Source organism: Phalangium opilio, unplaced genomic scaffold, assembly GCF_054372755.1.
Source record: "Phalangium opilio isolate 3A_F unplaced genomic scaffold, DU_Popi_V2 ptg000055l_1, whole genome shotgun sequence".
In the NCBI taxonomy this organism is placed as follows: domain Eukaryota; kingdom Metazoa; phylum Arthropoda; class Arachnida; order Opiliones; family Phalangiidae; genus Phalangium; species Phalangium opilio.
Genome location: NW_028324174.1, coordinates 3,245,297 through 3,317,385, shown reverse-complemented (window position 1 = coordinate 3,317,385; position 72,089 = coordinate 3,245,297). Strand labels below are relative to the sequence as shown.

The following is a 72,089-nucleotide window of genomic DNA, read 5'->3' as shown; positions in this document are numbered from 1 at the left end:
GTAACGCGATTACTGCTCTGCGCAATATTGGCACGCAAGCAGAGAGAGGGATACACTGTTTAGATCCGCTCTCTACCGCCTCTGCTACTGCGCGCCTGCGCGGAAGCTTTCAACGTTGGTGATAAACTCGGGAAGGAGGGAATGAAAAGGGGGAAGTTACGATTTTTCAACGCGCTCTCTTTAACACTATAGGACCCTTCCATACCCTTCTTCTTCCATGGTTTAGTGAAGTTTAACATTTTTGCCAGTCATTATTTTACCCAAAACTTTTGAATTTCGAGCCAATTAATGTACTTTAAAGATAGTTTAAATTAACTTAAGTGTGAAATAGAAAACATTGGGATTTATACCAATGGCTTGGGTAGTTTTAAATAAGATTAAAAGTTATTTGAGTTTTTATCCAAAAAATGAATATATTTGGTTTAATTTCACGTTAATTATATTTAATTGAGTGACAATTAACGTAGGATTGTGTTTCAGCAGTGTACATTTAGGTTATAAAAGGACTTTCAATATATACTTCACGTTAATTGCAATATTTAGTGGAGCTTTTGAATCTTATTTTACCCTACACTTTCGAATTTCGCGCCTATTAATGTATTTTTAAGATAATTTAAATTAACTTAAGTGTGAAATTGAAAACATGGGGCTATACTAACAGCTTGTGCAGTTTTAATCTTAATTAAGTATTTTATTTCAAAGTTACTCAAGTTCTCATCCAAATATGTATATTTCATGTTAAAATTCACGTTAATTATACTTAATTAAGTTGAAATTAATGAAGGATTGAGGTTTGGCAGTGTTGATTTAGCTTTTAAATGAGTTTCAAATCACCTTAATTGTAAAGTTTAGAAGAGTTTTTCATTCTTGCCAACACAATGTGTTAAATTTTTATCATACCACGTGCTAAATTTGCGGTAACATAAAGATCATCTATAACATTTGTTAATGAATGATGTGATTCTATAGTTTAGCAACTTTGGCTTCAATAACAGTAATTAAATTAAATACCTAAACAATTCATAGCAATTTAGACAAATAAACAAACGGCAATGTGAACTGTGGAGATAGCAAACAACGTAACCCTCCGTTGCTGACGTGGTTACGTTGGAAAAATCTGCGCTGATGTAAACATGGAAATTATTTGACTAATTAAATTACATAACGACACTGTCCTCCTGGATTAATCAGCACCACTGTTACTTATATTTATGAATTAACAAAATCCACTGTTGGTAACAAATAGTTAAGCTGCGCTAACGTAAACATCACGACTCTGCCGTAGGGAAAACATATTAAACTTTTTGTCATCTTACCAGTAGTATTTCGAAGTTTTCGATCTTTCACAGGGTGAAAAGCACTATCTTTATTTAAACACGTTAACAATTTGAATAGGTATGCCATTTTTACATCAAATTGGAAGCGAACACGGAAAATACAGCATAAAAAAACCTAGGGTTAACCCGGTTAGGCTATGTTTCTAACATAAAATTGAGCAGACTATATAAAGGATTCCAAAACAAATGAGAGCTGGAAATCAGCCTTTTTAATAATCTTTAAAGAGGAAAGACACTATATGAGACTAAAATTACATAGAGTACCTAAAATAGGGGAATGGCAGCCCTCTGCCTTCGACTGTATTAAGCTCTATGGGGAAATAAGATGGAGTGCCAGTAGTCTATACAACTTAAGCCTTGGCCGTAAAGGACGTCGAAAAACTTACTTCAAAAGATATAAAAACCTCTATTAACTGTAATTATTTACCTGAATTAATTTTTTAGATGAAAATTCGACCTGATAACGACGTATTTCTTATTAAGGGTGCTACAGTTAATTAGAAAATACATATAAAGGTGCTCAAGCTCGGATGAAATACCTAAGTAATTTGTTAGCGTCTACTGCTAAGAAATTAAGACAATCAGCAAGAAAGCATTATCCAACATTCGCAGCAAGAAAGCCAACATTCGCAATTAGTCAACGTAACTTGTTAGCACTCACAAACTTAGGCCCTTCTAGTTGTCAACGAGAACGAAATGAAGAAATAGGTTTAAGCGCGCTATAAGGTTAGGCTGACTTCTGACCCAAAAGTAATTTTTGGATGTACTTTGTTAATTAGTTTAAGTACAATACTTAGACTACATTAATTAAAAATCGAAACAGGTAAGTTTCCAATTTCATAAATGCTTGTTAATTTAGAAGTATTCCGAAAACTAACTTCGCTGTAGTTTTTCCGTATGGCCGGCTTCAATTGCCTTAAAAAACCAAAATTTTTTAATGCTTTTTCTATGGGACGCTAACCCTAAAAACTGTGAATTTTCCTTTAACATTACGGAAGGGTGTCATGTCATATCTACAAGGGCCTACCGGCCCTGTAGAGTATGTTGTTTTTTATGTTACCTTGTTTTAGGCAATCACTTACACAAAGAGATTCCACGGGTTTGCTCTTACATTGAGCCTCTTCATGAACAATGGAAACAATTTCACTACCACCACTATGTTCCTTTTCAGTAACTTCTGATAACATTTCAATTTTAGTAAAATAATTTGTTATTAGAGGTGTAATTTTTCTAATTGCCTTTTTTCCTTCTTTTTCTGTGTTTCACAGGGTCCAATTTCTAGGGCTGGAGTGGTATCTTTTTGTAAACGGCACATTGTGTTGTTGGACGACCCATTTTCATAGGGTTCAATATCATCGGCTTGAATGGTTAGGTTTTCTAGACCATCCTCTAAAGCTTTCTTCCCATTAGAGATACCCTTTTTTTCAAAGGGTCGTTGAGCTTTTGAGACTGAGGGCTCAACGTTTTGTGTAGTGGTTAGCATTGCTAGACCATCCTTAGTGTTCTTGGTACCCAGCTTGTCACTGGGTCCAATTTTTTGTACTGGAGTGGTTAGCATTGCTAGACCATCCTTGGTGTTATTGGTACCCAGCTTGTCACTGGGTCCAATTTTTTGTACTGTAGCTGTTAGCATTGCTAGACCATCTTTGGTGTTCTTGGTACCCAGCTTGTCACTGGGTCCAATTTTTTGTACTGGAGTGGTTAGCATTGCTAAACCATCTTTGGTGTTCTTGGTACCCAGCTTGTCACTGGGTCCAAGTTTTGGCATTGGAGTGGTTACCTTTGGTAGACCATCCATAGAGCCACTGAAACCTGAATTGTCAAGAAATTCAGGTATTTTTGTTTGTTTAGTAACAAACCCTAAAAATAAAAAACAATTCAATTAGAATATTTATAAGAGCAACCACTGTAATAAAAGGGTAAAAAGGCAAAATTTAAGAATAGCCCCTGCTCTTCCAAACTTAATAAATCATATACCAAATGAAAGCTCACGCCTTCCTCTATTCATAGAGTAATATCGGTTACGGGGAGGGTGACATTAAACTCCGCCCATTCGCCCTTTTGGAGGCAGAATTTAACATGAGCTCTATAGCCACCAGAAGGTGACTCCATCTGTTGGCTTGTTAATTTCATTGGCTGAAAAACCAATGACGTCTCACCCCCCTCAGCAAATATAACTCTATTGCACACCATTATAGTGAGCGCAAACAATAATTAACATTAAACAAGTTGGGAAAGCCAAAATATTACCTCTCCGAGTGGAGATGACTTTCACTACCCCTTAAACAACCTTAATATATGCATCTATCGCTTTTTTTAATTCTTTGCAAGTGCAGGAATTCAATTTTAAAATAGTCAATTGTTCAAGCCTTTTCAATATCTCTCTATTGCTGTGGAAACTATACTCTCTCGCTATACCTCAACCGAATTCTTAGTCTACCAGTATGATTTGTAACATTTGTCCATATCAAAGCTGAATCATACCTCGCCACACAAAAAGCAAATGTCCCCAAAACATGGAAGCCACAACCCAATCACACATAAGCTAGGCTCGTACTTGTTCATCGCTTTCGATGATTTCACTAATATTAGCATTATCATTTTGTACATTATTGGGTTCCTCATTAATAGATATGCCTACGCTTACAGTACTTTCAATAGAACTTTTATTTAATGCATCATCTTTCGCAAAATCATGGCCAACTGGCCTCGCGGTAGGACCAACATTGGGTGTGCTAGAACCTGTTCCCGAAACAGCCTTTTTTTCAGCTGCTAACTCTCTTCTCCTTTCATTTTCTCGTTTCCTAAATTCAGGATCTGACCTTTTTGCCCTCATTCTTTCCCTTGCTTTACGTTTCCTGATTTCCTCTTTACTTAAATTATTATCTTCCTCCATTTACTTATTAATCAGTTAAATACTCACAAAGGTTGGCAAAATCAATCTCCTTAAATAGTCACACAGGTTGGCAAAATCAATCTCCTTCAGTAATACGTAAGGCTTAATTATATTATTTGCCGAACAAAATTAATCGAGCAAATTTAACACTTAACTTCTTCCTTCGAAATTCTATCAAAGAATGAATCAACTGTTTAAAAAAGGTTTTTTTTCGCGAATAGGGCGCTATCATACCAACAGCAATTCCGTCATATTTAAAAAATATACTTTGCCAACACTTTTTTCAAATAAAGAATGATAAAAGTGCGTAAAAAAAGGTCTTTCACAAATAGGCCTAGGGGGCGTATAAACTAAACAGCAACAACGCTCTACAGCTACACTAATCTTACACAAACAAGGAGTACTATAAACCCACTACTGGAAGCGGTATTTTTATTCAAACGTAAAACAATTTCGCTTAAGCTTAACATCTCTAGACATCGGTAAAAATGTCTCTATCACTCCTAGGTAACTGTACGCACAGGATTTTACGACATTATAACTCAAATTCATCTGATTATGTTTTAACAAGGTTAAATCTAACTGGGAGTAAGATGAAAGGAGTAGAAGCTTATCTGTCTTAGGAAATATGAAATTTTATCTTAACAGTTCGTTAAATCATAAGTTTATAACGAAAAAACGCGGCAGGGGAAAACGAGCAGACAACAGCGATTTTTGGGGGTAGAAGGTCAAGAGCGCCATCTGTCGTCCGTGCCAAAGTTGAACTTCCACTCGAAACGCAATGAGAAAGTGGATAAAATAATGCCATCAGCTATTTAACTGCGTCGATATATTTAACGACTTGACCCATGACATGCCCATAACACTGGCTTCTATGAATCCTATTTATTCTTGGATGCTAGGAAACTTGGTAGACGTAACAGTCTGTACCAAGTACCCAAGCATCCTTCAATAAACGCCTGACAACATTGTGGTACGCATGGTACAACTAAAAAATAGGATGTGTATCTATCTTTCCAGTCACTCCAAGTCGTTAAGCCCTCATTACAGAGGATTTGAAACACTATCGTAATTCCAAGTGTCTCGAATCTCTACGTTCCTGTCCATTATGAACAGTGCTGAGAGAATGATACATCAGAAAGAGCCATTCAAATCGAATTGCCGAAAATATTATCCATATTTTCATTTCATATAACAGAGAAAACAAATTATTATGGTTCTGAGAGGAGCTTCCCATTTTGGTTGTTGTTCTCAAAAATATATCGCAATGCACGGGCCTAGATAGATATAAGAGACAATGTACGAAATATAACGCAATGCACGGGCCTTGATAGATATAGGAGGCAATGATTTAACGACTTCGGTACTTGGGTTTATCTTTAATATTTAAATGAATATAATTATTTTTAATTATTTTAATCGCCAGTAAATAACTTTAAAAATAGTTAAATCGTTTAAAATAAAGTTGTTCATAATATCTTTCGAAATTTTGCTAATATTGACGTTTAAAGTGAAGGGTACCCTTCTTGCCCGCTTTCTTCAAATTTTGGGGTATATATACGATCCGTTTCCATTATAATAATAGATAAAAACGCATTCGCGTGAACCTTTGGTGGAAGCCCTGCCATTGGGAGGCTAGACGTTTCTCGTAACCCTAGCCGCTCGCCGCGTATATCTTGAAACCAAACGATGACGGTGGAAAAGAAGCCAGAACGTACTGACCGGCGTCCATGTGGAATGGACAAAAGACCTGAAGATGGTGATGCATAGAAGCTGGTGTCAATGTGGAATTGACGAAGAACAGAAGATGGTGGTGCATAGAAGCTGGAGTCAAGGTGAAATTGACGAAGAACAGAAGATGCTGGTGCTTAGAAGCTGGTGTCAAGGTGGAATTGACGAAGAACAGAAGTTGGTGGTGCTTGGAAGCAAGCAAGTACAGACTAGTGTCCATGTGGGACGGACAAAGACTAGCATATTGTGGTCCTTAGAAGCCAGTTAGTAAAGACTGCTGTTGGTAGATGAATGGCCAAATTTCCGTGAACCGCGAACGCGTTCCGGAAATCGGGTATTTGTTTGCTCCGATTTGTAAACTGCGAACGCGGTCACGTGGGGTCTGACAGACAGACACACACACACACACACAGACAGACACGGCCGGTGTAATACCTCTCACGTGACATACGTCACTCGGAGAGGTAAAAACTGATTATATATATAGCAGTGCCAAAGGCTTTGCCAGGACTCGCTGTGATGATACACGCGCGTCCGTTACAAAAAAATGCATATAAATATAGCTTCAAACATTTGAAGTTTAAGTGATCAAAGAATCGCATTTTTAAAAATACAAAACGCACCTAACCAAACCAAACCTAACGTAACCAAACCTAACGTAACCAAACCAAACCAAACCAAACCTAACCAAACCAAACCAAACCAAACCAAACCAAAACAAACAAAACCAAACCAAACCAAAACAAACAAAACCAAACCTAACCTAAACTTTATGATTGAAGGTAATTTTTTACTCATTTTAACAAAATTCATTCCGCGTAAATTATCTTATTTTCACATAATTTACAGGTTATTTTAGGTTAGGTTTGGTTTGGTTAAGTGCGGCGCCGCTGCGTGTATCATCACAGCGAGTCCCTGCAAAGCCTTTGCCACTGCTATATATATAATTAGTTTTTTAATGTTAATTATTGTTTGCGCTCAAAAATAGCCGGTAACAATTCAAAGAGTAAAGCAATTTACCTTTCTCCATCCTTAAAGATATATGCCTAAATTTTTAAAACTTAATTTAAAACTTTAAAAGTACGAGAACAAAGCAGCGCGAAATAAACGCCAAGAGTCCAAGAAGCCCAAGACAAAATGGCGATTTTTTTTTGGATTTTTTGTTGAGTTTGCATGGCGAATTGGGCTCTTACGTCCGCGGCAAGGATGCGATTATTCAGGGTTCAGTATGTGTGTAAGCAGGGGAAGGAAATGAGGTTTACTTGGGAGGTGACGGACGGGGTGTGGGGGTCATGTCACCTCCGGCGGACACGGGGCAGTCGGCACCTATAGGGTAGGATCGCCGACATGTGTCTTATTCCCTCAAACTTTGCCGCCCAGACGCTTGGCTTACAGGAGTAAATGGCGAATTTCACACACCAGTAAGTAACACGGCGGGTACCAGCGTGGGAAATAAGCCGGTGGCACAGGGCAAATGACCAGTTTAGAAATTTCGTGGACCAGTTTAAAAATTAAATCGGCGGAGCGTCAGTGGTCCACGGGACTACTAGGGACCAGACATTATCTCAACTATTTAAATTACCAACTTCTTTAGTTTAGCAGACGACGCGCACTGGTCAATGGTCATGGACCAGTTTATTTATTACATGCCAGGAGGTTTGCTGGCCCAGTGTCCAGTTTTAAAAATATCCATATTTCCCACCCTGGCGGGTACACCACCTTCCTTGCAGCCGTAAGCAGGGTGGGAAATACGGATTTTTGTAAAGTGGACATTGGGCCAGTGTTATGTCTACTAAATCGCCTATAAAAAACATATTTTCCATGATGTATTAAAAAACGACTTTAATCTTTAAACGATAAGATAACAAATTGTTTATGTATAAATACGAAGAGTTTTAACCGGATCGTCTCATACGTCGACCGCCATGTAACTTTTGCAACCAATGTAAATAAACACTGTTAAGTTTTTATTCCCGACCACATTCAATACGGAAGATCAAGCATACACAACAATGGCGACGGAGGCATTTTACACTTTACGTTAAAGAGCAGTGCAACCAGACAACAACAAGACATTTCTACCGAACACCGCTACGACACCTCTACCTCGCAACATCCAGACATGGCAGTCGTCTACGGCAGGTTAGAGATCTTTGACAGCAGAGTCGAATCATGGACCCAGTATGCTGAGCGCCTCGATGCATATTTCAAAGTTAACTCCATTACCGACAACGATAAACAGCGAGCGATACTACAAACGATATTGGATCCCAATACGTATGCTCTACTACGGAATCTACTCCGACCACTCACGATCCCAGACAAGACCTATGCTGACTTGGTGACAGTGCTGAAACAACATTTCGATCCGAAACCTTCAAAAATAGTGGAGCGATTCCATTTCAACAACCGGAACCGAAAACAAGGGGAGTCCGTGGCAATCTACGTTTCCGAGCTCAGAAAACTGTCTGAACATTGCAGTTTCGGTACAAACCTCAACGAAATAATCCGAGACAGGCTCGTATGTGGAATCAATGACGAAACCATGCAAAGAAGATTACTTACCGAGGATGACACTCTCACTCTGGAAGCCGCTACCCGCATTGTTCATACAATGGAAACCGCCACGCATAACACTCAACGTATTCAGAATGGAGAGAATCAGTCTGACACGTCCGCGAACCACGTCTCAAATCGCGACTCGGAATACGAAGTTGCCACACGACGAAAGCCTTTGAGAAGAGCAGATCGATCACAGTCTATGCCCAAGTTTGTTCCTAGTGCCAGACAATGCAATAGATGCACGTCTAAAAATCACAAAAGTCACGAATGCCCGTTCCTTGAAGAAGCATGTTACAAGTGTGAGAAAATTGGTCACATTGCCAAGGCCTGCCAATCAACAGCTGCCGAGAAACCGAATAAAGCGTACGGTGTAAACTTTAGACTTCAATCCCGAACACACCATATCGATCAAGACCAGCCAGTAGCACGACAATATGATTTCCCGGTCAACAATATCACAACTGAGAGCACAGACCCAGACACAAGCACACCACCGCCCGATGTAATTACCTGTCAGATTAATGGAATTAACATGAACTTCGAGGTTGACACAGGTTCCGGTCATACGATGATCAGAGAAGACGAATTTTGCCGAATTCCCAACACTGGAAAACTCGAGCAATTTAAGAAAAGTATACGTTCATACACTGGCGAGGCAGTAGACGTCCTTGGAACAACGACTGTATTGGCTACGTTTAAGTCAAAGGAAGCCGAATTACCAGTCCTTGTCGTCAGGAGTCAAGGTCCCAATCTGTGTGGCAGAAAATGGCTACATTCTACGTTGAAGATATTGCCGTCTCTCAACGACTTCGGAGTCAATCATATGAGTCCGACCAACATGCGACTAGACACCATTCTGAAGAAACATGATCATGTGTTCACGCCAGGACTGGGAAGACTGAAAAATGTACAAGCTCATCTTCATATCTGGCCTGATGCAATTCCAAAATACTGCAAAGCTCGAACAGTACCATATTCCATGACCGAAAAAGTGGAAGCTGAGCTGCAAAGAATGGAGAAAGAGGACATCATCGAAAGCATTCCGTTTTCTAAATACGCATCTCCAATTGTTCCAGTTGTGAAGCCAAATGGGAGCATTCGAATTTGTGGAGATTTCAGTTCAACGTCTAATCCAGCTATCAATACCGAAGTCTATCCGCTGCCAAGAGCCCAAGATATATTCTCCAGACTGGCAGGATGCAAATATTTCACGAAGATCGACTTAAAAGAAGCTTATAATCAGATTGAATTGGACAAGGAATCAAGAGAAATCACAGTGATAAATACATCGAAAGGGCTATACCAGTACAAGAGGTTACCATTTGGTCTGTCATCGTCCTCCGCCATATTTCAGCGCCTTATGGAGATGGTTGTACAAGACATGGACAAAGTAATGCCGTTCCAAGATGACATCTTACTTGGCGCGAAAACGGAAAACGATCACTTACAACAAATAGACAAATTCCTCACCATCATAGGGACTAACGGATTAAAAGTACGACGAGAGAAATGCCACTTCTTTGTGTCTGAAGTAGAGTTCCTCGGTTATCGCCTGGACGCAGAAGGACTTCATCCATTGAACAGTAAAATGGAAGAGATTATGCAAGCCCCAGAACCGGAAAACGTCGAGACCTTACGCTCTTTCCTGGGAATGATTAATTATTATGGTCGTTTTCTACCGAACCACGCATCAAATCTGGCGCCACTGCATAAACTCTTACGGAAAGACACCAAATGGACCTGGGAGAAGGAACAGAAAGATGCATTCCATCAAGCGAAGCTGGCCATGAAAACGTCCAAGATGCTGGTACATTATGATATGAACAAAGAAGTCTATCTATCATGCGACGCATCGCCCTACGGCCTTGGAGGGGTCATATCACACATGATAGAAGATTCAAGCGGCAAGCTGGAAGAACGGCCGATTTCTTTCGCTTCGAGGAGTTTAACTGCAGCGGAAAGAAACTATTCACAACTAGAACGAGAAGCCCTGGCCATTATTTTTTCCGTTACGAAGTTCAGGGATTACCTTTACGGGAAGAAATTCACATTGACCACGGACCATCAGCCACTAATATCGCTATTTTCACCAGAGAAACCAATACCACCGATGGCCGCAGCTCGTATACAGCGTTGGGCACTCTTACTATCAGCCTTTCAATACGAGATCAAGTTCCGAAAGGGATCAGCGAACCAAAATGCTGACGCTTTGAGCAGACTACCTTTACCGATCACAACCACCAAGACCCCAGTACCAGCGGAATACGTATTACTTATGCAAGAAGTTGACCGGAGTCCTATTACCAGCATTAAATTGGAGGAACTAACAACCCAGGATCCGATCTTAAGCAAGGTTTTGCGATATATGCGCCAAGGATTTCCTACTACTAAGCTGGACACAGATTTGGAAGTATATAAACGAAGACAAATGGAGCTCTCGAACTTCGACAACCTTCTCTTCATGGGAAACAGGCTCATCATACCAAAATCATGCCAGGGAGATTTCTTGCGAGAAATGCACAACACTCACCAAGGGATAGTTCAAATGAAATCGTTGGCTCGCTCAAGGTTATGGTGGCCTAAAATCGATCAAGATATAGAGACAACAGTCAAACAATGCAACATATGCCAAGAAAATGCATCAATGCCTGCAGCGAAGTTCCAACCTTGGCCGGAAGTCCACCAACCCTGGGAAAGAGTTCACGCGGACTTTGCCGGACCAATTGAAGGCAGATATCTTCTCATCATAGTCGATGCCTACACTAAATGGATGGAGGTCAATATCACTCGATCAACTTCAACAGAAGCCGTCACTACTTGTTTAAGAGACCATATTGCTCGCTTTGGAATCATGCGAACGCTAGTGACCGACAATGGGTCCTGTTTTACTAGTAATGAATTCCACAATTTTGTCACATCGAATGGAATTACTCATCTAACCTCTGCTCCATACCATCCTCAATCTAATGGACAAGCTGAAAGGAGTGTTCGAATTATCAAGACTGGACTGAAGAAACTCGATGGAGAGATCACGGACGAAATTAAAATCATGAATGCCGGCCTGAATCAATTTCACTCTGGGAGTTTGGAGACACGCCTTGCACGTATCCTATTAAATTACCGAAGGACCCCACTCATTTCTGGTAAATCGCCTGCCGAGTTAATGCTGGGAAGAAATATCATAACACGGTTAGATCTATGTCATCCGAACTTCAAATCTACTTCGAACATAGCCGACGAAATCAACAAGAACACAGCATCACGGACTAATAATCCAACAACCTTAAAGTTTACTATTAATGATCCAGTCTATCTCAGGAATTTCGGGAGAGGAACGAAATGGAAATCTGGTGTTATTAAGAGACATATCGGAAAAATGATGTATGAAGTAGCAGCAGAAAACGGAAATGTACGGAGACACCAAAATCAATTGCGCCCACAACTGAAGTCATCATCCGGAGACAATAACATAGCAGAGATCAGACCGACCACAGATCCCTTCAATTGGATGTTAAAAGCCAATGAGACCCCAGATCTAGTTGCGTCTCCAGCAATTCATCCAGCGTCTGTCATTCCTCGGACGACTAGACAATCAATGCAACCATCAGCCGTCAATGCAGACAATCTGAAGCCCAACCATCATTCCAATCGAACATAAGATCCTGAACCAATAGATCAACAAGAAGAGGCAATGTCAGCTATGTCCAAACAGCATCCAGGAAGATGTGAAGTACCAACACCCACAATCTTGCAAGAGGTCAATCCTATGTCGAGAGAACGACCTAGAAGAACTTGTCGACCACCGGAAAGATACACTGAAATGCCTAATGCCCTATATAAGTCATAACGCCATAAAACATTAAGGGGAGAGTAATTGTTATGTCTACTAAATCGCCTATAAAAAACATATTTTCCATGATGTATTAAAAAACGACTTTAATCTTTAAACGATAAGATAACAAATTGTTTATGTATAAATACGAAGAGTTTTAACCGGATCGTCTCATACGTCGACCGCCATGTAACTTTTGCAACCAATGTAAATAAACACTGTTAAGTTTTTATTCCCGACCACATTCAATACGGAAGATCAAGCATACACAACAGCCAGCGACCCCCCTGGCCTGGAATAAATAAACTGGTCAAGGACCACTAGCCAGAGCACGTCGTCTGCTAAACTTAAGAAGCGGGTAATGAGAATATTTGTTTTGAAACCCTTGCCTCGCCCTCGACCAAGCCACAGAGCCAAAAGTAATAATTAAAAAAATAAAACAGATGGTGAACTCCACAGCAGTCTGGGAAATAAGGATATTTTTTAAACTAGTCTTTGGGCCAGTGACCTCCCTATTCCCCGAAATAATTAACTGGTCCCCGGACTGGTCCTAGCCTTTGTTCTCCTATAGATTTGCAATTAAGAAACTGGTCCTGAGGACCAGTAACCCCCACTTCTTGAATTAAAAAACTAGTCCAATCAATTAATAAACTAGTTTTGGACCAGTGAAGTGTGCTATTTCCCAGACTGCTCCACAGAACACTCTTTGTCGTCTAAACTTGACCATAGCCAACCATCTCTATCAGCGTGGGAAATAAGGCGGTGGCACAGGGCAAATGACCAGTTTAAAATTTGCCTGGACCAGTTTAAAAATTAAATCTGAGGGGGGTCAGTGGTCCACGGGACCTCTAAGGAAATTCAAGGCTCACAAGAGTCCAGACATTAATTCAATTACTTTAATTATCCACTTGTTTAGTTTAGCAGACGACGTGCCCTGGTCACTGGTCATAGACCAGTTTATTTACTCCAGGCCAGGGGGGTTGCTGGCCAAATGTCCTGTTTAATAAAAATCCTTATTTCCCACCCTGATCTCTATGTAGCCAACTCGATTTTGGGATTACGGCTGCAAGCAAGGTGTTGTCACTGGTGTGTGGAATTCACCATTTGGTCTTGGGCTTCTTGGACTCTTGGTTTATTTCGCGCTACTTTGTTCTCTTACTTTTAAAGCTTTAAATTAAGTTTTAAAAAGTTAGGCATATATCTTTTAGGATGAAGAAAGGTAAATTGCTTTAATCTTTGAATTGTTACCCTTTTATTACAGTGTTTGCTATTATAAATAATCAAATTGAATTTTTTTTATTCTTAGGGTTTGTTACTAAACAAACAAAAATACCTGAATTTCTTGACAATTCTGGTTTCAGTGGCTCTATGGATGGTCTACCAAAGGTAACCACTCCAATGCCAAAACTTGGACCCAGTGACAAGCTGGGTACCAAGAACACCAAGGATGGTTTAGCAATGCTGACCACTCCAGTAAAAAAAAATTGGACCCAGTGACAAGCTGGGTACCAATAACACCAAGGATGGTCTAGCAATGCTAGCCACTCCAGTACAAAAAATTGGACCCAGTGACAAGCTGGGTACCAAGAATACCAAAGATGGTCTAGCAATGCTAACCACTACAGTACAAAAAATTGGACCCAGTGACAAGCTGGGTACCAATAACACCAAGGATGGTCTAGCAATGCTAACCACTCCAGTACAAAAAAATGGACCCAGTGACAAGCTGGGTACCAAGAACACCAAGGATGGTCTTGCAATGCTAACCACTACACAAAACGTTGAGCCCTCAGTCTCAAAAGCTCAACGACCCTTTGAAAAAAGGGGTATCTCTAATGGTAGCAAAACTCTGGACATGGACGAAAGCTTGAGTGAATCAAGTGATTCCGGATCTTCATCAGATGAACAAATATCAAACTCTCACTGTACCTCTAAGAGTTCTCTTGAGAACGGTCCTTTTCGCTGCAATACTACGAAGCGTTTACTTAATAAGGAAGCACAGATTTTACTAAAATCTACTTTAAGAGGTAAATTAGATGGACCAGTTTACACTACTCCCTTTCCAAAAAGCATTGAACCTAAAAGTGGGGATGTATTTGCGTTTCGTGTGCCGATAGAACAATTAACAGATGCAATAAATTCAGACCGAATATTTTGGAGAAATGGAGGACAAAATAAAACAAATCAGGCAGTTATAAAGAAGTATTTCTATCTTGGAACAGGAAAGCGTCACGAAAAGGACTCAAATTTCTCAAAAACGGTTTTTATACTAAAAAATAATAAAGACAGAAACGTAATGTCTATTTTTGTTCAATATTTGGGCAATGAGAATCTCGTGGAACGCCGTTGCCATGGGAATTCTCATAAATACGAACGAATGTATGCCCCAACCATGCCTTCAGTGAGGAAAAATATTAAAGGCAAAGTGGAACTTGGAACAGACCCTAGGAAAACCTATGATGAAGTTTTAGATGAAACTGAAAAAAATTTCAAAGCCAAAACATTTTCCAATCAAGAAGTTCAGGTTTCTCACCAAGATGTTGAAGACATTAAAGCTAGAAATTTAAAGCAGGCACAAAATTTCAAGTACAACGTCGAAAGAGAGAGAAAAATATCGGATAATCCGTATTACAATTTAATTGAACTAGCAAATGGACCATTTCATGGAACGATATTGAACAGTAATTTTCACGTCATTTTGACCATTCCAGAAATGTTAGAGCTCTCGAAACGCTTGTTAAGAGCATCAGCTGATGATCCAAAATTGGAACCGGTGATGTCTTATGACACAACTTTTGAAGTGGGAAATTTTTATGTTTCCTTTTTAGCCATGAAAAACACAGAAATTGTTGGAAACCGTTTAATTCCTGTCTTTGCTATATGTAACCATCTTAATCCGAAAATCAAATTAAATTTTTGATTTATCTTTAAATTAATAACGAAATACCTTAAATTAACACTATAAAGATAATATTAGCCCTTTAAACTTAAACCTATCCCTTTAAAAAACTGAAAAGAAATTCTTTCGTACAAAAGAAAAGGAACTAGCCCCTCAATGTTGACACAGTACTTTCTAGAACGATCCTATACCCCTATATCCATAGTGCAAAATGAAATACCTAGCAACGAAAACTCTTTCCAAGAACCCAGAGAAATGTCACGCTGATTTAGACCCCAAGCAACAAGACCTTGAGTCACTATCCTGGTACCTGGCCCTTGAAACTTCTAGACCATTTTTTTTAACCCTTAAACTGACCAATCCGTATTGGTCCCAGATTTATAAGTTTTGCCTATTCGTTGATAACACGAATCCGCCCGGCTACGTAATAAATATGGTCCACTATTCGCCAAACCGAAGTCAATCAACAAAAGTCATTGTCCCAGAAATCCTTGCGAGAAACTAGAAGTTATATATACGAAGTCCCTCCTGTCCCACCCTCAGTCGATATCTGAACCCCTTAACGAAACCCTGTCGGCTCACCCTTAAAAAACCCTTAGAAATCTGGAGTATTATTTTATATCGGAGATATTTTTTATTCATTTTGATACCTTTATTTTTCATCAATTTCAATCCCCAAGTTTTCGGAAGAGAATCGGAGAGATTTTTTATTCAATTTGATACCTTTATTTTTCGTCAATTTGAATCCTTGATTTTGCATTTTTTTTAAACCCCTAAGTTGAAGAAGAGAAGGAGCGCGAGTGCGCGAGATATTAAAAGAAAAAAAGAAAATAATAACCCTTAAATCGCGAGAAAAGAAAAAAGATCCTGAATTAAAACCCTTAAAACGCGAGAAAAGAAAAAAGATCCTGAACCCTTGAGAAGAATATGCAAGAGGAGCAACTTGTCGTAAGAAATTAAATAAAACTTGAAACTATTTTGATAAACTGACTTGAAACTATGGTTAAAGAACTTAGATTATGGTTAACGGATTGATTCATTTTTTTTTAAATCCTAACTTTCTATTTTTGAACATTATTGTTTTAGTGCATAACTGCACGATTTTAACCCAAACACCCCTAAAATTTAAATTTGAAACTTAAAAGAGACATTCCATAGAGTATATTACTTTTGATTTTTGTTTAATTTTTTATTTTGACCCCTATAAAAGTGTGTGGAAATTTATGAAAAGGATTGAATATTATGTTGAATATTAAAATTTGGATTAGAATCTATTTTGACTCTCAATTGACACATACCATCAAACGCGGTCACTTTTGATTTAGAAATTTTATAAGCCCCTCGTTCCCGTTAAAAGGCCTTAACTCTCCACAACTGACTGCATTCTAACATCTTGTCTAGCGTTAGCGAGGTTGAATCATAAGTGAAAAGAGGTAGGTGTTTGTCTTATACTTTAACCCCTCTAATAAGAATCGAACACTCCAGCTTACCCCCATAAAATCTTAAAGAGCATATAGAAAAGGCTTATAAATTGGCGCAGTCGGAAGGATCCGATCCTTCGGAATCTTATCAATATGATGGATTTTGACATGTCTTGAAGAGAGTCAAAGTTGGTTCAATTATTATAAACCCCTATATTTTGAAAAATATTGAAAAATAATCGAGCAATCACCAGGGTCAAATTGACACCTCAGATCTCCTAATATACGTTTTGATTATCTTAGTAATAGTCTTGTCGTATGACAAATTAATTCTACCTTTGAAAATTTTTTTGTGTGACGTGGTTAGTTTAATCCATAGAAAAAATTTAGTGACCCCTAATCCTAAGGATGAAATTATATTAAAACTAGTACAACAAAATGTTGAGTTACAACAAATTTTTAAAGAAACTCTAGAGACCCTTAATAAGAATTATAGAAATTCATTAGAAACCCTTAGAAGAGTCGAAAAGACTAGAAAAGAAGAAGAGAGATTAAACCCCATATTTGCATCAACCCCTTATAATCAAAAAAGAACAATCAAGAAAGTATCCCTCCCCTCCACTATGCGCGAAGAAAAACGTTCGGAATACCCTTATGAGACGCGAATAGAAGAAACCTATACAACCCCTACCACTACGAGCGTGAATAATGAAATAAATATGCCAGAAGATATAGAAGCAGAGAAAAAACAAGAATTGCAAAACTTCTTTATCGAAGAGGAGAGAATGAATGAAAGTTCCCTGACGGAGGATGAAACAGCCGAAGACAAAGAATTGAAACATAGCACCCTTACTTTTTACCCCAATGACATGTTTTTGAATGAAAACGAGTTGATTAAGACTTCAAGTACTAAAACCCCTATGCATCGAAAAAAAAAATTAACGTGATCGTAAGATGAATATGTTAAGTTCGGGGACGAACTTTTCAGAAGAGGTGGGGATATGTAACCATCTTAATCCGAAAATCAAATTAAATTTTTGATTAATCTTTAAATTAATAACGAAATACCTTAAATTAACACTATAAAGATAATATTAGCCCTTTAAACTTAAACCTATCCCTTTAAAAAACTGAAAAGAAATTCTTTCGTACAAAAGAAAAGGAACTAGCCCCTCAATGTTGACACAGTACTTTCTAGAACGATCCTATACCCCTATATCCATAGTGCAAAATGAAATACCTAGCAACGAAAACTCTTTCCAAGAACCCAGAGAAATGTCACGCTGATTTAGACCCCAAGCAACAAGACCTTGAGTCACTATCCTGGTACCTGGCCCGAGAAACTTCTAGAACATTTTTTTTCAACCCTTAAACTGACCAATCCGTATTGGTCCCAGATTTAAAAGTTTTGCCTATTCGTTGATAACACGAATCCGCCCGGCTACGTAATAAATATGGTCCACTATTCGCCAAACCGAAGTCAATCAACAAACGTCATTGTCCCAGACATCCATGCGAGAAACTAGAAGTTATATATACGAAGTCCCTCCTGTCCCACCCTCAGTCGATATCTGAACCCCTTAACGAAACCCTGTCGGCTCACCCTTAAGAAACCCTTAGAAATCTGGAGTATTATTTTATATCGGAGATATTTTTTATTCATTTTGATACCTTTATTTTTCATCCATTTTGATACCTTTATTTTTCATCAATTTGAATCCCCAAGTTTTCGGAAGAGAATCGGAGAGATTTTTTATTCAATTTGATACCTTTATTTTTCGTCAATTTGAATCCTTGATTTTACATTTTTTTTAAACCCCTAAGTTGAAGAAGAGAAGGAACGCGAGTGCGCGAGATATTAAAAGAAAAAAGAAAATAATTAACCCTTAAATCGCGAGAAAAGAAAAAAGATCCTGAATTAAAACCCTTAAAACGCAAGAAAAGAAAAAAGATCCTGAACCCTTGAGAAGAATATGCAAGAGGAGCAACTTGTCGTAAGAAATTAAATAAAACTTGAAACTATTTTGATAAACTGACTTGAAACTATGGTTAAAGAACTTAGATTATGGTTAACGGATTGATTCATTTTTTTAAATCCTAACTTTCTATTTTTGAACATTATTGTTTTAGTGCATAACTGCACGATTTTAACCCAAACACCCCTAAAATTTAAATTTGAAACTTAAAGGAGACATTCCATAGAGTATATTACTTTTGATTTTTGTTCAATTTTTTATTTTGACCCCTATAAAAGTGTGTGGAAATTTATGAACGAGATTGAATATTATGTTGAATATTAAAATTTGGATTAGAATCTATTTTGACTCTCAATTGACACATACCATCAAACGCGGTCACTTTTGATTCAGAAATTTTATAAGCTCTCGTTCCCGTTAAAAGGCCTTAACTCTCCACAACTGACTGCATTCTAACATCTTGTCTAGCGTTAGCGAGGTTGAATCATAAGTGAAAAGAGGTAGGTGTTTGTCTTATACTTTAACCCCTCTAATAAGAATCGAACACTCCACCTTACCCCCATAAAATCTTAAAGAGCATAAAGAAAAGGCTTATATATGGTACATGATCGCAAATTCATGTCAACGCACAGTAATTTTTTTCCAAAAAATTTGTAGCTCCTTTATTGGAGCTGGATCAATATGGTCAAAATGTTCCAATTATTTGTGACAGAGAAGCTGGGTTGATACAAGCCATTTCAAGAAGTTGTGAAATTGGCCGAAAACACCTTCTCTTCTGCCATAACCATATAAAGAGAAATGTTACCGATTGGCTGTCTAAGACAAATGCCAGTGCTGAAGATAAAAAGGTGTACTCAGAGTTTCTAAATGACTTGATAAATTGTGAGACAGTCGAAGAATTCGATGAATTATATGACACATATAAAGTAACTTGGAGTAAAGAATTTGAGAATTACGCCGACAAACACATTAAAACAGCTTTGCGCAAAGGATGCATAAAAGCTGTAACAAAGAGATTTGCAGCTTTCCGAAATTGTGTTCCAACAAATAATGTCAGTGAAAGCCTCAACGCAGACTTCAAAGCATATATTGATAATAAACAATTAAGTGTAACTGAGGTTGTAGTTGCCATAGTGAACTATCAATTATCAAAATTGAAAGAAATAAACCGAGCATATTCAGGTATAGGTTCGTATTTTTTAAAAAAGAATCTAAGAAACCCAGAACTTGATGGCAACCAAAACCCGGCTTTAAAAATAACGCCGCAAAAAATCACTGGACCAACAAAGATGTGATTGATCAATTAAGATTGAGCTCTGAACATGACAATAAGAAAAGGAAATCGTCTGAAACATCCAATATTGGATATAACGCTTTAGCATCCTTGTGCATAGAAAAACAGTTAATAACGTATGAACCAAAAAACAAATGTCACAATGTTGGAAACCCTTACGACAAGGTTTTTCACGCTGTCGAATTGAAAAAAGATACTTGCACTTGTGGATCCAAGGATTGTTTCCATACATTTGCAGTAAAGCGATTCCAAGTGGTCGCAAGAAGATTATGACTATTCATTTAGTGCAGCTCCTGGAAGCTTTGAAAACAATTGATATTTCTTTAACACACGCTGAAAAGGAACAATTGCTTTACGACGAAATGGAGCTTGATAGCCATGATGAACAGCTGATTAATGATCAATTTTTGAACATTCCACACGAAAATAATATTAATCAAATAGTCACTGAAGTAGACAGATCAGTCGCCCCATTACCAAATGAAAGTTCAGACTTAACCTGAGCGAAGAGCACTATAGATTTGTGTTGCAAAGAGTCTAAAAACGAAGGAAGCGAAACAATTAATGAGAAAACGTATGAAACCTTTCCAGAAACTGACGAAAATTTTCTACCTCAATTGGAATGCCATGCAACCATAGAGACTCCAAATGAAAGTTTAATAGATATGCCTGTGTTAGAGCAACCGCCGATTTTTGGGTCTGGACATGTTTACCTTTATAACATTATAAACAAGCTTACGAAGTCTGGTGTTCAAGAAGCTGACACTCAAATCATATCAAGCAGTTCCTCAGATTTGGCAAGTTCCGGCTCTTCCTCGAAATGCGAAAAATCCCCTGACATGGAAATGATATTGAAAAACAAAAATGTTGAAACGTTAGTAAATGAAGAAGAGCCAATCATTGACCACGGGCAAGCTTTCCTTCATAACATTATTGACAAGCTTAAGCAGTCTGGTGTCCAAGAAGCTGACTCAGAAATCATATCAAGCATTTCGTCAGATTTGGCAAGTTCCGGCTCTTCGGTGAAATGCGCTAACCATGACGGTAGTGAAATACCTTTAGATTACGAAACTGCTGCCAAGTTCGTTAGATATGAAGATTTTTATGAAAATGAGCAAACAAAAACTCTGAAGCTGAACGAACCAGTTAGTGGTTTCCTAATACATAATTGTATGGCTAATTTGGTGAAAGCCCATCATGCTGAGAATAAGGTATTGGTTATTGAAAGTGGAATGTTTTTAACTTTGCACATAGCCTTACATGGCTTGGTGTCAAAAATTAGCACCAGTGAAGGTTACTATAAGTCAGCATACCAATATTTAGAGCATAATGAAGCCGCCAATAAAGATGTTCTGGCTGTTCTGTTTCCCTCAGATGTTACAAATACGTCGGGAAGGCACTGGTTTTTAGGGCTCATTATTTTAGGAGAAAAGAAAATTTGCGTCTTAGATGGCCTGCACACAGACCCAAACAAGCTTCTTAAACACATGAAAACGCTATTAACCTTTGTTATTCTCACATTACACATTGCTAAATTAAGTTTCAATCGTGATGAATGGGTTTTTGAAATTAGCGTGGATTGTCCTACTCAACAGGCGAGCACCAACGACTGTGGTGTCTTCGTTTTGTATTATTTTTTTCTTTTTTGAAAGCTCAGAAAACTGAAGTGCCGTCATCCTCTTTGATTGGCAGAAAATGGGCATTTCATGTGAACTCGTTAAAGTTTCATGAAATTAAACATAAAATGTCTAGGAATAAGGCGAAAGTGGACCTTTCAATTCCACAAACGACATCAACTCGTCTACGACTATGGAATACATTAAAATGCAATCGAGTCGAAACCGAAAATGAAGTGAGTACGTGGCTTCTAAAGTACCATAAAAAGGGCGTCATGAAATGTGATGCCGATTTTTGTCCTGGGTTTGATAAAACAAGTCATTACGTCATGTGCGTTAGTTGCAGAAGATGGTTACATGACCAATGTGAAAATTTTCCAACCTACAAAAATGAAACGTACTATCGCTGTTCCAAATGCAATCAATAGAAATATTTTTCTTTTCATCTATTCAAAGTCGACAGAGGCAACTTATATAAAAAAAATTGTAAATCTGTTATTTCTTTTACAGACCGACAGGCTACCTTCAAAGAGACCTTAAATGATAATTTTCTGTTTTGGTATAAGGTCCTTTCAAAGCAAATGTAGGCACCTTTGGCGTAAGCCTCCTCACTAATATTTCTTCAAACAGATTTCACCTTGGCAAACGCAAGAGCCAAATAGAACTCGTCCAAGGGTAAAAAGAAATATTATCATTTTCACTTTTGGTATAAGGTCCTTTCAAAGCAAATGTAGGCACCTTTGGCGTAAGCCTCCTCACTAATATTTCTTCAAACAGATTTCACCTTGGCAAACGCAAGAGCCAAATAGAACTCGTCCAAGGGTAAAAAGAAATATTACTTAAATTTTTATTTAAACCAACAGGCGGCAAGGTTTACTAACATACATGCCTATAAACCTAGTGTTCCGACCGCAATTAAGACCAAGCATACCTGGCAAAGGAATATTTAAATTTCCGCGTAACAAGCTGCCCTTTCTTTGAAAGGAACTTGTAAATATATCTACCTTGAGGGAAAAGTAGACATGGATATTAATGCTTGTGTCCCAATAAATTTTGTCAAATGGTAAAATAAAATGTAAAATAACAAATTTTACCACCTTTTTTCACTCAGTCACACGAAACGGAAAAACCTTTTTTTTGTTTTTAATATTAAATTTTACTTTTTTTTTGGTAAATGGTAAATATTATAATCTTATGTATTTTTTTTTCAAAAAGTTTGGTTATCATATAAATTGTTACAAGTAGTATATAAATAAGAGAACGGGATGGGTATGAATTTGCCATAGAGATAACATGGGGTATGATACCCTATGGGAAAATTAACATTGGGTATGAAAATTCGACGGTCTTGAATTTTTCCGAAGCGGCTTTTTTGTGCACCTTGGACGGCATGGAGAGTACGTAAGTTTTACGGTAAAATGAGAACAGAGCGGGACGGGTATGGACCATAGAAATAACATTGGGGGTATAAGTTTTGCCGCCTCATAGTACGGTAGAGGCTGACAAAGGTAGTACGGAGGGTCCGTACATAAATCGACGAGGGGGATTGGATTCTTACCCTTTCAGAGTACGGGGAACACCGAATTAATTGTACGAAAATTATTTGCCTAATCATCGGTGCTTTCCCTGGTATATTACGGGAGTCTGGGGTCGAAAGAGAACGAAGAGTTCTCAAATTTCCCATCCGAGAGAGAGATAGCTCTAGTTTCGTTACGATGAGAGAACGCGAGGTTTGGAATTTCATAAATTGTTTATGCTTGCGTTTCACCCGTACGAGACATTTGTCTGCGGCGGTGTGTTTTTTTTTTAAATAAGGAAGGTAAATCAGAGTATAGGAAAGAAGAAAAAGATTTTTTTTTTTTTGGTGTGATGCGAAATTAAGCAAAATTTTGACGGTCTTTGAACAAATCGCGTACGGTTGGATATAAGAGATGGGGAAAGTTTTGTATACGTACAGGGTGATAGAAGAAACATGAGGCATAGATTAGGGATATACCCCTATGGAATATTACCATAGGTATATACATATTATATGGATTATAGTATTATTAAGGTACAGTTTTCAAAGAAGATATACAGTAGAGTATGTCTATATAATGAAGCAAAAGAGGAATATCTTTCGGAGAGAAAGGTACAAAGTTCAACATAATTTTCGAGGAAAATTTACTATATAAAGCTGAATTTTTACATTTTAAACATCATTCTGAATTACCTTCTGCGAGTCTCTTACACCTCAGAATTTACATAATAATATGATGTAAGTATGGTAGTCTATACCTTGATATTTTACAGTATTTACAAGATATTTTCGAAACTTATAGGAATCCTCTCAAGACTTTCCCTATTTCTACCACCAAAGGGGTAACGGTTACTCCAGATTGTAACATTTTTATCGGAACTTTGGATGGAAGTGTGGGCATCGCTTTAACAGAAAGTCATTTCAAACAACTTCGGGACAAGAACGATCAAATATCTTCATTCTTGGGAAGCGATTCCATTGAAAATACTTCGTTTTTCTTCGAAGGATCAGAAACAAGACGAGTCCAGCTAAGCATTTTCCAAAATCGGAGAGTGGTGGACGTGAGAGAAATCATCCTCGGAACTGGGACGAATTATGGAAAGCAGTACCTAACCAAAAGGGGTTTTACCATATCGCAATACCCTTGGAAGACCTTGATGGACAAATACGACGAAGTCATATCGTATCACAACGAAGTGAAACGGGTCTTCAAAAATATCAAACGAGACGTACTGGACCATATTACTGAATACGTGGATAAGCAATGCAATGGTTGCAAAATTGATCATCCTTCACAAAAACAACACGATTGTCTGATGATTGATTGGAACACCCGTTTAGACACGTATTTTGTAGACGCGATGGATACTATTAGTTATTCCGAAATTACCCATAAAATTGAAACCTTTTTAAATGAGGATATTCGCGATGCGATTATGTCTTTCATTGTATGTAACGCTAAAAAGATGTTGTATAAAACTGAAGATTTTTAAACAATAAATATTTAGTATTAAAGTCTCAATTCTCTAAATCGTAGCTCATTTAAAATCATGGACCCAGTTATGAAGCATCCATTCACTGGGCTTGTCTCAGGTCCCACGCAATGTGGCAAGTCACATTTCATTGCCAAATTAATTAAGCATAATGCGTCCTGCATTTCTCCACCTCCCCAAAGAATAGTTTGGTGTTATACTGAGCACCAAGAGAAATTATTTAATTCCGTGTTGGAAAATAATCCTAACGTTGAGTTTCACGAGGGTTTATTAGACCCGAGCAATTTGATTCCCGAGGTTAGAAATTTTATAATCCTCGACGATCTATTATGCGAAATAGCTAATAACAAAGACGTCACTAACTTATTTATTCGAGGTTCCCATCACCGTAACACTTCGGTACTCATTTTAATGCAAAATTTGTTTTATCACGGGAAAGAAGTTAGGACCCTCAATTTAAATTCCCAATACCTCGTAATTTTTCGTTCGGCTAGAGACGTCTCCAGTGTCTTAAATATCGCTAAACAAATTTCCCCTTCTAATACCAAGTTTGTTGTCGATGCATTTCGTCAAGCCGTGGCGAAACCATACGGTTATTTATTCATCGACCTGAAGCCAAACACTGCAGATGAATATCGACTGCGAACGGGAATAATACCAGGGGAAGAAGCCGCTATATTTGTACCGAAATGACTATATCAACATCAAAACGGGTGTGTAAAAACTTGAATTTTTTAAAATTTTTGAGCACTTGTAACGCGAAACAGAGGAAGGCTATCATCAAACTATCGAATCGTGACGCTATATTAGCCTTAGTCGAATGTTGTATAAATGTACTACGCGGTAACATTCAACTAACAGACGGACAAAAGATACAATTGAAGAAACACCGTAATGTGTTGCATAAACTTTGTAGAAAAATTCCTCTCGCTAAGAGAAAACAGATTCTAGTTCAGAAAGGGGGTTTTTTACCTCTTTTACTTGCACCGTTACTCTCAATCGTTAGTTCAGTTGCTGGCTCTGCCATAAATCGTGCCATAAATAAATAAATGGCTCGGAAAATGATTTTGGTGTCCGAGGACGCTTTACGTCGAATGAAGAATGCTACCACCGAAGATGTCGCTCTCGAATCGGACATACCATCCTTGGATAAAGAAATGAAAACTATTCTCGACAATCCTCGTATTTGCGAATCGGAGAAATTAACTTTATATAATCAAACTTTGCAACGACACATTGCATCTAATAGGAAACCAGTTGAAAAACAACAGACATCGGTTAAGAAAACTTGGTACGAAGAAATTGCAACGTCTATCCCACCGAGCATGGTTCCTGACGCGATATCGTTGTACACTTGGACATTGAGGTATATTTCGTGGAACGAACTTGGAGAAATGGAAATTGGGGGAAGGGTCGTGCCCGGATCAAACGTAGTCGATTTAATTTACGATGCGGTTAGAAAAACCACACCAAATACCGACCCAACTGGTTACAAAAGCTTCTACGAAATATTGCAAAATAACAATGTACCGAAAAAATTTATCAAAAACCCTACTAGAGCGCGTGTATTGAAATCATTATTGTTTAACGCGACACCACCCAAACTTAATCAATGGGTGACGATTTGATTGTAATTACAAATAAAACGTTTATCACGAGTTATGAGCCTTTATTTACCTTTCATATCTCAAAATGGATGGTTGTACAGAAGTTGTAGCGCAAGGTATCGTGTCCAGATTATTTGAATCCTTTTCAAAAAATCCAAAAATATTAACCGGCGTCTTAATAATATTATGTTTCATAATAATCGAAGTTTTCGATTTCTTAATATTGTACTATGCAACACGCACATCCGGAAATAGTACCATTTATGGATAAGCTAGAAAATATTTATTACGACGTATCTGACTCTGGTGGGTACGTTGGTATTCGCGGATTGTATCGTTCAGCTAAAGAGAAGGGTCTCAAAGTGACGACAAAAAACGTTAAGGAATTTTTACAAAAGCAAGATACCTATACTCTACATAAAAATACCAGGTGGCGATATAAACGAAATCAGACGATAGCGTACGGTATAGACGATCAATGGCAAGCCGACCTCATTGACCTCCAGAAACTTTCGAAACAAAACAAAGGGCATCGATATATACTTGCTTGTATAGATATTTTTAGTAAATACGCTTTCGTTGAACCGGTGAAAGATAAGAAAGGAGATACTATAGTAAAGGCGTTGAAAAAGATACTGGATGGTGAAAGAAAACCAAGGCGAATACAGAGTGACCATGGGAATGAGTTTGTGTGTAAAGCCGTTCAAACTGAATTAAAATCACGAGGAATTGAGTTTTTCGCGACAAACTCGGAAGTGAAAGCCAGCATTGTCGAGCGATTTATCAGATCGTTTAAATCAAGGATGTATCGATACTTTACTGCGAAAAATACTTATACGTACGTTGATGTGCTCCCCAGATTAGTTAGTGCTTATAATAACAGTTACCATCGTTCAATTAAATGTAAACCTACAGAAGTAACACCTCAAAATTCCAAAATCATTTGGAAAAATTTATACGGAGATATTGACTTTAGTCCCCCTGTGAAGTACGATTTTGAAATCGGAGACATTGTCAGAATAAGCAAAAACAAAGGGCTTTTTGAGAAAGGATACGTCCCTAATTTTTCGGAAGAATTATTTCGAGTAATTAAGCAAATACCGAGACAGCCACCGGTATATAAACTGGAGGCGTTAAATTCGGAACCCATTTTGGGAGTTTTTTACAAAGAGGAAGTACAAAAGGTGGGAAAAGATCTCGAGACTTGCGCGTTCAAAATTGAAAAAGTGCTGAAAAAGAGAAAAAAAGCTGATAATACCGTAGAATTGCTGGTGCGTTGGAGTGGATACGGACCTCAATTTGACAGTTGGGTGCAGGAAATTGACTTACAATGAGTTTCTATATCACTTTACCATCCGATTCATCCACAAAGTACTTTCCCAACAATACTACGAGTAAATTTAGGACGTATCTTCCAGAAGTAGTAAAACTTAACGGCCCTTACGAAGTTGGATTGACGGAAATAAGTTATCCAAGAACCTGGAATAATGTGAGGGGAGAAAGATCTATAAGAATTTGGTCCACTGACGCTAAAACTATGGAAACGGTAGTTGTTATTCCTAAAGGCAGTTTCTTATCAATTCGAGATTTACTCGGAATGTTGTTGTTCAATGATAGCACAATCAAATTTACGTATACTGCTAGTTTAAAACGCGTATCCGTTTTCATGGACTATAATTACACGATAAATATACCTGGTGATATCGCGGTTATGATGGGATTTACGCTTGACTCAAATGAAGATTACGTAATTACGGAATCCATGATGGCACCTTATATCGTGGATTTGGATGCTGGATTACATTCTCTGTTTGTTTACTCTGACGTAGTTACAAATACGATCGTAGGAGATAGTAAAGTCCCTCTTTTGAGAATAATCAGCGTGAAAGGAAAAGACGGAGAAACTGTCGATGTGGAATTTGCTCGACCTCATTATCTGCCTGTAGCTTCTTCGGACATACAAACTATAGAAATTAACGTTATGGATGAACTGGGAAACCCTATACAATTCGAACGAGGGAAGGTGAACGTTACTCTACACTTCAGACCGCGGAGGACCTGGCTCACCTTATAATAATACGAGCTGGATGGGGTAACTTTCAGTTCAGTGAATAGCGGCGAATGACAAACATCATGGGACGACCCCATTACATTTCCGCCCTAAGCGATTATGAGAACTACTATTTAAACCAGGCTGGTTTCGGATCCATGCCTGTATATCGGGGTGTTCCTGTGCAAAGAGGGTATGGATTAGGGAACATACTGGCTTCGGCCTTTCGGAGTGCCATGCCCCTTTTTAAACGTGGTGCTCAGTTTCTTGGAAGAAAATTTCTCGATACCGGAGCGAAAGTAGTGACGGACGTTGCTAGTGGTATTCCAATTAAAAAGTCTCTAGTGACTAGATCGAAGAGCGCCGGTAAAGAAACCTTATTGTCAGCTGCGAATGTAGTCAAGGAGATGACCGGATCCGGAATTAAAAAGAGGCGTAGGGTGCATCGCAAAGTCACTCGGGCTAAAGCTAAGAAGAGGAAAACATCGTGTCGTTCTTATTCCGATATATTTTCCTGAAGTCCAAGAATATGGCGCTGATGCATCCTAACTCTAGTGGCTGCGTCAATTGCGAATTGGATATTTTCCTAGTCCCGTTAACGCAAACGGGAATTATCAGCGGTGAATGGGTCGAATACTTTCCCATTTCCAGCATCAGCAACAATTCAAACTTAGTTTTCTGTATTAGTGGAAATTCCGAATCCTACACGGATTTGTCCCAAACTCTGCTTCATGTTCAAGCGGATGTGAAAATGGACGATGGATCTTCCCCGAAAGCAGCCGTGATTGCCGCCGATGGTACAGTTACTACTCCGGCGGATAATGTAGCCCCAGTTAATTTGTTTTTGCATAGTCTCTTTCCCGAAGTGCATTTATTTCTAAACGAGAAATCGGTTACCCCTTGCGCTCAAAATTACCCGTACAAAAGTATGATTCAAACTATGTTAACGTTTGGAGACTCTGCTAAAAATAGTCATTTAACAAGCTCATTATTTTATCGAGACACGCCGTGCAAGTTCAACGATTTTGCGAATAACAAGGGTTTCTTGAAGAGAGCTAAATTCGCCCAAAAAGGAACTATAGATATGATTGGTGCTCTTCATTTAGACATTTGTCAACAACCTCGCTACCTTTTGAACTTGGTAGATTTAAAATTTGTCTTTGGAAAGCCCAATACCGAATTTTGTTTGCATTCTGACGTAAAATGTAAATTGAACATTAAAGCGGCATCGTTATATTTGAGGAAAGTCAAATTGATACCTGAAATCCCGCTTGCACACGCGAAGGTGTTACAAATGTCGAGAGCGAAATACCCAATTACCCGCACGGAAGTTACTTCGTTTTCGATCCCAAAGGGCAACATGAGCGTCGTGCAGGATCATTTATTTAATGGGCAGAAACCGAATAGAGTCGTCATAGGGATGGTCGAACAAAGTGCGTTTTTGGGTGATCTAAAATTGTCACCATATAATTTCCAACCCTTTGATGTGAATCACATTGGTTTGTTCGCCGACGGCAGTAGCGTACCACATAAACCGCTGACGCCAAACTTTACAGAACATAGCTACATCCAAGCGTACGCTAATTTATTTCTTCAAACGGGTCAGTGGAATATTGACGAAGGAAATCAAATAAGCCGCGACGATTACCCAGGGGGAAACTGTCTTTTTGTCTTTGATTTGACGGCTGATTTAATGAACAATGCCACCCATTTTCATCTCGTTAAAAATGGAAATTTGAGACTAGAAATGAAATTCGCTTCCGCGTTAAAAGAAACCATCGCCGTTATTGTATACGCCGAATTCCAGAGTTTGATTGAAATTGATAAGAACCGAACCGTAATCTTCGACTAGAATGGATACGATACAACTAACGAGAATTTTGGGGAAAGATAAGTTCACCAGAAATTTATTTCGGGGTGTGTTTGCCGCTGACCAACTACCAAAATTTGTGACGACTTTTCCGTCTCTTTATATCGTGAACACCGATACGTCAAACGGTGCTGGTCAGCACTGGATAGCCTTGTATTTCTCCAGAAATGCCAATACCGAAATGTTCGACTCGTACGGAAATCCGCCTGATATGTTTCGTTTTAATGACTTTGTAGAAAGAAATAGTAAAACTGTGACTTTTAACTCGTTACAATTACAAGGAAATCTTAGTAGAACGTGTGGAGGATTTTGTGTGTATTTCGCTCTTAATAGATGTAGGGGTGTTAAAATGTTTAATATCGTGTCTAGATTTTCGAAAAATAAAAATCTAAATGATGAGATGATCAAAGAATTTATGTATTCAAGATATTCAATAAATTTTCAATAAATTTTCAATAAATTATAGTGTTTTTCAAAGTTTATTTACAGAAAAATACATTCTATATTCATATATTTAAAAAACCGTTTAATATAAGTTCATATTAACAATATTATTTTATTTATTTAAAATGCTAATCCAGTGGTGACCGTGTGATAGGGTACGAATGCCGTCTCCCAAAATATATCTTTTATTATTTGCTTAATTACTCGAAATAATTCTTCCGAAAAATTAGGGACGTATCCTTTCTCAAAAAGCCCTTTGTTTTTGCTTATTCTGACAATGTCTCCGATTTCAAAATCGTACTTCACAGGGGGACTAAAGTCAATATCTCCGTATAAATTTTTCCAAATGATTTTGGAATTTTGAGGTGTTACTTCTATAGGTTTACATTTAATTGAACGATGGTAACTGTTATTATAAGCACTAACTAATCTGGGGAGCACATCAACGCACGTATAAGTATTTTTCGCAGTAAAGTATCGATACATCCTTGATTTAAACGATCTGATAAATCGCTCGACAATGCTGGCTTTCACTTCCGAGTTTGTCGCGAAAAACTCAATTCCTCGTGATTTTAATTCAGTTTGAACGGCTTTACACACAAACTCATTCCCATGGTCACTCTGTATTCGCCTTGGTTTTCTTTCACCATCCAGTATCTTTTTCAACGCCTTTACTATAGTATCTCCTTTCTTATCTTTCACCGGTTCAACGAAAGCGTATTTACTAAAAATATCTATACAAGCAAGTATATATCGATGCCCTTTGTTTTGTTTCGAAAGTTTCTGGAGGTCAATGAGGTCGGCTTGCCATTGATCGTCTATACCGTACGCTATCGTCTTATTTCGTTTATATCGCCACCTGGTATTTTTATGTAGAGTATAGGTATCTTGCTTTTGTAAAAATTCCTTAACGTTTTTTGTCGTCACTTTGAGACCCTTCTCTTTAGCTGAACGATACAATCCGCGAATACCAACGTACCCACCAGAGTCAGATACGTCGTAATAAATATTTTCTAGCTTATCCATAAATGGTACTATTTCCGGATGTGCGTGTTGCATAGTACAATATTAAGAAATCGAAAACTTCGATTATTATGAAACATAATATTATTAAGACGCCGGTTAATATTTTTGGATTTTTTGAAAAGGATTCAAATAATCTGGACACGATACCTTGCGCTACAACTTCTGTACAACCATCCATTTTGAGATATGAAAGGTAAATAAAGGCTCATAACTCGTGATAAACGTTTTATTTGTAATTACAATCAAATCGTCACCCATTGATTAAGTTTGGGTGGTGTCGCGTTAAACAATAATGATTTCAATACACGCGCTCTAGTAGGGTTTTTGATAAATTTTTTCGGTACATTGTTATTTTGCAATATTTCGTAGAAGCTTTTGTAACCAGTTGGGTCGGTATTTGGTGTGGTTTTTCTAACCGCATCGTAAATTAAATCGACTACGTTTGATCCGGGCACGACCCTTCCCCCAATTTCCATTTCTCCAAGTTCGTTCCACGAAATATACCTCAATGTCCAAGTGTACAACGATATCGCGTCAGGAACCATGCTCGGTGGGATAGACGTTGCAATTTCTTCGTACCAGGTTTTCTTAACCGATGTCTGTTGTTTTTCAACTGGTTTCCTATTAGATGCAATGTGTCGTTGCAAAGTTTGATTATATAAAGTTAATTTCTCCGATTCGCAAATACGAGGATTGTCGAGAATAGTTTTCATTTCTTTATCCAATGATGGTATGTCCGATTCGAGAGCGACATCTTCGGTGGTAGCATTCTTCATTCGACGTAAAGCGTCCTCGGACACCAAAATCATTTTCCGAGCCATTTATTTATTTATGGCACGATTTATGGCAGAGCCAGCAACTGAACTAACGATTGAGAGTAACGGTGCAAGTAAAAGAGGTAAAAAACCCCCTTTCTGAACTAGAATCTGTTTTCTCTTAGCGAGAGGAATTTTTCTACAAAGTTTATGCAACACATTACGGTGTTTCTTCAATTGTATCTTTTGTCCGTCTGTTAGTTGAATGTTACCGCGTAGTACATTTATACAACATTCGACTAAGGCTAATATAGCGTCACGATTCGATAGTTTGATGATAGCCTTCCTCTGTTTCGCGTTACAAGTGCTCAAAAATTTTAAAAAATTCAAGTTTTTACACACCCGTTTTGATGTTGATATAGTCATTTCGGTACAAATATAGCGGCTTCTTCCCCTGGTATTATTCCCGTTCGCAGTCGATATTCATCTGCAGTGTTTGGCTTCAGGTCGATGAATAAATAACCGTTTGGTTTCGCCACGGCTTGACGAAATGCATCGACAACAAACTTGGTATTAGAAGGGGAAATTTGTTTAGCGATATTTAAGACACTGGAGACGTCTCTAGCCGAACGAAAAATTACGAGGTATTGGGAATTTAAATTGAGGGTCCTAACTTCTTTCCCGTGATAAAACAAATTTTGCATTAAAATGAGTACCGAAGTGTTACGGTGATGGGAACCTCGAATAAATAAGTTAGTGACGTCTTTGTTATTAGCTATTTCGCATAATAGATCGTCGAGGATTATAAAATTTCTAACCTCGGGATTCAAATTGCTCGGGTCTAATAAACCCTCGTGAAACTCAACGTTAGGATTATTTTCCAACACGGAATTAAATAATTTCTCTTGGTGCTCAGTATAACACCAAACTATTCTTTGGGGAGGTGGAGAAATGCAGGACGCATTATGCTTAATTAATTTGGCAATGAAATGTGACTTGCCACATTGCGTGGGACCTGAGACAAGCCCAGTGAATGGATGCTTCATAACTGGGTCCATGATTTTAAATGAGCTACGATTTAGAGAATTGAGACTTTAATACTAAATATTTATTGTTTAAAAATCTTCAGTTTTATACAACATCTTTTTAGCGTTACATACAATGAAAGACATAATCGCATCGCGAATATCCTCATTTAAAAAGGTTTCAATTTTATGGGTAATTTCGGAATAACTAATAGTATCCATCGCGTCTACAAAATACGTGTCTAAACGGGTGTTCCAATCAATCATCAGACAATCGTGTTGTTTTTGTGAAGGATGATCAATTTTGCAACCATTGCATTGCTTATCCACGTATTCAGTAATATGGTCCAGTACGTCTCGTTTGATATTTTTGAAGACCCGTTTCACTTCGTTGTGATACGATATGACTTCGTCGTATTTGTCCATCAAGGTCTTCCAAGGGTATTGCGATATGGTAAAACCCCTTTTGGTTAGGTACTGCTTTCCATAATTCGTCCCAGTTCCGAGGATGATTTCTCTCACGTCCACCACTCTCCGATTTTGGAAAATGCTTAGCTGGACTCGTCTTGTTTCTGATCCTTCGAAGAAAAACGAAGTATTTTCAATGGAATCGCTTCCCAAGAATGAAGATATTTGATCGTTCTTGTCCCGAAGTTGTTTGAAATGACTTTCTGTTAAAGCGATGCCCACACTTCCATCCAAAGTTCCGATAAAAATGTTACAATCTGGAGTAACCGTTACCCCTTTGGTGGTAGAAATAGGGAAAGTCTTGAGAGGATTCCTATAAGTTTCGAAAATATCTTGTAAATACTGTAAAATATCAAGGTATAGACTACCATACTTACATCATATTATTATGTAAATTCTGAGGTGTAAGAGACTCGCAGAAGGTAATTCAGAATGATGTTTAAAATGTAAAAATTCAGCTTTATATAGTAAATTTTCCTCGAAAATTATGTTGAACTTTGTACCTTTCTCTCCGAAAGATATTCCTCTTTTGCTTCATTATATAGACATACTCTACTGTATATCTTCTTTGAAAACTGTACCTTAATAATACTATAATCCATATAATATGTATATACCTATGGTAATATTCCATAGGGGTATATCCCTAATCTATGCCTCATGTTTCTTCTATCACCCTGTACGTATACAAAACTTTCCCCATCTCTTATATCCAACCGTACGCGATTTGTTCAAAGACCGTCAAAATTTTGCTTAATTTCGCATCACACCAAAAAAAAAAAATCTTTTTCTTCTTTCCTATACTCTGATTTACCTTCCTTATTTAAAAAAAAAACACACCGCCGCAGACAAATGTCTCGTACGGGTGAAACGCAAGCATAAACAATTTATGAAATTCCAAACCTCGCGTTCTCTCATCGTAACGAAACTAGAGCTATCTCTCTCTCGGATGGGAAATTTGAGAACTCTTCGTTCTCTTTCGACCCCAGACTCCCGTAATATACCAGGGAAAGCACCGATGATTAGGCAAATAATTTTCGTACAATTAATTCGGTGTTTCCCGTACTCTGAAAGGGTAAGAATCCAATCCCCCTCGTCGATTTATGTACGGACCCTCCGTACTACCTTTGTCAGCCTCTACCGTACTATGAGGCGGCAAAACTTATACCCCCAATGTTATTTCTATGGTCCATACCCGTCCCGCTCTGTTCTCATTTTACCGTAAAACTTACGTACTCTCCATGCCGTCCAAGGTGCACAAAAAAGCCGCTTCGGAAAAATTCAAGACCGTCGAATTTTCATACCCAATGTTAATTTTCCCATAGGGTATCATACCCCATGTTATCTCTATGGCAAATTCATACCCATCCCGTTCTCTTATTTATATACTACTGTTACACTAATCCGTGGCTGTGGCTTGAAATTCTTAACTCATTAAGTTTGGTCAATTACATCATTATGCGTTAGCAACTTTGTTGAAAATGGTGTAAACGAGAAATGGCGCGAAACTAAGGAGTGAAATAGCTATAGTAAAGTAATAATTGTGTTACGGTTGAGTATATATAATATTTTTTATTGTGCTAGGTATTTATTAGTGATTAACACTGTCATAGCAACCTTTAGCTTTCGAAACATTTTTCTGTTACTTGTAAGATAAAATAATATTTTATAACCCAAAAATTGAAAGACATTAAAAACGACCGAGGAACATTTACGCGGATGCTTCGAAGTTAATAAAAACAACACCTCGAGTAAAGACCAAGAAAATGTCTTGTGCCACGTTTGTAACACGAGAAACGCGCTACAATTAACTTTTAAAAATGACAAGTTGAATAACTTACATGAAGACAGTGCTACTACATGAAGATAGAGTAATGTTGACTACGACATGTGCAGTAATAATTGACTAGTGAATCGCAATTCCACAGAAATTATTGGATGAAATTTTCGTGATTATGGTAGTAGTGCATCATTCGTAAACTCGCCTCGCCTCTGTAAAACAGAGCAACATAAACCAGTGGAGTGCACAACTACGACCACCCTAGTTTCGGTTTTAGAATGAAACGCAATGACAGTTAATAAATGAAATCTTGTCGGTGCATTTAAACTTGCATTCATATGAGATTCGTCGATTATCGAAAACTGTATTTTCTAAAGCTGTTTGGATCACTTGAAGCCACTACAATTATATATAACTTTTTGGGTTCATTGAGAATTTAACTAAAACATTATTAGGTTGTTATGGCGGTGTTTAATTCATTATGAAATGCTAGTATTATATATTGAAAATATTTGAATTCAACTTCTTTGTATAACAATTATTAAAAATAAAAGCAAGTAAACTTTTCATATGGTTCTTTTTTCATCATTTCTGTAAAAAAAATAGGCATACGATGAGCCAAATAAATTTTTTCCCTTTGAATCCTATGAAAATTGGTGAAAAATAATTATAAATAATTGTTAATTAATTTTAGACACTAATTAGTAACATTGGCCTGAAGGTATTTTACAATTAAGGCATCATCGCTCGATCTACCAAGAAATTAAACCATTTTTTCTAGCTTCGGGATTAATAATAATAATTCAGGTAAATCCTTTATTGTTTAGTAATAAACTATGTGTATCTTGTGTTTAAAACATGGTGAGAAATATATTTGTAAAATCTATATAATAACACAAATATTCACCTTTATATTAAAATTTGAACTAACTTTATCTGTAGCAACACCAATATTCGAAAACTAAGCGTTTTAAACTTCGCGCCAAAGAGTAGATTTTACCGCCATTTACTTGATGCTGTTGCATAGCCCACTCGATCACGCGCGTCAAGACGAGAAATTTCAAGGGTAAACAGGACGCAAGCTGCTCGCGCTATCGCGAGCAGCTTGCGTCGTGACGCGCGTGATTAAGTGGGCTATGGCTGTTGAAAGGAAAACATCCAGTGGTTATCGGCTCGCGCATGTCAATGGGCGGGGCTTTACATTTCCCCACTCGGTCCAGGTTCGGAAATAAAGATATTATTAAAACTGGACACTGGGTCAGCAAACCTCCTGGCCTGGAATAAATAAACTGGTCTATGACCATTGACCAGGGCGCGTCGTCTGCTAAACTAAAGAAGTGGGTAATTAAAATAGTTGAGAATAATGTCTGGACTCTGTTTACCCTTGAAATTTCTCAGTGGTACCGTGGACCACTGACGCCCCTCCGATTTAATTTTTAAACTGGTTTTGAGGAATAAAAATTTGAAAACTGAACCATTTAACCTCGTTGCAGAAAACGCGGGACCAGTCGTTTCAAGACTGTCGAGTTCTTTGTTTCAAGTCTTTTTGTCTCAATTCTATCTGGAAGAATTTTTATTCTCTGAAGTCAATTGTCTCGTCAATTGTCAAAATATGTCGCAACGTGGAAATTTCAATATGAGGGGCTGTAAAAGAAAATTAAATTGTAATTCAATAACTTTTTTCAAATGTGGATGAGAGGGAAAGTATGAAAATGGCCATAGAGCCTGTGTTGAAAAACGCGGACATCAAAGTTTCGCCAATAACTATTTAGTTTACTAGTGACTGATGGACTTGCAAACTCGCGACTGAAAGTAGTTCAGACATTTATGCTCCTTGGTTTAACCATAGCCCACTCGATCACGCGCATCACGACGCAAGCTGCTCGCGCTGTAGCTAAATTACCGAGCTTTGTTTTAAACGTATCTAGTTTTATGTTCTCTTATATTGCTTCGATAACCTTACTTAAATCCATATTATACCTTCAAATACCTTTTAAAACATTACCAGCTACTCTGTCCTGACTACAAACACAAATCGAGGACGTTCTAGCATACACAATAGCAGACGACGGTAACCGCGAAACCGCGAATTAACACAAGACCTATTTTAAGGGAGTGAAAAGGCCCAGTATAGCTACGCCAATAAAACGGTCAAGTACGGCGAAACTCTGATGAGTCGCGACTTTTGGCCATTTTCATACTTTTCCTCTCATCCACTTTTGCTTTTTTTCATATTATTATTTAAAAAATTAAAGAAAACTTGACAGCTACATATACCCGAAAGCCCCTTTGTAACTCCACACTTCATGCGATGTTGGAGATTCTGTCCATCTCAAGCGTTCTGTCACTACCTCAATTTCATATTATATTTAAATTTAATTTAATTAAAATTTCGATTTTGCGCTCTTGTAGAACATTAGAGGTCCGGTAATTAGTCACTTGCATTGCATGTAACTCCCCCAAAACGATTTAAAAATCGCTAAATATATATTAAAGACAAAAATTAATTAGTTTCGTACTCTATTAGGTGATAAAATAATTTTCAAGGATATAGTATAAATATTTATTCGCATATTGAAGCTTCCCTAACACTATCAACGGCAAAGGAGCGAAGCCCTCGCCTTATGGTTTGGTTGTACTTTCCCGAAACGGCGTAGATCACCCTTGCGCCTCGCGAGTAGAAGCTAGTTATCGCGAAAAATGTAACTTAACAGGGTTAACATAAAAAGCGCAAGCCCACAATTAGCTCTAACAACAATTATACTCCATCCCATTCTACGCTTGAAAAAAGCAATACTTTGCTGCGTACCAATAAATTTTATTTTGTTATCTTCAGATTCAGAAGCTCAACGTAGGAAAACATTTAAAGTGAAGAGAATCTATGGTAAGTTGTACCCGCTTTGAGGATTCCGTTAATATAGATATGAGATAAAGTGTTTGTTGTACTTTATATTTCAACAAATAACAAACAAATGTTTTTAAGACTCCATCATGCCTATTGGTGAAAGCCAAGAATTTTCGCAAAAAATGGAAAACCAAAGTAAGCAAAGTGTTCTATCGGTGACTTGTCTAGGGGTGATTTTTAAAATTTTATCATTTTTGTAAGATTTGATTTCAAGCATTTGGGGTTTCGTGGCTGTGGGCGATGGTGTTGCTCTTGAAATCCTAAAACACGAAGGATATTACGAATGTAATATTATATATTGTATAATTTTTCATGTGATTAAACTTTTCTTTATTATTATTTAACAGCTGTCAAGGGGTGGCAGAAAATAATTGGCCATACAAGACCGCACTCGCAAATAAAAAGTCTTGCGGATTATTTTGAGAAGAACATTTCATTAAATGAGCATACAAGCTTCATAATTTCTACAGGAAATTATGAACTACAAGACGTAAGTATGATTTTATTTTGTTTCTATTTGTCATGTCCCCATAAGTACGTTGATTTAGTACTAGTGACAAATTTAGTCCAGTTATCGTTAAATTACCATTCAAACATTTCGGTATGTTGTCAATTGGTAATTTAGAGCGGTAGTAGGTATATTACTGTGCTGTGCCAACGGTTCGAAAAAGAAACAGTTCTGGTCAATTGTTGAATGAGTTTAAATTTATTTCAGTTAAGAAAGACTAACAACGACAAACATTTCGCTAACTTAAAGACATACACTGTGCAGTTACTAGAGTTATTAAAGGGGAAAGAAGTTATTTTTTTAACTCCTCTTGAAACACTGGCATCAAAAGTTGAAGAATACGTTAGTTTCGTTAAAGGGTACATGGTTGGCGAGAAAGGTGTGTTTTCAAGAATGGAAAAATATTTTCTGTTGAAGTTTTAATGTAATATATATAAGTATAAAATAAATTATTTTGTATAGATTTCAACGTAATTCACTTAAAAGGAGAGCTGGTAGACGGGTAAGTTTGATAATTAAATCCGTCTATATGACGTAACTACTTCAGGCTCAATTTAGAGCAGGCGCACATGCCCAGCCTTTTAGACAATGTTCGGATCCCTAATACTTAGTATTCGCACAGGCCCTTCAATTAATAATATAGAATTAAATAAAAATAATGTCTTCCAATTTTAACCTTGGTTTTTAATATGGTATAGGAGAGGCATCCCAATTTATCATTTGATAAAAGAGGAAATAAGAAAAATAATGATCCAGAAGACGGGTGGTGAAATAAAGAGGGGTAAAGAATACTGCAAAGCTGGGCAGTATTTAGAAACTTCGAAATGGATGGACAGGCTTCTACCACCCAAAAATAAAATTATAAACAATGAAGAAGAAGCAATAGCTGTGGGGGAAAAAAACCATCAGAAGAAAACAAAAAAATTAAACGAGGAAATTCAAGAGAACGAGAACTTGATGGATGAAGAAGAAGAATCTATTAGGGATTCCGATTACGATGACCATGATGACGAGGAGTTTGAAGAAAATTATCAAGTTTGTAAAATTTAAATGTTTAAAGAAATGCTAATAATTATTCTTAAAACACTTTCTGCCATTTTATACAGAGATATCATAACTTGAACAACAGGTTCACCCACTACCACTTTGCTGCTCTTAAAAATAAACATGATAAAGAAAAGAAAAATGTTTTTGAGGGAAGAAAAAAAAATTAAGTGAAAGCAGAAAATTTTTTTACAAATTTAAAGGAGAAATATTTCTTCGAATTTAAAGCAAAAAAAAAATTGGAATTGAAAGTGTTTTTTTAGGGAAAGAAAAAAATGTTTAAGCGTTGAATTTCTTTTCTATTTTTTCGATTCGTTAAACAACTTCTTTTGAACGGGATATGTTTTTTTAATTCTACTAATATTAAAAAAAATTAAAAAAAAATTGTTTCTGGAATAGAGGGAAGAAAAATAACACTTCACTTGAAAGGAATAAGGAAAAAAAATAAGTGAAAGCAATATAAAAAGGAAAAAACAATTTTTTGGAATTTAAAAGAAAAAAATTCTTGCAATTTAAAGGAAAAAAATATATTTCAATTAAATTTAATAGAACGGAAAAAAATAAAATTGAAAAGGCAAATAAAAAATATATGTGATAACTAAAATACCTCATGGGGCCAAAGAACTTTTAAGAAAAAAGAAATTTCTTTTAAGGTGATATATTCAGTATTAAAAAAAATTGCTTGTAAATGATATTTTATTATTTCCCTTGAATATTACATGAATAATTATTAAAAAGTTTTATGAAAAATGTATAATTTGTGTTAAAAATTTATGTTCCTTACACCCTTGAAATAATTTTTGTTGTAGAATTTTTCAAAGTATCTGCAAAATCGTTTTCTTGATTTTTTTCCCATTAAATCCTATGAAAATGTTAAAAAATAATTAGATATAATTATTAATTAATTTTATACAATAACTAGTACCATTTTCATGGAGGAAAACTGATTTATGGAGAATTTTTCAAAGTATCTGCAAAATCGATTTCTTGATTTTTTCCCATTAAATCCTATGAAAACGGTTAATAATAATTAGTAATAATATTTAATTAATTTTAGACACTAATTGGTACCATTTCCTTGGAGGAAAACTCATTTCTGGAGAATTTTTCAAAGTATCTGCAAAATCGATTTCTTGATTTTTTTCCCTTTAAATCTTAAGAAAATGTTAAAAAATAATTAGATATAATTATTAATTAATTTTATACAATAACTAGTACCATTTTCATGGAGGAAAACTCATTTCTGGAGAATTTTTCATAGTATCTGCAAAATTGATTTCTGGATTTTTTTCCCATTAAATCCCATGAAAACGGTAAATAATAATTAGTAATAATATTTAATTAATTTTAGACACTAATTGGTACCATTTCCTTGGAGGAAAACTCATTTCTGGAGATGTTTGTAAAAATTTAAAAGTATCTGCAAAGTCGATTTCTTGATTTTTTTTCCCATTAAATCCTATGAAAATGGTAAATAATATATACAAATAAATGTTAATTAATTTTTGACACTAATTAAAACTGATTTAGGGACAAGTTTTTAGACAATTTAAAAGTATACCTGAGAAAGAGTCTACTCAGAAAGGTCAAGGAAAAAATTTTACTTTAAAAAAAAAAAAAGAAAATCACTAATAATTGTAAGAATTTTTTGTGTCTTTCTACATTATTTCCAATAAAAGTTACGCAATTAATTAGTTGGTAAAATCATTTCCTTTAGAGTGTCTTTCTACAGTATTAAAAAAGTTAGGCAATTAAGATGTAGCTTTTTAACTTCTCTGAGAGATTACATGTTCACATGCTTAAATTGTAAGCAGACGAAAATCTGGTTTGTAAAAAAAGTATCTGAAAGTTTGTAAAAAACTTTAAATTCTATCTGCAAATTAGTATATGGTTTGTAAAAAAAAGTATCTGCAATTTTGTAAAAATAGTTTTAAAGTATCTGCAAATTAGGTTTTTGTTTTGCAAACTTTTCGAGGGGTTCGTTACAGGAAATATCTGCAAGTTTGTAAAAAAATTTGTAAAACTTTTATCTGCAAATTAGGACCTCCCCAGCCAGTGCACTTTTGGGTTACACGCTTTATTTAGGCTATACAGCCATTTTCGTCCATCCAAACCACTAATTTTTATTTCTTGAGATTTTTTACCCGTTACTATGGCATATATGTAGAGCCTCGTAAACAAACCACAGTCCCAAGAATTTTGCTGTTCAGAACAATCGTTAGTCGCAAAGAATTTCCACTCCTCGGGGTCAAAATCGTGGTCAGCCACGTAGTACGCTAAGTAAGCGGTAAATAGCAGAACCCGGAAATGAATTTCGTAAGGAACACTTCTATATGGATCTATTATATAAATTGTTTTTTCCCTGAAGTTTATAACTCCTCGATAACAATGGACTTTTTGGACAAGTATTTTATCTACCATGGATTCCACAATTATGTCTCTGTTCAAACCTTCATGAAGGTACAGTCGTGTCCAAAAAAAACTTTCTCTCGCGCGACGGCTTGTTTAACAATTAGCTACACCAAAATTCGTTCTCACTGAGTACCCATTAAAAATGAATACGTATTAGGTTTAATAAAAAACATAGGTCGTGAAAATAACAGAATTAATCTACTAAACGTAGGGTTATTCATACTGGAGGGGATTTGAACACCGCATAAAGGGTTAGTGTCACTAAGAATGTTTAATATCAAATAAGACGTTAATGCCATGGAATCTCTAAACCGCTGTCACTGTATTACTTTGAAGATTTATCGAACGTTTTCACCGGAGGTGCCAGACAATTTTACCCTTTGGTGGCTCCAAAAAGCCAATCTATTTATGGCATCAAGACCAAAGTCACATTGAAGGTTACAGAATGAAAGCTCACTCAACCACGTTTATTTTGTCATTATGGGCCCCATGACAGGCTTCAATTGTTTACTATTCAGGCAACTATACTTCAACGCGAACCTTGTAGGGTATCAGGCCATAGAATGGGGGAACCATGGAATTTGTGGTTGATTTCATGGCACCTTCTTCCCCGAAATGCTCTTCTGTTTCGTTCGTGCATTGTGGCACTTAATGGGAGGGTGAAGAGGAAAAACCAAGTCATTCGTTTCATCCATTCTTTTACTAATTATAAGACCTATATGCATAGTTAATCATTCAGGAAATATCTCCGAGCTATTATAAAGATCAAAATAGTTTCACATTTCACTGTTAAACGCAGCGCCTCCAACCAAGCGAACAAAATACTCCTAGCATACTCTTTATCGCGCGTTACGTTTTTGACATCCCGCGCATTGTTTATCACTTCTCGCGTTATAATTGCTCTCGAAAATAGCGCGTGCCACATGTGTTTGGTTCGCAGTAAGGCAGGGCGTGACAAGATATTATTGATGCGCAGCTATTTAACCATGAAATCTGAATCTATACAACTTAGAATTTTGTAATAAGTCGGAGATATTTTCTGAACGGTTGACTATTTAGATTGGTCTTATAATTAATGGAAGATTCGATAAAAATGCACTTGATCTTCCTCTTTACCCTCCTGTTAACACCCTTGATCTGAAAGTTGGTGCGCTGGAAAGTTCAGAAGTATAACGAATTTGATTAGAATTTATGTCTTCACGATGACTAAGAAATTGGTGGCTCTATAATAATAGAGCGAGAGCACACCATATCTTGCAACGTCACGGGTCTCTATCTCTTACGTCGGTGTCGTCCCCTCTAAGGAGGGATCACAGTACTCGCTCATGAAAACGCTCCACCAGTAGAGGGGTTGCACGACGGCGCTTGTTCTTTCCCTCCCTGGCCATTGCTGTCTCCCTATATGTCGTGTTAACAATACATTCTAGGTGTTCAGTTATGGCCTATAATTCAATCGCCTAAGAGATTTGTAACGGATTAGTTACCCTTCTTCAGTAATTCATATTATTGTCACGCATACCAGTTTATTTTATGTTTTTGCATATCAATTCAATTTAATTGAAAACCTTTTTTGTTTACCCCTTTAAAATATCATTTGAAATCTTGTTTACATCTATGGCTGGATTACCCCAAAAGAGCTGGTTACCCTTTGCGCGAGCCGGAACGAATGCCCTGTGTCAACCAGAACGACCCGCCACTCTTTTAACGGCAAATTAAACCAGAACCTCCTGCGACCCCTGTAAACCGAATCGAATCACGAGCTCTCTGAGTGCCAGGTGAATACGAGCTCAGACGAATACTAAGAACAACATCACCTGACCCGGCTCAAACGATGAGAGGTTTTAAGAGGAAGAAATGTTACCAGATAGGAGATTCTAGTATTTTTACCCTCTGAGGGACCAGGCTGGTCAACGACGGATGCGCGCCTAAGACTTCGTGCCCGCTAGATCTATCTATGATAGACGTTGAACAAACTTAAATGCCGAGAAATCTAACTCCACCACCCGAAGACCGTGCCCAGGACATTACCGTCTCATATAAACTATACGGAAACGACTTCTAAGACCGCGCCGAGAAACCCCTGACTTCGTGGGCCAAGATTTGCCACCCAAGATAAACTATATGTGCGCAAATGGTTCGAGCAGTGCCGTCCGCGAGATTACGCTCTAAACAATTTAATCTAAAACAATGTGCGCGTAGGACCACCTACCACAAGTTCCGTAAAAGCCGGCGTCATTAACGTAACTCCCGTAAAACAAGGGTATCCAGCCATTCCCCCTTCTATGTAATGTGTATTATAGTCATTTAACATATGATGCATAATTATCTTATCATTAATTGCGTTTTATTATTAGTATCGCGTTACCATTAAGTCTTGTCCAAAAAGGACTGTCTTAATAAATACAGTATAAAGTCATATCGGCCCGTTGTCCATATTATTAACCAATGATGACACTCTTCAATTATTCCCCTAGACAACTTAACCAACATTAAACTAAATTCTAAAACCCTCTAAAGAAAAGTCTCCCAGATTACACATGCAAGTTCCCTAAGAGATGTTACACTGGTGTTACAGCTATTGTGTTCAACAATCCTCAAGTCACGAGTTGAAGTTTCCACACCTTTGACTGTTTTCTTCCAAACCGTTTTAATGGGTCACATATCTGGATAACGTTCAGAAAGGTAGGCAATTGTGAAACGTAAATCCGGAGAATAGTTGTCAATGATATGTGTAAATAATCGTAGTCAATGATGTTCTACGTATATATTTGTCCGATTTAAAACGCTATTAATGCCATGCCAACTATACCTCTACCTCTACGGAAGTATTACGTATCCTCGAATTACGTCGTTTTTGAGAATAAACGTCTTGTGGTTAACACCTGCAGTATCTCTACCTCGAAAACCTTACATTAGTGATTAGGAATTGAGGAGCAAGTATAGATTCGCCACGTATGACGACTTGACTCCATTTATTCCACCAGTGGAATATCCGGCAAAATGACGACGTTTCTGCTCTTGTTGAAGCTTGAGGAAAGTGTTGGTTTCGGTTCCATGTCCTTGATAATAAATTACTCTTAACACGTATACACGTATTTGAGAAAGTTAAATTTAAAGGCGGATTTACGGCGAAAAGGGTTCTAGTCACACTGAAAACCGAGCATCGAACTAACAATGGGCGACCGTGCTGCAAAATTTGAGGGGTTCTAGGCAAACTGAAAAGCATGCAAAGCGGTTCTAGTCAAACTGAACAATCGTTTTTCATCGAGACTGAGCGAAAATTCGGGACGGGACCAAGTTACGCTCTATTGTTCTTCTTCAGAATGACTAATACCCCTCAAATTTTGCAGCACGGTCGCCCATTGTTAGTTCGATGCTCGGTTTTCAGTGTGATTAGAACCCTTTTCGCCGTAACTCGGCCTTTAACGAATTTAAACTACGGAACATCTAGGGCGCTACACGCTTTACTATCGTTTTCTTATAACTATTCCCACTAGAATATATAAATAAGAAAGGTTTAAGGTGCAAATGATGCAACTCCAAAGGTTATTAAACAGCGGTTGTTTTTACTATTGCCAGGCTTACTATAAAAGCTACAGCTGATGAAAGTGATATAACATTCATAATGCCACGTCTAAGTAGCCAAGATCGAGCGAGGTTGATCGCGCTGCATGAAACCGGTCGAAGTGTCCCACAAATAGCTGATCTACTTAATTGTTCTCAACCAACTGTTCGATATTGGATAGCCGCTCATGCTGAAGATGGACGTTTAACTGATAAACCACGAGAAGGGGCGCCAAGAGTGACTACCCAGCAAGATGATGAAATCATTTCAGCTATTGTGTTCAACAATCCTCAAGTCACGAGTCGTCCTATTAAGGTTCTCCTGGACTTGGAAGCATCAGAACAAACCATAAGAAGAAGAATTCGTATGTCCGGTCTACGAAGTCGTATTGCTGCCAACAAACCTTTCCTTAAGCCTGAACATGAGCGTCAACGTCTTCATTTTGCGCAAACGTATCAACATTGGGGTAATGAATGGAATCAAGTAGTCATAAGTGATGAGTCTACCTTTTGCTCGAGTCTTGATCATCAGTGTCGGGTTTGGAGGGAAAGAGGTTGCAGATATGAACCGCAAAACGTTAATTCGCAGAAAATGAGTGGCCGCTTTTCGGTTCCCGTTTGGGGATACATAACTTCCGAAGGACGTGGGAGTTTGACTCGCATTGATGGACATCTGAACTCTGCAAAATATATAGATATCATAGAGCATAGTTTTTTCCCTCATGTCCTAGACCATTATTTTCCGGATGGCCTCTTTACGTTCCAGCAAGATAATTCCAGGATACATACTTCACGCGCAACGATGGCATACTTTTCTGATCGGCATCCTGAATTGGAACTTTTACAATGGCCAACTTGTTCACCAGATATGTCACCCATTGAAAACGTATGGGCGGAAATGAAAAAAGGTGTGGCCGCTATGGATATTACTCCAAACGATCCCGATCAGCTATGGGACATGGTGCGGGCTACGTGGGACGAAATAGGAGAAAGGCCAAATTATTCCGAAGAACTGTTTGCGTCCATGCCAAGGAGATTGCAAAAGGTGATAGACGTCAATGGAAAGATGACGAAATATTAAATTAAATACAATTAATAAAACGTAATTGAATAATAACGTAATAATAATAACAAAAAGTCTTCGATACATTTATCTGTATTAAATAAATGTCAAGGCAAATGTGAGAAATTAAAATAGCTTCGAGATGTGTCACTGGTATTTCTTTGGTTTATTTTATGTTAATTGAAATTATACATCAATGCCTTTGTGTCAAGTCGCGTTTAACTTCAATTAGCGAAGCCATTTTACCATTGACGTCTATCACCTTTTGCAATCTCCTTGGCATGGACGAGAACAGGTCTTCGTAACAATTTGACCTTTCTCCTATTTCGTCCCACGGAACCAACACCATGGCCCATAGATATTCTGGATCTTTTGGAGTAATATCCATAGCGGCCAAACCTATTTTCATATTCGCCAATAAGTTTTCAATAGGTGACATATCTGGGGAACTCGTTGGCCATGGTAAAATCTCCAATTCAGGATGCCTGACAGAAAAGTATGCCACCGTTGCGCGTGACGTATGTATCCTGGAAGTATCTTGCTGGAACTTGCTGGAACGTGAAGAGACAATCCGACAAATAATTGTCTACGACATGAGGGACAAACTATGCTCTAAAATATCTATATATTATTCACAGTTCAGATGTCCATCAAAGTGAGTCAAACTCCCAAGTCCTTTGGAAGTGATGTATCCCCAAACGGGACCCGAAAAGCGGCAGAGCATTTTCTGCGAATTATCGTGTTGCGGTTAATATCTGCAACATCTCCCTCCAAATCCGACACTGGTGAAGAAGACTCGAGAAAAAGTTAGACTCCTTACTTATGTCTACCTGATTTGGTCAAAATTAAGACGTTGACGCTCAAGAAAGGTTTGATGGCAACAATACACTTCAAAGACCGGACCATTTATTCTTATTGTTTGTTCTGATGTTTCCAAGTCCAGGAGAACCTTAATGGGATGACTCGTGACTTGAGGATTGTAGAACACAATACCAGTGTAAATTCTCTTAGGGAACTTGCATGTGTGATCTGAGAGACTTTTCTTTAGAGGGTTTATTAATTTAGTTTAATGTTGGTTAAGTTGTCTAGGGGAATAATTAAAGAGTGTCATCATTGGTAAAGAATATGGACAACGGACCGATATGACTTTATACTGTATTTATTAAGACAATCCCTTTAGAACAAGAATTAATGGCAACTCGATACTAATAATAAAACGCAATTAATGATAAGATAATTATGCATCATATGTTAAATGACTATAATACACATTACATAGAAGGGGGAAATGGCTGGATACCCTTGTTTTACGGGAGTTACATTAATGACGCCGGCTTTTACGGAACTTGTGGTAGGTGGTCCTACGCGCACATTGTTTTAGATTAAATTGTTTAGAGCGTAATCTCGCGGACGGCACTGCTCGAACCATTTGCGCACATATAGTTTATCTTGGGTGGCAAATCTTGGCCCACGAAGACAGGGGTTTCTCGGCGCGGTCTTAGAAGTCGTTTCCGTATAGTTTATATGAGACGGTAATGTCCTGGGCACGGTCTTCGGGTGGTGGAGTTAGATTTCTCGGCACTTAAGTTTGTTCAACGTCTATCATAGATAGATCTAGCGGGCACGAAGTCTTAGGCGCGCATCCGTCGTTGACCAGCCTGGTCCCTCAGAGGGTAAAAATACTAGAATCAAAAGTAGATAGGGGGAACGTAAAGCTCGAGGATGGTCCCCCACCTTTGACTGTGGGTTTCCTCTAAGTTTAGAAGCTCTCTCTCCTCTCCCTTACCCCCTATGCGAGTTAGCCAATGACGTTTGAGAAAACACCCCAACCCCTTATCGATTTTTTTGAGAGATAGTTCATGTCGACGGCAGCGCCCCGGGACAGTAGCCGGTGAAATTGTCTGCTCAAAAGGAAAATTCAAATCGACCAAGTGTTACATCGTTTAAAAATTCGGGGCGCTGATTTTTATCCTTTAATAGTCCAGGCAAAAAGAAATGCAGAATAACCACCACTATCTTCTTCATGTTTTGACTTAAGAAGATCACAAATCATATCATATAACAGTTCATTCATGGATCCATTACCTTTCATACAGTTAAATATTCTAATTCTACTTCCAGTATCGTCCGTGGTAAAAAGATCATTTATTAATTTTAACGTATCCACTCACAGATGTTGCTTTACCGTATATCCGTATGCAATCTTGTTAAGCCTTGGCTAGTAGGAGTCCTTTTAAAACTGTTTACAGAACTATTTTTCAGTTGCAAATAGGCACTGGCAATGTGCAATGCCTCTCCTACGCGAGGGGGTAGGAACTGTGAGAGAGAGGAAAGGGGGTTTCTAGGTTTTCATGGCGCGGGGGATCTTCCAAGTGCTTTACTTTCCCCCCTATCTACTTTTGCTAGAATCTCCTATCTGGTAACCTTTCTTCCTCTTAAAACCTCTCATCGTTTGAGCCGGGTCAGGTGATGTTGTTCTTAGTATTCGTCTGAGCTCGTATTCACCTGGCACTCAAAGAGCTCGTGATTCGATTCGGTTTACAGGGGTCGCAGGAGGTTCTGGTTTAATTTGCCGTTAAAAGAGTGGCGGGTCGTTCTGGTTGACACAGGGCATTCGTTCCGGCTCGCGCAAAGGGTAACCAGCTCTTTTGGGGTAATCCAGCCATGGATGTAAACAAGATTTCAAATGATATTTTAAAGGGGTAAACAAAAAAGGTTTTCAATTAAATTGAATTGATATGCAAAAACATAAAATAAACTGGTATGCGTGACAATAATATGAATTACTGAAGAAGGGTAACTAATCCGTTACAAATCTCTTAGGCGATTGAATTATAGGCCATAACTGAACACCTAGAATGTATTGTTAACACGACATATAGGGAGACAGCAATGGCCAGGGAGGGAAAGAACAAGCGCCGTCGTGCAACCCCTCTACTGGTGGAGCGTTTTCATGAGCGAGTACTGTGCTCCCTCGGTAGAGGGGATGACACCGACGTAAGAGATAGAGACCCGTGACGTTGCAAGATATGGTGTGCTCTCTCTCTATTATTATAGAGCCACCAATTTCTTAGTCATCGTGAAGACATAAATTCTAATCAAATTCGTTATACTTCTGAACTTTCCAGCGCACCAACTTTCAGATCAAGGGTGTTAACAGGAGGGTAAAGAGGAAGATCAAGTGCATTTTTATCGAATCTTCCATTAATTATAAGACCAATCTAAATAGTCAACCGTTCAGAAAATATCTCCGACTTATTACAAAATTCTAAGTTGTATAGATTCAGATTTCATGGTTAAATAGCTGCGCATCAATAATATCTTGTCACGCCCTGCCTTACTGCGAAACAAACACATGTGGCACGCGCTATTTTCGAGAGCAATTATAACGCGAGAAGTGATAAACAATGCGCGGGATGTCAAAAACGTAACGCGCGACAAAGAGTATGCTAGGAGTATTTTGTTCGCTTGGTTGGAGGCGCTGCGTTTAACAGTGAAATGTGAAACTATTTTGATCTTTATAATAGCTCGGAGATATTTCCTGAATGATTAACTATGCATATAGGTCTTATAATTAGTAAAAGAATGGATGAAACGAATGACTTGGTTTTTCCTCTTCACCCTCCCATTAAGTGCCACAATGCACGAACGAAACAGAAGAGCATTTCGGGGAAGAAGGTGCCATGAAATCAACCACAAATTCCATGGTTCCCCCATTCTATGGCCTGATACCCTACAAGGTTCGCGTTGAAGTATAGTTGCCTGAATAGTAAACAATTGAAGCTTGTCATGGTGCCCATAATGACAAAATAAACGTGGTTGAGTGAGCTTTCATTCTGTAACCTTCAATGTGACTTTGGTCTTGATGCCATAAATAGATTGGCTTTTTGGAGCCACCAAAGGGTAAAAATGTCTGGCACCTCCGGTGAAAACGTTCGATAAATCTTCAAAGTAATACAGTGACAGCGGTTTAGAGATTCCATGGCATTAACGTCTTATTTGATATTAAACGTTCTTAGTGACACTAACCCTTTATGCGGTGTTCAAATCCCCTCCAGTATGAATAACCCTACGTTTAGTAGATTAATTCTGTTATTTTCACGACCTATGTTTTTTATTAAACCTAATACGTATTCATTTTTAATGGGTACTCAGTGAGAACGAATTTTGGTGTAGCTAATTGTTAAACAAGCCGTCGCGCGAGAGAAAGTTTTTTTTGGACACGACTGTACAAAAATTTCCAAACCTCTTTAAGGTCCTCGAGATTATCTTTAGTGAAACCTTCGTACGTTTTTTCGTACAAGTGCGAAGGTAAATGCAACACGTACTTATAAGTACCAATTTCATCATTACCTGTGCTCTTAATAATGACGTTTGCCGCAAGATTCAAAAGTGAACTACTGATCCTATTCTTAAATTTTAGGGTTTTCAACTCGTCGTTCTCATCATAATGACCTTCCTGAATCTGGTTAAAAGGCACAGTTTCTAAATTATAATCCTAAGCTTTTAAGAGCCCAATAATTGACTCATTTTCTTCGTTAGATTTCGAAGGGTTCGGGATATTATTTTCCAGTAAATTATCACCAAAGCTTGGGCGACATTTTTTATCTTTACCTAGACTGGTATTTAAAGCAATAGGCTTTTGAGAATATTCGTCGCCAGAAAATTTTCTCTTTGACTCAACTCGAGTAGACACTTTGCCATTATTTTCTACATCGTAATTTTTATTACTCGAAATTTCATACTCGTAGTTTGAATTAATTTCGGTATCAATTTGTGCAAAGATATATTTTGTGTCCGCGTATGTATGATCTTTGAAAGAAAAATCAGCATAAGTTGGACTATTTGGTAAATTTTGAAACCAACAACGCATAAAATACTTCGTATTCGTGTAAACAGTATCGAGACTTTTTAGGTTTGCACTTACTCAATTAGAGACCCGAAAGCTAAAAAAGGAAAAACTTCCGGCTTTTGCGAATCATTTTCGGGGTCCAAATAGGCCGATCGGTTTTTAGACGTTTTATATAACCATTTTATTCCCATTTCACTAGATATTGGCTGGGGTTCTTCACCCTTAAGAAGGTAAAATAAAGCTAACTGAGTAAATAAACCGCTGTCAAAAGGGTTACTTTGCTTTAAAGTGTCCGAGGGAACAAAGTAGCTCCAATCACTCATTTCCGAGCTGCTCTGATTCCCCGAAGCTATAGCTATCATGGCTAACAAACGCAAAACAGCCAGTGCTTCAAAGTGATCTCTAAAATTTTCTTTCGGCGTTTTTGAGGAATCCAATATATGTATCTCTTCTGCGTTAAGGCAAATGAGCCCTAACATCCAGTGTCCTGTAATGCCGGGTGTACTAGGAATTAGGACGACTATCATTTCTTTTCTCCAGGCTTCATTGACGAAGAAGTGTTCAAATAAATCGTTCAATTCTGTTTTTTTTAGTGAAGCTATTGAACGCTTTAACATATTGGTCACTGCTGACAGCTAATACGGTTTCGTTCGCGTTCATTTATTGATTAATGTTGTCATTGTGTTGTTTAGTATAAAAGCCGATATATGTTTTCCGACTTCTAGGGTCTCATACTTTGTGTCCCTAGTTATTTCATCCAGATTTTTGTCGCTATAAAAGCTATGAATGTCACAAGTTTGTTCTTTTTCATTGTTCGGTTGAACGCTGATTTCCTCCTTCGCATCACAAAAATCACTTTTCAATTCAATGTCATGAAAACTGACCTTCTTAGATTTATAATTGTTCAGAACGTCATCAACAGATGAGCCACTAGGTATGAACGGATACTTATCATCGCCCATTTCACTCCGCGGAGTGGAAAATAGCTGATTCTTCGACTTATCAACAGTTTCATCAATTAAACCAGCACCGTCACCCAGGGAAGGAAGTACAGAGTCCCTTTTCGGGTTTTTCTTCTTTCTCTTCCTCAATTCGCAAAGAGGAATAATAGACGGTTCTTTAACCGCAGGAGGATTATCTTTTTCGAAGTTTGTAACTGCTATCAAGTGAAAGCAATTTTTTTCCATGATTTTTTAGATCATTCTTCAAGATTGACTCAGCAAATACCTCAAATTCTAATGGCCAATCCAAAGAAAATGTTTCGTACAGCTTGTCAAAATGCTGCACCGTTTCGCATTCGATAAATTCGCATATTTGTTCTTCAATTAGCGAGGAGTTAAACACATCAGTTTGTGTCAAAAAGTTGCGGATGTCATCCCTAATTTGCGTTGGACAAAACAACAAATTATTTTGGGTCAAATTGTTTTTGATTGACTCTAAAATCTTTTTATTGCTGTACTCCATGAGAATAGGAATATCAGCTTCGACAACCCCACATTGAAACAATTGTAACTCTTTGCACAAATAATCTTCCCAAACGTTTTTCAACGTGTTCTCGGGATATATATTTTCATGAAGGACGTAGCAAAAGTCGAAACACGGATCGGTTTCTAACTCTTTATTTCGCATTGAAAAGGTGGTGATATAGAAACTCCCTAAGTTCATAGATGTACTGCAATAAATGCATTGCAAACTGACAAACGTTTTTCTCTTTAAAAGTCGTTTTGCCAACTCAATTCCTTGGGGGTTTGCAATTATAACCCCTAGTTTACGGTCAATCTTAATTTGTTTTATTGTGGTTCCAAAAACGGTAGATCTCAAGGACATCAATGAACAGAGAGAATCTTGACTAATCCAGGGTTTAGATAAACTGCATTCATCTGGAATGTCTTCAATATTTTCCCTTTTATCGTTGCTTTCTAAATCTTGAGGAAAACGTGTCTCTGACCGATTATCGACAGGTAACTCCGTGTTATCTTTGACAAATAACTCTTCCTCGTTTCTGAGCAAAAGATCTTCGTTTGCTACAGAAGGATGTTGTTGGTTATTTTTGATAGGAACTTTTCTTTTAACAGTTTCTTCAAGGATGTTATCGGGAGTTGATCTTTGACCTAGGCTTTGGTTTCCCAAATAGTGAAAGAGGTACACTGCGGGGCGATCATTCGAGTCTTTTAATGTGAAGACGTGTCTTTTAAATTCAGTTGCATAATTGTCACGACCTTTACCTAGTTTGAGATAGTAGTATCTTTGAATGACTGAACTGTTATCGTTCTTGCCAATTGTAGTAGTATAGGGCTACATTTCGTACCACGGTAGAGGTATAAAGTAGGTGCGTGGGAACTGGGTCATGGGAACTGGAGCACGCCGCCGCCGCCGCGGTGAATCTTCGCGAGATCCCCGCGCGAGTTCCTTCCCCCCCTCACCCCCGCGGGGTTCCCCGCGCGCGCCGCGAGTTCCTTCCCCCATTTTAACTCCGCGCGCGGCGCTAGTTTCGTACTATTCAATTCCAGGAAAAATTCTATTGTTAAATTCTTACTATCTACGTAGTGATTAATGCTTTTGGCATATATTCTATAGACCCATACTTATAGAGAGTATCATAGACTTATGGTGATAACTTATAGCGTATGAATACAGTTGTATTGTTATAGTGAAATCAATTCTAAATAAAGGAATAGGGTAATAGAATTTAAGCTTAGCAATAACAATGGAATCAAAATTAAGCCGAGTATATTACGATTCTGAAAACCCTCTTAGTTACGGAAGCGCAAATAAATTGAAACAAGGAGTAAAAAGTATTTCAAAGAAAAAAATTGAGACTTGGCTTCAGTTTCAACCCACATACACTATTCATAAACCAAGGAGAATAAACTTCCCTCGAAATCAAACTTATGCTACAACAGCTGATGAAGTATTTCAATGCGATCTAATTGATCTACGACGTATCAAAAAGCATAACAAAGGGTTTCAATACATTTTGACTATAATAGACGTATTTTCAAAATATGCCTGGAGTTTTCCTTTAAAGAATAAAACTAGTAGAGAAGTTTTAAGCGCATTTCAGAAAGCTATCAAAGAGAGAAAGCCTTTGCGTATTAATGTTGACCAAGGCAGTGAATTTCTATCAAAATTGTTTAAAGAATATTTGAAGAAAGAGGGTATTCAACTCTATACAAGTGTTGGAAGGATAAAGTGCGGTGTTATTGAAAGATTTAACAGAACTTTAAAGGATAAAATATTCAAACTATTTACAAGAACCAAAAAATATAATTATATTGGTAGTTTGCCAAAAATCATGAAGGCCTATAACTCTAGTACGCATTCAAGTATTGGTTTCGCTCCAAAAGATGTTAATATCGAAAATGAACATTTAGTAAGGCAGCGTTTGTATGGCCATCAAAAACCTGCTAAACCCCCAAAGTTAAAGATTGGTGATTTTGTCAGACTGTCAAAGAGTAAACCTCTTTTCGAAAAGGGTTATAAAGGCTATTGGACGAGGGAAATATTTACCGTATCAAAAGTTCTTTAGAGAAATCCAGTTTGTTATGTAGTTAAAGATTACAACGACGAAGAAATAAGAGGTGCCTTTTACGAATGCGAACTTCAAAAAGTGGTCTACTGATATATGTCTATTGGCAAATAAATAAATGTTCATTTTAATCTAGTTAACCATGTCGAACGATTCATTTTATGTTACACTAGTAAGTTCGGCTTCTATGAATGTCTTTCCGGATAACACGCAATCTCATTTTAAAGTTCAGTTACCAGCTCCTTTAAACTTAGTTGGTAATTGGCATGTGGGGCTTGCCGAAGCATTTTTACTCCAGGCCTGGGATAATGTATCCGGCGAGTATTTATATTTCAATGCTGGAGTACATGACTATACTGAAAACAACTGGGACCAGTATAAGATACAACTTGTCGCGGGAAACTTGCGTGGAGACGAATACGATGTTTATAAGAGTTTAATTAAATCTATTAATAATACCATACCCCCCGAAATACGACGGTCGGTTTATTTGTTTATCACCTACAGTGATGACAATGAGAAGGCTTTTTGCGCTCTGCGGAAGAAATGGGTAAAATCTTGGGCTTACCCTTCATGGATTGGATCAAAGAGAGATACACTTTTCCCGAAGAACTGATTAAAAGAAAGAAAGACGATCCTTTAGAACTAAATAGTTCCAATAATTTTTTACATATAAGAAAAAGAAAAGGCCCAACGAATCCAAGGGAAATTACTCTGCAAATTCAACCCGGCCAGTATAACCACATTGAAAATGTTATTGAAGCAATGCGCCGCGCAATTCCTCGAGAACACAGTAGTAATTTTGTAATTAAGCTTAATCCCGACGGAAAAGTAAACGTAAAATGTGAAAATAACTATTATTTGTGTTGTAACAAAAATCAGTCTGGTCTAGGTAGACTATTAGGGTTTCATATGGACCAAATGGATAGACCCCTTATGGATGAAACTGGAAAAAGTGTAGCCGATATAGACAAGGGTACGGCTAGTTTGTATATTTATACAAATTTAATTCTACCACAAGTGGTTGTTGACGTTTATGCCCCTCTTCTGAGGGTTATACCAATAATAAATGATAAATCTTCTAGCTTAGCTGTACATAGGTTTCAAAACATTGATTATTACCCTTTAAGATGTCCATCATTTGAAATGATCGAAATTGATATGAGGACAGATTTCGGAGAAAATATTATGTTTAAATTAAACAAGTCCGTCATAAAACTTCATTTCATTCTCAAGCATGTCACGAAGTAACATATATCTAAACTACTACTTAAGCCAAACCGGAAATGGTCTTAATCACTTCCGGGGGCCTGTATTTCAAAGAGGAAACGGACTCGGAAGCATCTTCAAAAGTTTAATTAGATATATTACACCGATATTTCGACCAGCAGGTAAAGTGTTAGGTAGGGAAGCTCTCAGAACGGGGTCGAGAATAGCAGGGGATCTCGTAGCAGGAAGAAACCTAAGAGAATCATTGAAATCAAATTTGAGCGAAGCAGGATCAAATTTACTACAAAAGGCTAGCCAACACTTGGCTCAACAACAAACGGGCCAAGGACTTCGCAGAAAGCTGAAGCCTAAAAAGCGATCAAAAAAGAGAAAAAGAACGAAAACCGATTTTCTCGATTAAAAATAACAATGGTTGAAGGAATGATGTCTGAACTGGATTTGTTCGCGGAGCCACCAACAAATTACAACATAGAAAATAGTGATTATGCTATGTATAAAGCGTTGGCTTCGCTTTCTGATGATGGACCAATTGAATTTTTTATCCCTGGATCTAATGACGTCTTTATGGATTTGTCTAAAACCTTATTGCAAGTTCGAGTCAAACTAGTTAAGGAGGATGGATCTTCTTTAACTTCCCAAGACAAGGACGTTGGTCCTACAAATTTATTACACGCATCTTTATTTAGTCAAGTTGACGTATTTTTTGGAGATACGCAAGTTAATACACCAACGAATGCCTACCCATATTTGGCATTTTTTGAAACACATTTAAACTATGGTACAAGTGCCAAAAAGTCCTATCTTTCTTCAAAAATGTATTACAAAGATGACCCTGTGGACGCTAGTAAAATGTTTTTACCCGCGTCAAACAACGACAAGAATGGAATGCTGAAACGAAGAGATCGGGCTGCCCTATCGAAACGCATTGATATGTTGGGTGATTTACATTTGGATGTATGTCGAATGAGTCGATTTCTCATTAATAATATTGATGTACGGTTTCGCTTCATAAAGTCAGTTAATGAATTTGCAATTATATCTACAGCAGCACTTAATCCTAAATTTAAAATTAAAATTAAAATTGACGATGTTACATTATTTATAAAAAAGATTAAAATAAATAATGAGATTATGTTAGCTCAGGTGATGGTACACGAAAAGCACAATGTAATTTATCCAATTAACAGAACAGTGTTAAAATACTTTTCCATCAGTAGCGGTTCCACTGACATTATACGAGAAAATGTCTTTATGGAAAGACAACCATAACGCGTAGTTATCGGCTTAGTTAGAACAACAGCCTTTAATGGAGCCCTAGATTTGAATAGCTTTGAATTCAATCATTTTAATTTAAGCTACTTGGCACTAACAATTGGAAATCAAACATATACCAATCCTCCGTTTACACCCCACTATGCCGTTAACGAGTATTCCAGAGAGTACCTCTCAAACTATACGGCCTTGGATTTGTTCAAAAGTAATAAAGGAAACTGTATTACCTTCGAAGAATTTAAAGAGGGTAACGCTCTGTACGCGTTCGATCTTACACCGGAAGAACAAGCGGGCGCTGAACATTTGTCAAGAAACAAACAGGGAAGCCTAAGAATATCTATGAAGTTCAAATCTCCGCTAGTCCATAACGTAACTGTAATAGTGTACGCCGAGTTCGAATCTGAAATTATTATTTCTAAAGATCGTACCGTGATTTATAACCCATCGGGATAATGAATACGGTGGAAATAATCGAAATTTTAACGTGTGAACCTGTAACAAGACCTTTTTTCCTCGGTGTATTTGCTTTCGATCAAAAACCATTACCGCCAAAGCAAGCTAAATATTGCTTTTGTCTAAATACGGAACCTTCATCGAGTCCAGGACTTCATTGGTTAGCTATATATGTAAATAATAATGTAGGGAACTTTTTTTATTCTTATGGAAATGATCCCTCTTATTATAATCTTAATGATCTTTATGTCTACGCTAAAGAATGGTTTATAAACCCTGTACCTGTTCAATATCCATTATCTTTAACATGCGGTTTACATTGTATTTTTTATCTAGTTAATGCCTGTTATGGTTATAATCTAAACGTTATTATTCAAGATTTATATAAACCAAATGATTTAATGTATAATGAAGCTTTGGTTCTATTGTTTTTATGTAATCATTTGTTGAAACATCAAAATAAATATTGCAATCAATAAAAAAACGTTTATTTAAATTGTTCTTTCCATAGTGTAGTGGGTACAACAGTTTTTTATCTTTTCTGGTTTTACGTTTAGAATGAAGAGGCGAATATAGTTCTTGAAATTTTTTAAATTCATCTAATGATTGAGCCACGCTGTTTTTACGTAGAGTTTTTTTTCTTTTGGGTGTTGGAGACTTAGCCGCCATAGCCGTAGCCGTAAATGGCTGCCATGTCAAGGTGGACCCGCTAGGTGGTGCTTGAAAAATGGTGGAACCCTGTGCAGAAGCGGTAGGCATAATGGGGGTAGTTGCGTGTATTCCTGTTAGGCTCGGAGTAATGGGTAAAGTAGCGGTAGAAGTAGAAACCACCGGGGCAGAAGGTAGCGCTGGATAAGTTGTAGGAGGTGCCGATACAGTTTTTACGGTAATGGGTTGTACTAGTTTCTTCATATTTAAATATTTTTGCAGGGTTTCCAAGTATTCTCTAAGTTTAGTTTCTGTAGACCCGGACTTTCGAAGAATGTTATGCATTTCTTGATCTAGCTCAGATAATTCTTTATCCACCGGATCCAAAATGGTATTGGCAGGCACCAAAACCATTTTCTTCATGTTAAACTTTTTATAGCTGAGATAGCACTAGGGATAATACTAGCCAGTAACATTGGCCAAAAGGCTCCGCCTGATTGATTAATCATCAACTGACGCTTCTTACTTAATGGCAAAGACTTTTGAGCCAATAGCCTTATAACTCTCCTGTGACGTTTTAAATGATTTTTTAGTTTGGAGGTCAAAGGTATCCCGCCGTGTGTAATGTAAAAACAAATATTACAAAGCGTCTTTAATTGGTAGGTAGGGGTATTTCTTACGAAGTGAGACCGGCAGAATCATTGTATTAAATAGATTAAAAATGCGCCGTCACTCTTTCTTATCCGTCGATAAATACGTACATATTTCCATCTGGAGGGAGGACATTTGTTCTAACTCGTAGACATTCATCCGTGGCTTGATGACAGTCAATCAAAATGTACGAGTGCGTCTTTTCAGTAGCAATGGCGTAGGCCTTCACTAGAAACTGACTTTTTCTAGGAAAAACTTGCCTACTTAAAAATTGTATTGGCGATGAATCCCTGGGACATTTGAATATTAAAATATAAACGCAATTTAGGCTAATCAATCTGAACTCTTTATTTTTACTAAATAAGCTCTGTGTAATTAAAATTATGCTGGTATTATAGTGGTGACTCCCCTTAATAAACATATCAGCTATTTATTTACTATTACCACATTCTGAAGCTAAATCATCCAACACCAGGAGGTTATTTTGATTTCTATTCCAAAATTCTTCGTTATTCGGAGGTAACCCTTCCAAAAATTCTATTTCAGGGATTTCCCTTTTCAGATCATCAAATTTATTTTGGTAAATTGAATAGCAATAAACTATCCGATCTGGTTTTGGACTAATCATGCATGTTCTATATCTTAATAAATGAAAAACCCACGATGATTTACCACACATGCTAGAGCCTGCGCAAAACATCTGAAAGGGCGCCACAAATTTTATTCGACACGCCATGGTTAATAAATGTAATTAAAATGACACAAAAAATTCAACACTCGAATATTTTATTGCTCAGTTCGAATTGTATATATTTTGAGTAACATTTTTTCCACCTTTCGAATACGATCTTTAAACCTTAGCGCATCGTAAAGGGCGTAATTACGTCTATCTTCGATAGGTATTTCAAACACAGTTACATTTGGTGAAAAATGTACATTCTTTTTAGATCTACTCATCCTGAGTTGTCTCTGTTAAGTAACCATATGCAAATGTATTAAAACCCTTAACTACGCGCTTCTTAAATGTATATCCAAATGTCTTTTCGATTTTTTTATTTATTATTGTTGCCGTATATTTATCTCTACGTACATTAAAAGGAACGGCTACTTTAATTCTTTTCGATTGATTATGAATACTTTCAAATATGGAGTCAAAATTTACAATATTTTCATTTATTCGATTTTGAAGACTTAAGCCCTTTACTTTCACGATAGTTTTGTTGTCTGTAGTTTTCAGGGCGTAACTTTTTGGAGCATTGCAAACAAATTCTAAAATTGATTCCTCTCCCAGTTCGTTTACCCAACACCCCAAGTTAATACCGGTGGGGGGTATGTAGTCCCCCTCTTTTGCAACAAAGATTACGCTATCAGTATCCATATAAAGTACACGCTCATTCAACTTTGCAAGTGTTTCATAAAGAGTTAATCTACCATAACATGAAACAAAGCTGGCAACATATGGGTTCCCCTTATAATATGTGGGTTGAAACTCATCCTTAAAACTATACGTTAACAAACATAGCTCTTCGTTTAGGGGCCTTAAATCTATAAGTTCTTTTGTGTCGTCTACTAAAATGCCAATTAGATCTTTATAATCATCTATTATGATAGACTTTGGTTTGTTAGTATTTAATCCAAATTTTCCCCATAGTGAGTTCAAACAAATTTTTGAGATTGCTCTCATAGCAGGGTTTTTAGTTACCTCATCCATTTCGATTTTGATTCCTTCAGTCTCATAAATTGAATCTAAATATTCCATCTTTTCTTCGAAGGTTTTAACTGAAGAGGGGAACCCCGAGTTGGCCTGCTTAATCTTTAAAAATTTATTTACGTAACCACCGAAAAGTCCGTCGCTTACACCTTTTTCATATTTGAAAGTTTCTTTATAATGATGCACTTCTGATATTTTTAAAAGTTTGTAACCCATTTCCATAGCTTTATAAATTTCTGGGGTACACCACACGCCCGAAATTGACCTTTCACCATCGCTATGACTACAAAGTTCAGTATTTTCTTCGATTACACAAGATTTACATAAAGGAAAATACAATCGCCCATTATGTCTGTAGGGTAATACAGGAATGTACAGACCATATGGGGGTAACAATGTCGCCGACATGATTCCAAAATAAGCGTCTTTCCGATAATCAAAATTGAATTGAATCACCTCAGGGAAATGCTTCGGGTAAATACCATATTTATTTTGACTAGGGTATAAAGACAATGTCAAAATATAAAATACGTTCATTTTTACTTGGATCTGCTTTATAGTATAACTTTAGGGGTTCGCATCGTCCTCCATAAAGCGCTGATCTTGATAAGATAGGGTCACACACTTCGACTGAATTACAAAATTCCCTAAAATCTGAATTTTCAGCCATGAGTTTATCGTAATCACATTCCCACATAGTAATGATCTCAGCCCTAGGATGAAGCTCTTTAATGTATTGTATTCTATCAAGTCCTTTCTCGTAAATAACTTTATTGGTTTCCTTAACTACGCTATTCCACTCACTTCCTTTGTAACACTTTTTACACGCGTGATATAAACAGCCCATGAATTCTAAAATTATTTCCGGGTCACCACAATAACCATCAACTGCATATGGTCCAATTTTCATTTCTCCTGATGCTGACATTACAGTTTGAATCTCGACATTTCTTTCCTTACTTACCCATGCCATCCATTTTATGGCTTTCTTCCTCTGGTTACCTGAACCACGGAATCCAGGGTTTGGAACGACACCAAGGGTATTCTTCTGTAAGTATGTGTGAAGATACACCGAAGTACAAGCTCCAGCTATGGTTATCGCACCGCATTTCATTGGGTCTAAACCCGTTACTGTTTTGAAATGGTTACGAAAACAGTCTACACCCTTCTGAAGGACTTGGACATCAGCCACGCAATATTCTTGTAACTCTAACATGGCATTATAAAAAGGTTGTTTTGACTTTTCACTATACCACTTTTCAAAAGCTATGTTATCATCTTTTTTCATAAACTCTGGCTGAAAATAAGATTTATCGGGAATTTTTCCACAATAATCTAAATTGTTTTTGTTTAAAAAGATATATGGGAAAAACTGCTTGCAGGTTGAACCCAACTGAAATGTCTCCGAAAAAGCCCTTAATGGTATAGCCAGAAAGGAAAAACTACATATAAATTTTAAATTTTGGTTTTTAACAAACATTGCTAGCAGTTTTGCTCCATCGAATATAATTTCTATTTTTCCATAATTATGGATTAACCATTGTAAAATGAAAAACCCGTCATAGGCTCTCATGTTATGAGCAACAATAGTAACATTTTCAAACCTAGGTTTGGTTACTCTACGTCTTTTGTTGTCTCTTGTAAAAACAATTTTTTCATCTACTTGGGTTAGGTATTGCATAAATTTGTCTACGCAATCTAGTCCTCTAAAAATGTTATAATCGTAAACATTTTTCCTGGAATTGAATAGTACGAAACTAGCGCCGCGCGCGGAGTTAAAATGGGGGAAGGAACTCGCGGCGCGCGCGGGGAACCCCGCGGGGGTGAGGGGGGGAAGGAACTCGCGCGCGGGGAACTCGCGAAGATTCACCGCGGCGGCGGCGTGCTCCAGTTCCCACGCTCCAGTTCCCATGACCCAGTTCCCACGCACCTACTTTATACCTCTACCGTGGTACGAAATGTAGCCCTATACTACTAATTGTCTGCATTAGTCGCCAAGACATGTCATCTCCCATTAACAATTGTTTCTCACTAAATGTCTCGTTTGACAAAACATAAACGTCACCCCCTTTACACCTTCCTTGGGAATGCTTGAAAGCAACTTCCCTTTAAAAGAGCCGTCAATCACTCTCTTGAAAATATTTAAAAGCGAATTCTCGGTCTACAGTGCCTTCGTCTACTCCCGTTTGAAACGCTTGGCTTCCTGTTTCGTTTCCGGGAGTCTCCTCATAGCTTAGAGCATTCATAACGCAATGCAATTAACTGGCTCTTTAATAAGGCTCAGTTTTAAAATTTATAAAAACTTCTGTGGCTCTTATTTTCGCCGATAAAAAGTACTAAATTTGTACTCGGCAGGATTTTTGTACATCAATTAGATGTTTTTATTGAAATCCGTGAAAACTGGCTCTTTAATGAAAGGCTCAGTTTAGAGGCACTTTGGCTCTCCTTTTTTAATTTTGCCAAGAAAAACGTACAAAATTTGTACTTGGCTCAATTTTTCTACGAATCTTTGATTCGATTTGAAAATTTACCGAAAATCTGTTGAAAACAGCTAACGGTTTTATCGCTTGTAATTAAAGCGTTTTGGACCTCCTGTTAAGAATCGTGTTTGGCTGAATCACGCTAAAAATGCTTTTCAAAAGCTGTAAGACAACCTTAACGAAAGCAACGTGCGGAGGTCCCAGACGCCAAACAGATTCTGACCGGAATAATTTTGCCGCTCTTCGGCCAGTGCCAGTGGTAGAGCAGAGAAAATGAATGGAGTGGACGCTTCGCGCCATCTAGGTTCTCATCCGATAGAACACTTTCACTTATTATTTCTGTAAACCCCTTTCAAGTATTCCCCCCTAATAAACACAAGTGACTCAATGGTGATAACAGAAATTAAAGTCTATTTAATTAATTACATTAATGACCATTAGAGTCGGGATTACTATAGTGTTTGGAAACGTTTCATAATTATTCTGGAAAATTAATAATTCGTTTTAATCACGATTAGTTATTTATATTTTATTAAAATTGAATTTCTTAGAATAGGCCAAAAAATCGCCCCTCATTAATAAGTTTAATTACAATTATATTTTTAAGCTATATTGTGTCAGTATCGAGACTTTTTTGGTTTTCACTTAATCAAATAGAGACCCGAAAGCTAAAGAAGGAAAAACTTTCGGCTTTTGCGAATCATTTTCGGGGTCCAAATAGGCCGATCGGTTTTTAGACGTTTTATATAACCATTTTCTTCCCATTTCACTAGATATTGGCTGGGGTTCTTCACCCTTAAGAAGGTAAAATAAAGCTAACTGAGTAAATAAACCGCTGTCAAAAGGGTTCCTTTGCTTTAAAGTGTCCGAGGGAACAAAGTAGCTCCAATCACTCATTTCCGAGCTGCTCTGATTCCCCGAAGCTATAGCTATCATGGCTAACAAAAACAAAACAGCCAATGCTTCAAAGTGATCTTCAAAATTTTCTTTCGGCGTTTTTGAGGAATCCAATATATGTATCTCTTCTGCGTTAAGGCAAATGAGCCCTAACATCCAATGTCCTGTAATGCCGGGTCTACTAGGAATTAGGACGACTATCATTTCTTTTCTCCAGGCTTCATTGACGAAGAAGTGTTCAAATAAATCGTTCAATTCTGTTTTGTTTTTAGTGAAGCTATTGAACGCTTTAACATATTGGTCACTGCTGACAGCTAATACGGTTTCGTTCGCGTTCATTTCATTGATTAATGTTGTCATTGTGTTGTTTAGTATAAAAGCCGATATATGTTTTCCGACTTCTATGGTCTCATACTTTGTGTCCCTAGTTATTTCACCCAGATTTTTGTCGCTATAAAAGCTATGAATGTCACAAGTTTGTTCTTTTCCACTGTTCGGTTGAACGCTGATTTCCTCCTTCGCATCACAAAAATCACTTTTCAATTCAATGTCATGAAAACTGACCTTCTTAGATTTATAATTGTTCAGAACGTCATCAACAGATGAGCCACTAGGTATGAACGGATACTTGTCATCGCCCATTTCACTCCGCAGAGTGGAAAATAGCTGATTCTTCGACTTATCAACCGTTTCATCAATTAAACCAGCACCGTCACCCAGGGAAGGAAGTACAGAGTCCCTTTTCGGGTTTTTCTTCTTTCTCTTCCTCAATTCGCTAAGAGGAATAATAGACGGTTCTTTAACCGCAGGAGGATTATCTTTTTCGAAGTTTGTAACTGCTATCAAGTGAAAGCAATTTTTTTTACGTGAACCGCAACTACAAGGCATTTCACGATCTTCGAAATTTGCAACATTTACTCTGTACGGTTTATTTGGATCTTGAACCATATATACGTCATTGCACTTATGTACCAAGTGCCTTTCAAGGCACAGTTTGTCTAAGGTGGCATCTGACACTAAGGGTGCTTCAGAATGCTTCTCTGTATTTTCGGGGTAGACGTATGTACCCGATATGACCGATTCTACGGTGGCTTTGATAGATCCAAATTTGACTCGCACTGCAAGGTCAAGCGGTTTCGGTTTTACTTTGGGTTTTAAAGAATGTACGCGACGCTCTTCGTTTTGGTAAGCTTTGTTAAATTCCACCAAAGTCGAAAGCTGTTTCATGATGTAAATCAGCGCAGTTTGTTCGTACGTGAGTTTCCCAATGTCTTCGAGCAACAATTTCAAAGTTGCCGAGAAGGCTTCGGAATCTTCTCCCAGGTTTGGAATTTTATCTTGAAAAGCTCCAAATTTCTTGAAATGGGCGGCGATTCCATGATTTTTTAGATCATTCTTCAAGATTGACTCAGCAAATACCTCAAATTCTAATGGCCAATCCAAAGAAAATGTTTCGTACAGCTTGTCAAAATGCTGCGCCGTTTCGCATTCGATAAATTCGCATATTTGTTCTTCAATTAGCGAGGAGTTAAACACATCATTTTGTGTCAAAAAGTTGCGGATGTCATCCCTAATTTGCGTTGGACAAAACAACAAATTATTTTGGGTCAAATTGTTTTTGATTGACTCTAAAAACTTTTGATTGCTGTACTCCATGAGAATAGGAATATCAGCTTCGACAACCCCACATTGAAACAATTGTAACTCTTTGCACAAATAATCTTCCCAAACGTTTTTCAACGTGTTCTCGGGATATATGTTTTCGTGAAGGACGTAGCAAAAGTCAAAACACGGATCGGTTTCTAACTCTGTATTTTGCATTGAAAAGGTGGTGATATAGAAACTCCCTAAGTTCATAGATGTACTGCAATAAATGCATTGCAAACTGACAAACGTTTTTCTCTTTAAAAGTCGTTTTGCCAACTCAATTCCTTGGGGGTTTGCAATTATAACCCCTAGTTCACGGTCAATCTTAATTTTTTTATTGTGGTTCCAAAAACGGTAGATCTCAAGGACATCAATGAACAGAGAGAATCTTCACTAATCCAGGGTTTAGATAAACTGCATTCATCTGGAATGTCTTCAATATTTTCCCTTTTATCGTTGCTTTCTAAATCTTGAGGAAAGCGTGTCTCTGACCGATTATCGACAGGTAACTCCGTGTTTTCTTTGACAAATAACTCTTCCTCGTTTCTGAGCAAAAGATCTTCGTTTGCTACAGAAAGATGTTGTTGGTCATTTTTGATAGAACCATTTCTTTTATCAGTTTATTGAGGGATGTTTTCGGGAGTTGATCTTTAACCTAGGCTTTGGTTTCCTAAATAGTGAACGAGGTACACTGCGGGGCGATCTTTCGAGTCTTTTAATGTGAAGACGTTTCTATTAAATTCAGTTGTGTAATTGTCACGACCTTTGCCTAGTTTGAGATAATAGTACCTTTGGATGGCTGAACTGTTATCGTTCTTGGCAATTGTCTCCTTTAGTCGCCAAGACATGTCATCTCCCATTAACAATTGTTTCTCACTAAATGTCTAGTTTGATAAAACATAGACGTATCATCCCTTTACACTTCCTTGGGAATGCTAGAAAGCAACTTCGCTTTAAAAGACCCGTCAATCTGTCTCTTGAAAATATTTAAAGCGAATTCTCGGTCTACAGTGCCTTCGTCTTCTCCCGTTTGAAACGCTTGGCTTCCTGTTTCGTTTCCGGAATCTCCTTATAGCTTAGAGCCTTTGAGCATATAAAACGCAATGCAATTAACTGGCTCTTTAATGAGGCTTAGTTTTAAAATTTAGAAAAAAACTAAACTTCTACTCGCCTGGATTTTTGTGGATCAATTTGTTGTTTTTCTTTAAATCCGTGAAAACTGGCTCTTTATTGAAAGGCTCAGTTTAGAGGCACTTTGGCTCTCCTTTTTTAATTTTGCCAAGAAAAACGTACAAAATTTATACTTGGCTCATTTTTTCTACGAATCTTTCTGATTCGATTAGAAAATTAACCTAACATACTGTTGAAAACAGCGTACGGTTTTATCGCTTGTAATTAAAGCGTTTTGGACCTCCTATTAAGAATCGTGTTTGGCTGAATCACTCTAAAAAGGCTTTTCAAAAGCTATAAGACAACCTATACGAAAGCAATGTGTGGAGGTCCTACACGCCAAACAGATTCTGACAGGAATATTTTTTTCCGCTCTTCGGCGAGTGGTAGAGCAGAGAAAAATTAATGAAGGGAATGGAAGCTTTCGCCTTTTACTTTACATATTACGCTGGATCTCAAACGAGCGGGGGAGCCTAGAGTCAACTCTCAGGTGGACTTCGGTCACATTAGAGTTGACTCCTACCGGAACTGGTCTCTAATTTCTGACCATGTGGTTTTTAGACAGTCTATCAACCTAAGTTTTTATTCCCAACTTGAATTCTCTCAGGTGGGAGAGCTTCGGAAAATATCATCCATAGTAAAATTCGTGGACGCTTCGCGCCATCTAGGTTTTCATTCTATAGAACGTTTTCACTTTTTATTTCTGTAAACACCTTTCAAGTTTTCCCCCCTAATAAACACAAGTGACTCAATGGTGAAAACAGAAATTAAAGTATATTTCATTAAATACTTTAATGACTTTTATAGTCGAGATTGCTATATTGTTTGGAAACGGTTGATAATTATTCTAGAAAATTAATGATTCGTTTTAATCATGATTATTTATTTAAATTTTATTAAAATTAAATTTCTTAGAATAGGGAAAAAAATCGCCCCTCGCCATGTAAAATACAGATTTTTTGGAATCTCACGCCGGAAAGATCCCATTTTATTAATGGTTGAAAAATATATCTCACCCTCAGCGGGTGTCTAAGGGTTATTTTAATAATTGTAACAACCTTCCCAGGTAGCAAAAACCCGTGATTTATACGTCTAAAAGCGGTGTACGGTAAACCCAATTATGAACGCGTGAAACACCCATACCATGTCACCTCTAAACACCGTCTTATTCACGTTAACAAATAGTGAAGATCAAATTGTTTTTATTATATATGTAAACAATATTTTCAATCAAAATTTACGTGAAAATAATATAAGGTAATTAAGTGTTCGTAACGTGCAATTTACGTGGGTAGCACGTGTACCCAACGTTTCTCAGGCACCCAAAACCCGTGATTTACAGGTTTAAAAGCGGTGTACGGTAAACCTAATGATCAACGTGTAAAATACCCATACCATGTCACCTCTAAGCACCGTCTTATTCACGTTAACCAACAGTGAAGATCACGTTGTTGTTACTAATGGTTAAAACATTGCGATACATAAGGTCTAATATTTTTTAGACCTCGATTTAAAATGAAAGATTTAAAAAAGCGAACGGCCGAACCCAACCTATTTTTTAGGAGCACTATACTGAAGGAGACGTAGCTGTATTTTAAAGCACTTATAAGGCAACGTTCATTTTTAATCCTATAATATTACTCCAGGGAAAATGTCAATAGAAAACGGTACTAGATGGTAGGTGTCATTGCCATATTGGAGAAAGCAAATGTGGGCTTCAACAATCTGCTGTGAATGGCGGTTGGTCTTAACAACGGTGAATACCAACGGAGAATTCTATACAATAATCACTTATTTATTTGTACCCATACATATCACCTGTGCTGGCCTTTCTAAAAATTATATTAATACAATTGTATGTGTGGAAATTTTATTTACTAGAAGTTTAAAGTTAAATACATTGTGATACTATAAATTAAGTAATAATTTCAAATATTAGAAATAGTATATATTTAAACTACTTTGTTTGAATCAACTTCAACCACACGTACAAATATCTTGTTCTTTTCAACCTCATTGTCACGTGATTTAGGCATATTGAGTAACTGTTAAATTCAACTTCATGTTCACGTGTATTCCACGGCCTAAATCACCACCAAACTTAGTGTGATATTGTCCAACAATTCTCCACATGTTTTAAAAGCCCTAAATCCCCATCAAATTAACGTGACGAGTTCAACCAAAACTCCACGTGTTTTACACGTCTAAATATTCACCAAAATTAACGTGATAGACTATGCCCCACGTGTTTTACACGCCTTAAATCATTACCAACAATTGCGTGATATATTCAACCTTTACTCCACGTGTTCTACACGCTTTACATCGCCACCAAATTAACGTGATGTGTTCAAACCAAACTCCACTTGGGGACCGTCCATAAACTACGTCACGCAGAAAATTACATTTTCTGACCCCCCCGTCCCCCCTGATCACACTTGGTCACGCTTTCTAAGACCCCTCCCCTGAAAACCACGTCACATTTCTTTAACCCCCCCCCCAACAGACTATTATTTGTTTTAATTTAAAGATATTCTTTCTTCTTTTCCACTTAGAAATTTTTTGCTCGACTTGAAAGTCGAAGTTCATTTCCGTTTTTAGCTTTTATGAATATCGTTTGCCACTGATTGAGCTTTAGAACTATGTGCTTTTTAATAACCATCCAAAATATTAGTTAAAGGGGCACTCTTAATAGTTTTCGACATTGTCACTTGAAAACCTTAGGCTAATCGAGCTTGGGATTCAGATTTTAAAAATGTGCGAAAGAAACGAAACCATTTAAATCGGATGGAGGATCCGATTCTTCCTCGCTAATGCCAGTGGCGAATATACAGTGACATTAGAGAGTTTAAGCTGACACTACATTTAGCAGTCCTTATGCGTACGTGTAGCTAGTTCTGCAGAGAACGGGTCTCTTTATTTTAAATGCGCTGTTTAAATTGGCTACACGTACGAATAAGAAGGTGATCATTGCTTAAAATTTCTACTATTTAGGCGATGATGGAATAAAAATTATGTTAAATTACTGTAGAGGTCGGTCTCACGGTGAACTTTGAAACGTTGAGTTTTTTCTTCTATAACAAGGGTCAATCGACCTCTTACTGACTTCATAATAGAATTAATTTCAAATGTGACGTCACACATCGAAGGACCCCTCCCTCCCCCCTCGTCACGGACCGTCACAAACTTACAAACCCCCTCCCCCCATAAGAGTGTGACGTAGTTTATGGACGGTCCCTTGATTTACAAGTCTAAATATACTCCACAATTAACGTGATTGTTTCAACCTATTCCCCACATGTTTTACACCTAAATCAACACCACAATTAACGTCATATTATCCACCTATACTCCACGTGTTTTACACGCCCTAAATCATCGGCTCTATTATCGTGATATATTCAAACAATACTCCACTTGTTTTACACTTATGATAAGGCCCTGCGAATCGGCATGATTCGCAAAACTAGAATATCGAATCGGATATTCGAATCGTGAAGGACATTAGCCGAATCGAAAATATAAGTATTCGTTAAGGTCGAATACAAATCAAAGAATCGGAAAGCGTAATGCAACGTCCACCGATTTGAATATCGAACCGGACGTGGCCCTCGAATCCCAAATCGAATCATTTCAATTATTCGGTTAAATATTACGTCGAATTGTAACGTCAATTGGTACACATATTATATTAAAAAATTAATGTTCTCAACGTTTAGTAGACTATTAGTTTTTTAGCTTTCATGCCTTACCAACCATATCTATAACTAAAACATTTTATGGCTCAGTTTAGAAATTGAAGCCACTCGTACGACTAATTTGTGTTTTGTTTGTAAGATTACTTACAAATCGAAGTCAACAAGTAAGGTGAAACCATAAACGGTCAATTGAAGACATTGAATGTTTGAAATTGCAGTTTAGTTTTGCACACTGAAGGTAACATATATTGTGCGAAACTTCAACCCACGGTTCACAGTTATGTCTGTTGTAATAGGCATAGGTCTATAGTAGGAATAAAAAACATAAATTTTTTATCTAGGCCTACTGGAAGTCTGATATAAAAGGTTACGCAAAATACTGTATGTCAGAGTTCAGATTGTAATCGCGTGTAACACATCGAAGTATAAATAAATAATTATGCCAGCTTAAATGAGTATTCTTATAAATAAACCTACAACAATGTCATGCGTGAAATTACATTTCGTTCGATCTGCCACCGACTTTCGGTGTAACACTTGTCACCAGACATTTGCCATACTGTAACGTGAAAACGTGAACCTTGACTGAAATTTAGTAATTTCGTAGAATTTTGCCAATTAGGGTTCTTTCAATACTCGCGAAACCTTTGTCGACGGGGAGTAACGAGTTCAAAAGCTACCTACCATCCCTTTAACTATATGACTGCTTTTCCCCATATGCGATATCCATCAATAACTCTTTGGAAAGATGCGA

At 37.4% G+C, this 72,089-nt stretch overlaps 4 protein-coding genes across 24 annotated transcripts; all 4 read left to right on the top strand.

The window, feature by feature from the left end:
* The first annotated feature begins 20,269 nt into the window (after positions 1 to 20,269).
* On the top strand, positions 20,270 to 22,696 carry LOC149668645 (uncharacterized). Of its 21 annotated transcripts, none has more exons than XM_089840786.1 (7): positions 21,020 to 21,159; positions 21,272 to 21,804; positions 21,884 to 21,961; positions 22,075 to 22,130; positions 22,195 to 22,239; positions 22,342 to 22,386; positions 22,466 to 22,696. In XM_089840786.1, the coding sequence occupies exons 2-7, from the start codon at positions 21,693 to 21,695 to the stop codon at positions 22,481 to 22,483; spliced, it is 354 nt and encodes a 117-aa protein (XP_089696912.1). In that variant the 5' UTR covers positions 21,020 to 21,159; positions 21,272 to 21,692; the 3' UTR covers positions 22,484 to 22,696. The 21 variants fall into 21 exon arrangements, 3 of the variants coding, with proteins under 3 accessions (XP_089696912.1, XP_089696910.1, XP_089696911.1); XM_089840784.1 differs by having other exon boundaries at positions 22,195 to 22,277; XR_016367885.1 differs by having other exon boundaries at positions 20,270 to 21,159; positions 21,272 to 21,961; positions 22,075 to 22,123; positions 22,466 to 22,499.
* A 3,717-nt stretch (positions 22,697 to 26,413) lies between these two features.
* On the top strand, positions 26,414 to 27,517 carry LOC149668644 (uncharacterized). Its single transcript, XM_089840864.1, has one exon. The coding sequence runs from the start codon at positions 26,414 to 26,416 to the stop codon at positions 27,515 to 27,517; it is 1,104 nt and encodes a 367-aa protein (XP_089696990.1).
* A 1,245-nt stretch (positions 27,518 to 28,762) lies between these two features.
* Positions 28,763 to 30,085, top strand: LOC149668643 (uncharacterized protein F54H12.2-like). Its single transcript, XM_089840862.1, has one exon. The coding sequence runs from the start codon at positions 28,763 to 28,765 to the stop codon at positions 30,083 to 30,085; it is 1,323 nt and encodes a 440-aa protein (XP_089696988.1).
* Positions 30,086 to 39,032: 8,947 nt separating this feature from the next.
* LOC149668642 (uncharacterized) lies at positions 39,033 to 40,248 on the top strand. The gene is made up of 3 exons (XM_089840837.1): positions 39,033 to 39,516; positions 39,713 to 40,049; positions 40,121 to 40,248. The coding sequence occupies exons 2-3, from the start codon at positions 39,762 to 39,764 to the stop codon at positions 40,226 to 40,228; spliced, it is 396 nt and encodes a 131-aa protein (XP_089696963.1). The 5' UTR covers positions 39,033 to 39,516; positions 39,713 to 39,761; the 3' UTR covers positions 40,229 to 40,248.
* Positions 40,249 to 72,089: the final 31,841 nt, after the last annotated feature.

Coding starts and splice junctions, on each gene's coding strand:
- LOC149668645 (XM_089840784.1), top strand. CDS start 21,693: ATGTCTAGGAATAAGGCGAAAGTGGACCTTTCAATTCCACAAACGACA. Junction 22,278..22,341: donor ATTTTCACTTTTGGTATAAG/GTCCTTTCAAAG, acceptor TTCTTCAAACAG/ATTTCACCTTGGCAAACGCA. Junction 22,387..22,465: donor CAAATAGAACTCGTCCAAGG/GTAAAAAGAAAT, acceptor CTATAAACCTAG/TGTTCCGACCGCAATTAAGA.
- LOC149668644 (XM_089840864.1), top strand. CDS start 26,414: ATGCAACACGCACATCCGGAAATAGTACCATTTATGGATAAGCTAGAA.
- LOC149668643 (XM_089840862.1), top strand. CDS start 28,763: ATGGCGCTGATGCATCCTAACTCTAGTGGCTGCGTCAATTGCGAATTG.
- LOC149668642 (XM_089840837.1), top strand. CDS start 39,762: ATGATCCAGAAGACGGGTGGTGAAATAAAGAGGGGTAAAGAATACTGC. Junction 40,050..40,120: donor AGTTTGAAGAAAATTATCAA/GTTTGTAAAATT, acceptor CATTTTATACAG/AGATATCATAACTTGAACAA.